Here is a 72,089-nt window from a genome sequence, read left to right as displayed (position 1 = left end):
CTCCCTCCCTAAGAAAGTCCATTTCAGATGCTGCCTACAAATAAGGTAAAAAGGCAGAGACGTTAACTACACGTTGACTAATAGACAAAATTAAGGGGCAAGCAGAGACATTGAGCAAAGAGGCATTTGTCCGGGAGGTGTTCCCCGTTACAGGCAAATGCTAAACGACCGCCCTTCCCATGGGGGCCGACGCCTTAGGTCTGCACCGCTGCCCCAGGACGTCGGGGCAGCCAGCTGAGAAGGCAGAGGTGAGAGTTCAAGGCTTGGTGACCCTCTGGCATTCCCTCAGGTCCTCCTGCTCTTTTGCCCAACAGGAAGTCAGGTTCATTTCGAGCTGTCCCTCTAAGCGTCGTTTATAAACAACCCGGCAGCAATGACATACTAGAAGCAGAATTTAAAGAATATAACCAAGCGATAAATAAAACAGAAAATTGGACGGTGCCTAGCGCTCGTGTATTTTCCATAAACCAGGAGGAGAATATATTTGAAATAAAAACAAAAGTTACGAGCACAATCATTTAGTCCTTTTTATCAGTCCCGCCAAGTAATTAGGAGTTTATGAATTTTTTATGGCACATAAGGGCTAGACTCCGAACAGCAGTAGAAATTGACCCTAACTATACGAATCGTGGAAGATACAGAGGTGGAAAACCGGCAGGAGGAAACCGGAGGAGAGGAAGAGACGAGGATTCGGGCAAACGGAGGGGAGACCTAGGACTGAGCCGTGGCCCTGGCAACCCTGCACGGGGACTCGAGAATAACTGGGGACGGACGTGAAGGGACAGCTCTGAGGCGAAATGGAGCGGAAAGCAAGACAATCCGTCGGGGCCAAGATGGGAAGTTCTGAAATGGAAAGGAAATAGACAGAAAAAGTAGCAGTTCCTCTTCCATTGCAACTCAAAACTGAGAATATATCTTACAAAACAGACATCACTGCCGCCCACGAGAAACTTTAAGAATAAACACGCAGGATCCGCACCAAGGCAGAGTTGCACGAAGGCCTGGCCCTGCACATTGGCTGACGCGGAGACGAGCAGCATTATGTCAGACAGCTCTGTGTTCTGTTTGGAACTCGTCGGAGGCGCAGTGTCAAGAGACGTTTCCCCCGTGTCTGAGAAATGTGAAAGTGGTGCTGCCAGTGGAAACCCAGCTCGTGTGGGTCTTACGAACTTGTGCATCATGTGAATGACTAGAGCGGCAGGTAAGGAGCATGTGGTTGCCTGCAGCTCCCGGGGAGTCACGGCAAGTACAGGGCTGCGATTGCTCATTTAATCACCCTTCGAATACCTTCACATGGCCAGCGAATAACAGCCCCTTTCGACAAAGCCTGGCTGCATCTTTGTAGACAAACAGGCTGCTAGAAGATTTCAGAGAGAATGACACGTGGGCTTCTTCAAGAGTCTTCTCGGTGACGAGAGGCGTGCACCGAGAAAGGCCGGGTGCAGCAGAGCGCGTCTGGGAGACAAAGAGAGCTGCAGGTCAGGGAGGGTGTGCGGACCAGGCGGAGGAATGCCGAGCTGCAGTGTGAGAGGACTCTACAGTGTACGCCATGTGTCCCTACCGCCACAGACCCCACGGACAGACTCAGTCAGAAAGTCGGTAGAGAGGGGCGCTCGCACACAACTCCACGTGTCGTTTCCACAAAAAGAAGAAGAAAGTCTGACTGCTGTGGACTGAAAGCTGATTAATATGCAGTCGACCAAGGCCAATCCTGAACATCTGCAGAGGCGCCTGCTAGACTTGCGGACAAATGTATCAAGCCCCTGTAGATAGAAGAAGCCGGTGTGGGCAGAAAAGACAAAGAGGCGATACATCTCTTATGTATACGCGCCAGTAGCTCAAAGTTACTAGTGAAAAACAAAACAAGATTAGTCAGAGGGAGACAAAGGGCAGAAAAAGAGAAGATATGAGAAAGATTGATAAAACAGTGAATGGCCAAGAGAAAGCCTGCTGGGGCCTCACATTTACCTTTTCCTTTATGCAAACATGAAATTTTATGTGTGGCTTTACGATAGTAGAGAGAAAAAAACATATTTAAAGCAAAAGGGAACCATTTTACACAGTATTTTATTAATTCATTGAGCATGCTTAAATCAAAAAACTTAGTATGACTCCCAAAGACGCCAAGGATATCAAAATATGACCCTGCAGTAAAATCACTTAGGGAAAAATAGTCAAATGAAGGTCGTACCTCATCTTTCAGGGTATTAAGCAGGCCTGGTCAGAAAGGAAGCACATTTCTTTTCTGATTCCTGTATTCAAAAGTATTCATGATTTCTGCATTATCATTCCCCTCTAGAGTCCACAGCTAGAGACAGAACATTCTAATAACAAATACACTGCTTTACACGCTTCTTCCCCATGGGGTTTTCTACAATAGACTCTTGATTCTTGGTCTGCTTCTTTGCCCAGCTTCAGATTATTGCCTAAAGAATTATTCTGAAGAACCACTAAACTCTATGTACGTCTATCTATGTGTGTATAGGTACACAGACATATTAGCTACACACAGAGACACACAGACACACACACGGCCCTCCTTATTCTCAGGTTCTGAATCTGAGCATGGGGATGGAAAGCATGGGGGTGGGGGTGCAATTAGGTGGTCAAACGACCCTTCAAAGGCTAAACATACCGCCATCAAGTCAGGCGGGACGCACAATGACCCTACATAAGATTTCTGACACTGTCAATCTTTACAGGAGCACATGGGCAGCCTCACCTTTCTCCAGCAGAGTAGCTGGGGGGTTTGAAGTGCACGCCTAACCTGGACCACCACCAGGACGGGACGAGAGCCAGAAGGAAGAGAGATGTGCAGTTTACATGGCATTGGTGTTGTATTATATTAATTACATGGGATGATGTGTGTGGACTAGAAGCAAATTCCTTGTCATTTCATAAGAGGGGGCTCTAAATATTTTTTGGAAAAATTCCATTTTTCTTTCAATTCAATTTTTCCACGAACTTGTAGAAGCCCCTGAGGGTTTGAGCATGCTTGGATTTTGATACAAAAATGGGATAACCTCATGTGCGTGTGTGTACGCAAAATCCACATCATGTTTGGAAAAGAGAGGTCACTGATGTTTCCTTCTCCCACTTCCTTTCCCTGGGTGGCGAGAAATCTTAACTCATACAGTACTTTGGCTCTCTTCAAATCACAAGATAAAAACCTGAATTTGGATGCTGAAGTAGATCATTGGTATGGACTGAATTATGCCCCCACCCCCACCCCCAAATCTGTGTTGTAAATCCTAACCTCTCTGCCGGTGGCTACAATCCCATTTGTTATGTTAATGAAGCACTATTAGGATAGGGTGTATCTTGAATTAATCTCTTTTGAGAGATAAAATGAAAGGTTAAATGGAAACTAGCAAGCAGAGATGGGGAAACAGATGTCAAGCCACGTGAAGATCGTTCAGGAGGAGAGCCCCAGGGAGACAAGAGCCAGCCTCCCCCTAGAGCTACGCCCTGAATCTGGATTGCTAGCTTCCGGAACTGTAAGAGAATTACATTTGTGAACACCCACTGGTGATGTGCCTGCTCTGCCAGCAGTAGATAACTAAGACCATCATATTTAACAATATTTTAACCCGGGTCCAGGAGCAACCTAAGTGTCCTTTGGTAGAATGAATTGTAGTCAATGGGCAAGGTAAGTTTTATGGAGTAAAGGCACTAGGACCACCACACATCTGTCCCATCACCCCACTGTGGCGGCCTGTACATCATGTCATGCCGGAAGGTAGGTCTCTGGTTTTCCAAATACCAGCCGGGTCACCCATGGGGAACAGGCTTCAGCAGAGCTTCCAGACTAAGACAGGCTGGGAAGAGGGACTTCGTGATCCACTTCTCAAAAATGTGGCCAGAAAAATGCCGTTTCACTCTCAGCAGGAGATTGCCTGTGGGCTGGAAGGTGGGCCCTTCGGGCTGGAGCCCACTCAGAACGCAGCTGGGGAGGAGCTACCTCCGGAGGGCAGCAGGGCAGCGTGGGCCTCGGCAATGGGGATGGAGCGAAGCTTCTCACCGAGGTGGCATCCGCTGACAACCAGAGCGTGGCTGCAACGCACGGACTGTGGATCGGTTCAGCAGCCCTGGCACGAGTGAGCGGAAATGAACTGGTGCTGCCAATTTTAATGGGGCAGTCATATGATCGATCATGCCGGGAGTGACAAAGAGGAATTAGATCGCCTGTATTACCAAAAAGGACATGCTCAGATATATTGGAATATAATGCTCTCCGTGATACGATAATATCCGCAAGTCTATAAGGAAGACCAGTTAATATGACTATTATTCAAATTTATGCACAAACCACTAATGCCAATAATGAAGAAATTAAAGATTTTTACAACTTCTGCGGTCTGAAATTGATGAAACACGCAATCAAGATGCCTGCATAATTACTGGTGCTTGGAATGCAAACGTCGGGAGCAAGAAGGATCAGTAGTTGAAAAATATGGTCTTAGTGAGACAACAGACATGGGGGATCCAATGATGGGATTTTCTAGGGCCAACAGCACATTCACTGCTAGTAGCTGCCCCACCCCCAGCGGCATCAACAGCGATTATGCGTGTGGACGCTGCCAGATGGAATGCACAGGAATCAAATTAACTAGACCTGTGGAGATCTGTGGGACGTTTCTTGATGCAGCTTGACACCATCAGTCCGAACACGGCCATGGGCCAACCTCAGAACAGACCGCCAATTGCTCATATGCAAGTCAAGTTGAAAGTGAAGAAATTTAAAACAAGTCCATGAAAACCAAAATACAATCTTGAGTACATTCCATCAGAATATAGACCCCTGACGACCAAAGCCAAGATGAGTTGTGAGGTGACACTGTGGAAATCGTACATACAGAAAGCAAAAGATCATGAAGGAGACACAAAGGGTGTTAGGAGGGACCTTGAAACTGGCTTCTGGCTCTATAGCAGCAAAAGTGAATGAGAAAATGATGAAGTAAAAGAGCTAAAGAGAAGATTTCCGGTGTCAGAAATCAAAACCAAAGAAAGAGGATCCATTGCATTGGGCAAATCTGCTACAAATGACCTCTTTAAAGGGTTAAACAGCAAAGACATCACTCTTAGACAAAGGTGTGTCTGAGCCAAATCATGGTATTTTCAGTGACCTTAGTTAGTTGCATTCAAGGTAATGAATCAGAAAGGCCAGAGAATCGATACTTCTGGATTATTGGGCTGGTGAAGGCTATCGAACAAACCATGACCTTCCAGAAGAACGACTAAGGCTGTCTTGGAAGAAGGACAGCCAGAAAGCTCCTTGGAAGCAAGAATGGTGAGACTGCGTCTCATGCGCTTTGAATTAGTTATCGGGACGGACCAATCCTGCAGCAGGCCAGGGTGCTTGGCAGAGAGGAGGTGAAAAGGGCCTCGGTGAGATGGACGGACCCCGTGACTGCAACAAGGAGCTGAGACACGGCAGGGGCTGTGAGGGTGTGTAGGACTGGCACCTGTTTCGTTCTGTGGCACAGAGTGTTGCTGTGAGTCGACATCAATTCAGTCTCCCTGACTCAGCTCTCTGGTCACCGTGGACTATAAGAAACTGGCCGAGGAGACCTTCCGGCACCAGTCAGTTCACAAAGCCCATGCAGGGCTTAGAACCAGTCTGAAATGGCTCCGTCGTGATGGATGAAGCCAAATTGGAACGGACCTGAATTTGTACCAGAATAATAATAATGGGGAAACTGAGGGGTCGAAGGCCTGGAGTGGAAAATGCGGAAGAGCTCATATGAGCTCTTTCAAGAGCCTGGTGTGGGCGATTAGATTATCATCCGAGCTGTGGAGAGTGACACACATTCAGAGCTACGAGGTTGGCGGCCATTTGTGAGCTGGGCACAACTGTTTCTGACCCTGCCAATCAAGAGATTGAGTTGCTATGCAACCCACAGGCTGTCCTTGTTTCCTAAGAGGAAAATTCCGTTTCTAGCAGGGCAATCACCCGTCATTTTTCCTGTTCCAGTTACCATCCTGCTATCCCTACAATTTTTTAAACCGGGTTAATTCCAGTTTTGCTTTCTGGCCAAGACTGAACTAGGAAGAACCATTTCAAAACTCGATTCAGCACAGAAATAGGCTATGAATGAGTTACAGGGAAACAAATTCTTAGCACGAAAGCCCCGGAAAAATGTCTGCAAAAAAGTTCGTGGGTCAGTAAAAAGGAGAGGCAAAATTGCGAAGTTTTCAAAATCGTAACATTGTGTGTGGACAAGGCCCCACATGAGCTGCAGGCTCATTTTACCACTTGTGCCCATTTTGTACCCCAGCCCTCTCCTTTGGGGCTGCTCCAGGGTGCTGCCCACGTGCAAGGCCGGCCGGAGCACGCACGCGTGACTGGACGTGGGGGGCGACAGAGTCACCACATCTGCTCCAAAGGCATTCCAGAATTTCAAGGTGCGACCGACCATTACCATCAGCGCCCCGCAGCACTCACTTCAGATTTGAACATGCTGCCCAGTGCCATCCCTGGTCAACAAAGCGCAAGCCTGAAGAGCTCACCAACCATTAACCGCTTGCAAAGACTCGTCTTAAAATGCATACCCCAAAAGGCCAGGTAATACCAGAGCTAGAAATACAGGCGATCTTCTACAACAGAGGATGCACGCTTCTCGCATAAGACTTGGCTTTCGAATGCCAAGAGGGAACTTGGCTTTTAGAAATGGGGCCCAGAGGTCCGGCAGCAGAAGCCCTGGCGCGAGTGGGATTTGGTTTGCAAGACAAAAGGAGGAACACACGCTTCGAGCAGATGGGAAGTAAAAAATAGGCACGTTATCCTTACCTGCATTAATTTTCCTTCTGCGGGGATGATTTCAGCCACACCAGCAAACACACCCTCCAAGGTGAGATTCGGTTTTCCCGTGGGGTCCATTTTCAGGGGGATCACTCTGATAATAGCTTTCTGCTCTGCTGATCTTTCAGACTCTACCGCGGCTGCTCCTACCAGTCCTGTGCGTCCAAAGCCTGCCTGGAGGGTGGCCATCAGCAGCCAGGGCCAGAGGGCAGCCAGCGGCAGCTGGTGGCCACCACTCATGCTGCCAGCCGCAGCAACGCACTCCGGCCAAACATATTGCTTCCGCGGCTAATACCAAACGCAGGCCCCAGATCCAGAGAAATGGAGGGAACAGGAACTTAGGCTTCCGTTTCAGAAAGCCAAGTCGTGGTCTGGGCTCTTTTCCTGAAGCATAGTCCCCCAAACAGGTGGCCTTCCTGATGAGGCAGAGCAGAGATGTTTTCAGCCTACCTCCGCTGCAGGCAGGTCCCTTTCTGCCATCTTCACCCTGCGAAGGAAAGAGCGCACGTCTCTCTGGAATCTCCAACTTTGCTGGAGGTTGACTGTCAGTCACATCGTGAATTTTGACGTCAGATCACTCGGGGTGGGTTTTCCATATGTATCAAGTCGCCGAGCCACCGGACCCGACGTTCATGAACAAAACAAGGCCAAGTCGGTGGCTAAGGCCATGCATCCAAGTAGCGCATGAAGAACCCCAGCTCCGGAAATGAAGAAGTGACCTCTTGCAAACCAAAAAATGTGCGAATGGTCAATGACCAGAAAGGTCAAGGTGATTTCTTCATTAAGCGGGAGAGGGAAGCAAACAGTGCTGTAAAATCTCAGCAACGATGCTACAGCAGGCATCGAAGAGTTTTCACATGAAGCTGTATGTCCCTACAGCCAAAGTCCTAGGCCCGCTGCACAGAAAGACTTTTCGTGAGCTTGGACATACTGTAATTTGGGGGGGTGGGGGGTTCTACCAAAATCTGCCTAGAAATTAAGTGACAAATGCCCATGTCGTCACATTTCACGCTAATCCAGAGAATCACCACTTTCCCCACTTTCTTTCCAGTCCAAAGTCACCTTTCTGCCTCCATGATCTTGATCTCTCAGGGTGTCCGGCCTTATTCTCCAGCCTGAGAATGCTGAGCACTCTCATTTCCCATGGAAATGACTTTACTACCCAGATCTCATAATCTGTAATTTTCTGGGTCCATGAGAAACACAAAGGACGATTCCGAACACGCTTTCAAATTCCTTGAGGGGGTAGGGGACAAAGTAAAGGGGGTCGAGGGAGGTGATCAGTCACCGGCTCTGTGCTGAAGCCCCTGAAAAAGGACAAATAAGCCCGAGTGTTGTACTTCTGGCTGCTCCTGGGCACGTGTGAGAAGCTGGGTCTTGGTACAAGTAGCGAGTCCGATTTTAAAAAATGCACCCCTAAGTAAATATCAACGGACTTCCCCCACAAAACCCGCTTGTTCAGGCAGAGGTCAAGCAAAAAAGAAAAAAAAACCAATCTTGTAAAGTCTCCAGACTACGTGCTGAAAAGCCAAGCAACTGACCATAAATCTGTTACAGAGATCCTTTTGTTTTATTGAAGCAGAAGGGAAATTTAAAATAAAGAAACATTTCCCCCAAGCAATCTGCAAACCTGTTGCGCTGCCGGGCCCACTGGAATCCACGGGGGATGAGTCAAAGTCAAGTATGCTTTCAGGGATCCTGCTCAGAAAAGGTTTCAACTGCTGCACCGAGCACAGCCCAGTCTTCCACCTTCTGACTCTGCCACCAAACCAACTGGCCCGCAGGGCAGGTGGCTGCCGAGGAGCTCCGCAGCCTGAAAAAGGAATCCGTGCAGGTCAAAGGCAGAAACTTGGTCCAGGGTGAGAGCTAGTGTCCCCAGGAACTCTGAAAATACTTAGAGGCTCCAAAATCATTGCTGAAGTCTCCTTGCTAACAAAAGGTCTTTCTCCCCGAACAGCATGTGAAATGGTCAAATCTTGAAAGAGATAAGATGAAGCAAAGTAGCCAGCACACCGGCAACAATTCCCTACCAGGAACACAGGAAGAAGAAAAAAATCCCAGGAGGAGAAGACTGTATCTCTGAATCATGGATGGACTTGCAAAGTTCCGAAGGATTTCCAGTGCTTCTCCCTAGAGGAGGAAGCCTGTGGTCTGTAATTGGTATTCCAGCTCTGACTCCCTCCCCTGGGACTGCAATCACACTCCCTACCTGCTGACACAAAGTGAGGGTGGAGCAGCTAGAGGCACCCACCCCCACCCCCACCCCCCCTCCTGGCTGGCCAGGGCAGAGGCTTGGGTGCGCGCACGCACACACTCGGCTGTTCTTTCGCTCTCTCCGCTCGCTCAGCTCCTCTACTCCCTCTATCGAGCCGAAGACAAACTGCATCCAGTTCAATCCGCAGCGTTTGAAGAAGCAAAGGACCCCTGTAAATTCGGGTCTCTCAAAGAGACATCCAAACAGATTCTACACCCAGCAGAGGCTAGATGCTGGTATTGGAACGAGGCACCCAGGAAACAATCGAACGGGACACAAGGCTTTATAAAGTGATCCTGCGCCGTAGCACTGACGGCTGCCGTGGGTCTGCTATGGGACAGGGCCCTGGCTTTATTGATTCTTCAACTCTGTAGGGAGCCTTCCCCGAGGTTGATGTCAGAGGCCTCCTTAGTGAAATGCTGCACTGGCCCAGGCCTCTGCCCTCCATCCAGGGGGGCCGGCCTGTACCTGGGAGCTGAGCGAAGACGGAAACCACACTTCATGAGAAGAGTGTAGGCAGAAAGGAGCCTCGCTGTTGGCAACTATGCGCATTCATGGGATCTCGTCGCTAGAAATAATGCAAAAGTTCTGTTTCCAACACTTCCCCAATAGTTGACATTTTGGTTAGACATTTTGTTTTCGAACTACTGCCAACAAGCTTTCAACATTACACCAGCTGATCTTCTGTAACATGTGGATATGGTAATTACTTTGTAGGTGCCTGTAAATATCCCACGGTACCTCTGAAAGCAAGAGGTATGAGCAAACCGTAAACATTACCCCCTACAGATCACTTAAGGGGGTAGTTGCAGATTTCTAAGCGCAAAAACTAATACAGCACAGGAAGATGTATTCTGAAGTACAATCTTAATTTAGCACTTTCCCTCTTGGTTGGACCGTAAGAACATAATGTAAGAAGTACAATGTTGTTTTGTGTGTGTGTGGGGGGGGGTGTGTGTTTTGTAGCCTCTTTCCTAATAATTAGAAATAACTCTAATTCCAGAAAGAGAATTTTAAAAATACCTATGGATTTTCATTTATATATAGCACATGAAATAGTGTAGCAGAACTAGTAAAAATATATCTACTTATAGCTACTATACAAAATTTTAGATACAAAGTAATCTATGCATAGGCTTTATCTATTCATGCTTGGAGCTTCCAAGGGAATGAAGAGATCAAACCCACAGTGGACACACGCACAGCTGAGCGGAGGGCAGACACTCTGAGATGTGCTGACCTATCTTTAGGAAACCCCCAAATCCGAGAAGATAGCAAGTATCATAAACCCGGGGAGCCTGAAAGAGTCGGGATCACCAAACAGCTCTCTGTAATTTAGTGTGCTGGCCTATTGTGTTCATCTGAGTCATCAGAAGTGACAAGCAAGAAAAAAACCATTCTCCAGCTTCGAAGTTTTGGAATGGTAGTTTGAGAAAACTTGGTTTGATGAAATGCAGAGCTACAGACAGCGGTCCCTGGGTTACTGACGGCCTAGGCAGGAGCCCTGGGGGGGGGGGCTGCGGTTACTCATGGGGCTGTGAGCCCATAGTCGGCAGTTCAAGCCCACCAGCAGCTCCTGGGGAGAGAGACTGGGCTTTCTACTCCCATCAACAGTTGGTCTCAGACACCCATGGGGTGGGGGTGGAGAGCGGTTATGCATCAGCACTGACTGGGGGGGGGGGCGGCAGTGAGTCTTGAGAGGGGGATGGCGAAGGAGGATGCGGGGGGGGGGGGGACGGGGAGCTAACAGTGAGCCCAAGAAGAGAATGGTCTGCGACTGATTGTGATCCCACAGCTCTTGTTAATGTGACTGGATGATTACGGTGTATGACATGTGAGGTGTATGCCAATAAAACTATTTTTTCATTGATAAGATGAAGCACAAGACTTCTCCAGAGATGCAGGAAGACATACTCACTACAGTAATGAAATACCTAACGTGATACATCAAAAAGATCACTCTTCAGGATCTATTGCCACATCTGAATTAAGGAGTTACTGAAGATCACCGATCCTTTCAAAAAAAAGACCTAGGTTTTTAAAAAACAGCCTGGCTTTGTTCTACCCTTAATGCCGCTTTAAAGATTCCGTCTTTGCTCAAATGCAAAAAAAAAAAAAAAGAGGCCAGGGTCCAGTTTTAAGAGTCACTTCTTTCAAAGACAGTCTACATCTTCTTTTGACCTTTACTATTCGGATTAATGGTGATTGTGTTTTCTATTCGTCCCCAATCAAACAGCAAAAACCAAGCAAGTCGAGTCTAGTGTGAACATGCACTTTATTGTTGACTGATTAAAATGCTGTCTGTGCTTAAGGTGCTGGAATACTGAGGTACTAGACAGGAACCTGGCTGGTATGTGTCGGGCCCTACTGGCAAATTCACGAGAAGATTTTATTTCATCTGTTGTCATTTGACCCAACTCGGTGATGACAGCTCTAGTTGACAGGTTCCGTGCATGTGGACTGGGAGATCCAGCTCCTTGGTCTGCTGTGTTCACGTGTAAACCAGTCTGGAAAGCTAATAAGGCATTTCATTAATTAAGCCTCAAAACCAATAGACCTATGCCAAAATTCCTGCTGGACACACGCTCCTCACACCAAACACAAGGCCAGGAGAGGCCATTTCAGGGAAGGAGCATCCGCTTTTAAACATGAGGGGGGAAAGACAAGCTCCTTCATTTGAAAAGCGGGCCTCTTGTGCACATACTCTGCCAAAAGCTATAGTCTGGCCAAAAGACGTAGTTGTCTTGATAATTGTTTTTTCATCTTGAAAACCTAGCTAACAAAGATGAATCAATGCCCACCACGCAGACATCAACTAATCTAATCAGATGGACCAAAGTCACTTTCAGAACCTATTTTCATACCCAAATCGAATCGCTGTAGACCAATACAGAGCTTACCCTTTAAAAGCAACACAGAACAAAAAAGATCTTCCTAACAGTCAGGGCGTGACGTCACTGGAAGGCACAATGCAACGTTAGGGCTCAATTAAACCACACCCACAGTGACGCGCATGGGCCGATGCCAGATCACTAAGTGCCTCTTTTACTTTCTAATTCGTTTTATACTACTAGGACATCCTTTGTTTCCGAAAACGTGTATTGGAAAAACTGAGACAAAACCCAATACAAATGCTCTAGTCGATTCAGAGGGCTCCTTGCCATCACGCGACGAGCAAGAGAGGCCTCAACTCTGGGACTGGCCGTCCAAGACCTCTCTTCGCCTGAGCGAGACTTCAGAACTCGTCCCCCAGGCCCCCGACGCCGAGTCAGACGCCTACAGCGACGATAAATAACACTCCTGGGCGTCCCACTAGCCAACACGGTCTCAGAAGCTTAAGCCAATCAAAAGTTGTCAGAGGAGTAGCTTTTGCTAAAAGTCCACTTTTCCCAACACTTGTACAAAAAACCTTACATGGGTGAGGCTTGATACCAATCATGTGCAAAATCTAAAATAAGAACTATTCTGTTAAATCCCTTAATGTTTTTGTTCATACATTGTACATTTTCCCGTCAAAACAAAGATATCAGGCATGCTTCCTGCAATATTAATAAAAATGTGAGCATTAAAACATTTCAATCTACCAGCATTTATTAATATAATTATATTAAACAAGTTAAAGATTTTTCTTTAGAAGACATTTCAGTAAACAATGTCTTAACAAACCCTTCTTACCATGTATGATTATATATTATTAAAACTAAGGAGAGAAATGACAACAGAAGAATGCTCCCACTAATAAAGACGGCTCGGGGTAGGTACATGTGATGAGTGGTCCAAGTCCGGATACCTTGCTCTTCAAACAGAATGCTGGATTGGAGAGCAAGAGCGGTTCTTGGTTACGCACTGAGAAAATCAGCCCCGTCACCCCTTGCCCCAGGGAGGCCTGCAGACGTGGTGGCCTCAGATGCCTCCGTCGCTCACACAGCTTTCTTCAAACGGATCCTACGTGACATGAGAGAGGGACGGCACTCCCCTGTGGCAGGCTGCCCCACCAGCACATACACACCGCGCCTCGTTCTCCAGGACCGCAGGCGCCGCCAGGAGCTTTTGTGTGAAAGAGAGCGGGGCAGCAGAAAACCACGGCCCGGAGACGTTTAGTAGTTTATCGAGGTAAATTATCTGAACTGAACAGTTCTAGAAAAGACCAAAGTCTCAATTAACAAAACGAAAAATACTTTTTTTTTCCTTAACACAACTGAAAAAGTCCCAACAGTGTGTCGTGTGCAAGGCTAGTCTGCCTCCAGCTCCAGCTTGCGCACAGTGTCACGTGTGTCACCCATTCCTCATTCTTTCAACTCTTCCTCCTTGGGAAAGTGCTCCTGCTTGCAGGCCACGTCCACCAGCAGATGCAGATCTAGAAAGAGAGGGGGATTGTTTACTCAGTCGGAGCCTCGCAGACAGTAGACTTCTGTAGCCGTCTGCAAACACAAAGCACTGCTGGCCTAGTTCTCACCTGTAGCATTGGCTCTAGGATAATAAGGTCCCAGCAGTCTCAACGTGGGGGCATTCTTGTAACTCTAGGGCCCATGGATACAGCCTAGTGTAAAAGGGACCTACAAAATTTAATGTTTCTCTTCTCTCATGGATGTGGCCAAGCCTCTTTTCAGTTGAGTTGCCTTTTATGACAAGGGAAGAAGAAAGAAGCGGTGTCCAAGGGATCAGGTAAAACATACCCCACACAAGTGAAAATTCATTTCCTCCTTGTTACGGACACAGGTGAGGTTCGTGGGCGGCACACATGGTGTGCGACTGACTACTAACCTAGTTTGGCAGTTTGAACCCGCCTCATGGCACCATGGAAGAAGGGCTTATGGTCTGCTCGTGTAGAGACTACAACCAATCCCCATGGGACAGTCCCACTCAGTAACAACAGGGTTGCCATGAGCTGGAGTCAGCTTGATGACAATGGGTTTGAGTTACTTGTTTTATTTTTTCTTAAATAAGAACAGGTGGATGGGTTGTAAAAATCTGAAAAAGAAACAGATCCAGGGGGGAAAATGTTATAATAAGTAATCACGCTCAAGAAAACAATTCGTCCACAGTACGAATGGACCATATGAACCACAGCCTGGTAGCTAGGGGAAAGAGCCACTTAAAACTAAACTATCTGGTTAATAAGTAAAGCCAGCGGTTTCCCGGTCTTGCTTCACAATGGAATCACCTGGGATCGTGAAAAACACCGCTAACTGGGGCTCTCGTTGCTACTCTAATTTAATTGGTGTGGAGTGCAGGAGCCCTGGTGGTGCTGTGACTTGGGCATTGGGCTGCTAGCTGCAAGGCTGGTGGTTCAAGCCCTCCAACCTCTCCCTTTGAGAATGATGAGGCTCTCTCGCCATCAAAACTCACAGTGGGAAAGCCAGTCTTGGGCTGCTCTGAGTGGGAATTGGCTGGACAGCAGTGCGTGGTGGCGGCATGCGGCCTGAGCTTCAGGAGTTTAAAAGCTGGGCAAAGAGCGTATGAGGCGTGATGCCTAATTATGACCATCCTCTAAACACTGCAGCTCCAAAACCAAACCAGAATGAAAGACCATCTAGCAACTAGGGTGGCCATTTGGAATATGAAAGGACTTATGAGTGACCCTACTTTGAAAGCAGTGGGAAAAAACATTAAAAAGCAAGCAAGCAAGCAGTGGAGGGTCGTACCTTAAGACACTCACAAAGCTCCTATAGATCTCCTTTGGGGTGGGGGGTGGGGGGACGCAAGCTGGGGAACAGCAGCAACAACTCTTATTCAAGCTCCATGTTTGGGTTCTAAACATAGCATTTACCAAGCACGACTAGTCATAACCATCGAAACATCGTAAGTTTGTTAAAATGTGTCTCCATAATGGAGCTGCCAATCAGAGGTTGGAGAGTACAGAGAACTAGAAACACACAGAAAACCACAGCTGAGTCTGGAGCCACACGGGGCGCCGCTGACTACGAGCCAAAGGGAAATCTGCATACTCATCCGAGAACATCCCTGTTTGGGAATCACGGCCACTGAGTCACTTGAGAGACGAAAGGCTTTGAGGGGAAAAGGCGTTACACCTAGTCGTCTGGAAAATGTCCATTCCGACCAAGAGCGCCTGTGAGGCGTGGGTGCCGTGATCTTAGTGAAATCTCAGCCCTAACCAATAGGGACGAGAGGGCCGTCCTTTAGGAATAAATCACATTTTGCTTTTAAACATTTAGTTTAAAATGCTTAGGCACTGAGCTGCTAACTGCAAGGTTGGTGGATCAACCACCAGAAGGTAGGGTGGTGAAGTCACCACAGCAAGGCTACTGCTGGGTGCACTGTGCTCGGGGTCCCATCTCTGCGGAAGTCGGAGGAGACTCACTGTGATCAAGGGCCCCGTGTGCCCACCCTCTGTGAGTGAGGAGCAGGTCAGTCATGGGGCAGGTGCACACTCGCCGGGGAACCACCAGTCAGTATTGCCAAGGGCGGCTCTTCGTTGCTGTGGAGTTGATTCTGACTGGTGGTTGCCACGTGGGCAATTCTATGCCTCCCATCTCAGGAGTTAGAACTTTACCACTTTGTTATTTTGACCCAGGAGATAGTTCCTTCAGTCAATGTGTGCTCAAAGACCCCCACATAGCACGCCCGAGGCGGTGGTCAACAGGCCCCTTCTCACAAAGTGCACATCATTCGGAATCTCTGCCATCTGGATACCCAATCACTTTGGAGCCTGTCATTAAAAAAAAAAGTTCAAAGGAAACTTGGAAGTGTGGGAAGATGCTCCTACTTAAACCGGTAAGAAAATACTCCGAAATACTGTCACTAGAGCAGGGCCCTACAAAGTCCTAGGACATGAAACGCCCCTGTCGAAGGGACACAGGCAGTGTACTGATACTCCAACAGCCTTCCCTACACAACTTGGAGATAAAGGAGGCTCTGGAGGTAATTTAATCAAAACCTCTTATTTTAGCTGTGAATAATATCTTCGAAAGCTGGGATCTTCATGGGTGGGAGCTATTTTTAATGGTAGTAACAGTTGAACATGAAAGTGATACTTTAGGAATTTCACATTCTATTGTTATCAGTAATACTTTAATATACATACCCAGATAAAAAACATCTCGGGTCATGTGTGAGAACAAACCTAAGATTAAATTTTGGGTTGAGTGAATACCACTGACTCTCTGCAGGGCGACGCAGGCCAGCAGTGATCAGAGACTCCCCACACCGGCTCTGCAAGCCTTTTCTTTAGGCGGCGGCTGTGTCGTCTCTATGGCAACTGCACAATGGTCTAGCCCAGTGGCTCTCAACCTGTGCGTCCTCGTGACCCCTTTGGAGGTCTAATGACCCTTTCATAGGGATCGCCCAGCTCATCGCAGTAGCAAAATTCCAGTGATGAAGTAGCAACGAAAATAATTTTATGGTTGGGGGGGGTCCCCACCACATGAGGGGCTGCATGAAAGGGCCGTGGCGTGAGGGAGGCTGAGAGCCACTGCTCTAGCCTGTCCATGAGGCCGTCACAGACAATATGGGTGTGGCTATAAATATCATTTATAGAGGGTGAATTTCACATAATTTCTACGTGTCATGAAATATTCTTCTTTTGATTTTCCCCACAACCAATTAAAAATGTAAAAGGCTTTCTTAGCTTACAAGCCATATAAAAGAGAGGCAGCAAGCCACCTTTGGTTCATGGGCAGTAATTTACATCCTGTTCTAATAACATACACTAGAGATACAATCAAGAAGCATTTAACCCAAACAGGAGAAGATACCAACTCGCATACTAATATTGTAGTTCTCAACAAAGTTATTTATCTTCTCCAAAAAGATACATCAGTGGCCGGAAGGACATGGAAATATGTTCAACATCCCCCGATAGGAGGGAAACGGCTATCAAAACCACAATAAGGTACCATTTCCCACCCACACAGTGGGCAATGTGCTGGGCTGCTCACTGCCCAGCTGCTGTCAGCAGGTTGAGACCACCAGCCACGCCGTGGGCTAAAGGGAAGTCTTTCTAGTCCTGCAAAGAGTGACAGGCTCAGAAACCCACAGGGGCAATTCCACCCTCTCTTAGAAGGTCACTGTGATGCAGAATCAACTTGGTGGCAGTGAGTTTTGGGTGCTGCTTAGGATGGCTCTGACTGGAACTAAGAGCGTGAGCAGCAAGTGGAACCATCATCACAGACTGCTGGTAGGGAAGTGAAAATGGCCTCGCTGTTGAGGAAAGCAGAGGGCAGGGTCTCCACAGTTCCAGCACAAGTGCACGGAGTGACCGTGAGTCTCAATGGCACCACAGCAACTAACGGTGTGCTGCCATGTGGACAGACCTTGAAAACATGCTACACGAAATCCGCCCAGGGGTAAGAGACAGATAGTGTCTTATTCCATCATAGAAAAGCTCTAGCCTGGGCAAACCTGTCGAGACAGAAGCAGACTTCAGATCGCCAGGGGACGAGAGGACAAGCGAGGGTGTGTGTTCAACGCACAGTTTCTATCTGGGGAGACGGGACAGTCTGCGACGAGGCCGTGGTCACCGTACAACACGGTGAATGCAAAGGATGGCACTGAGTTGTGTTCTTGAGATGGTGAGAATGGAAAATTGCTCCATAAATAGTTGGGGATTTTTTTCTTTTTAGAAATCATTTTACTGGGGCTCTTACATCTCTTATCACAACCCATGCACTCATCCACTGTCGAGCGCATTCGCACGTATGCTGCCACCATCATTCTCAAAGCAGGTGCTGTCTACTCGAGCCCTTGGTATCAGCTCCTCATTTTCCCCTTCCTCCCCGCCCCACCCCAAGAAACCTTGCTAATTTGTAAGTTATTTTTATTTTGTCATGTCTTAAACTGTCAGAGGAAAGTTAAGGAGTAGCTTGATTCCCTAAATGTTCAAGTTTTACTTTGGGGTGACGGGGTGACCGATGAAACATTTTTTCCTAAGGATTTTAAAAAATTGCATCAGTTAGATACAAGTATAGCTGAGGGAGGAGGGGGGGAAGCAGTTCACTCAAACATCCATCTAGTCAGTAAATCATTGAGAGCCAGAGGTACTAATACCAACCCCCCGCCACTGGATTGATTCTGACTCAAAGTGATTCTACATAGGTTTCCGAGACTGTAAATCTTGGTGGGGCATACAGCCTCTCTCTCTCCCACAGAAGTGCTGGTGGACTGGAACCAATGACCTTGTCACTAGCAGCTCAAGAGTGAACACAACAAAATCCTTCCAGAAAGAGAAAAAAAAATGAATAGAAAATGTCAAGTAGAGATAAGACCTACAGAAGAAACATTAAAAGGGATAAGAAATAGAGACGGACAGCACGGTCAGAAGGTTTCTAAATATGAGCTAGCCTTTGGGCAGAGAACGGAATGAAATAAAGGGGCAGGGTTTGCAAAAGCTGAATGAAGCGCACTTCCAGCAGAGAGAATAGAAAGTGGGAAGGCATGACTATGTTCAAAGAATAGCAATGCCTGGAATAGATGAAGGATCTTGTAGACCACAGATATTTTACAGATTTTCCTCTAGATGTGATGGGAAACCGTTGGAGAAATTCAAACAGTGAAAGTTTTATCCATGTAAGCTCAGACGACTGCTATGGAGTCGGTCCCGACTTACAGACCCCGTGGGACAGAGCAGCACTGCCTTCTGGGTCCCAAGGCCATTCCTCGATGGGACGAGACAGCTGCACATTGATCACTGAGGAGCTGGTGGGCTCCAAGTGCTGACCTTGAGGTTAGCACCCTGAACTGCCGTCCACTGCACCTCCCAGGCCCCTAGGGTTGGAGAAAGGGTCCCTCTAACTCGTGTGTGGAAAAGGACAGCTGTCGGGGCCAGAAGCAGACGGAGGACGAGGCTCGCGTATCCACCCAGGGAACGGTGACAGTGGCGTGAACTTCAACAAGAACAACTCTGGTCATTTACACTGACACAGAACTGATGGGATTTACTAAATGGACTGAGTGGGGTGATGGAGGGAGTCCAAGAAGACTCTAATAATGTTGGTGGACTGGATGTGACTAGAAACATTATTTCTTGAGATAACTAAAATGAGGAGAAGGGTGGAATACGTGAAGTTTGAGAAGCCTCTTAGGCCTCCGAGTAAAGGCGCAGCAGAAGCACGGGGCTATCCAAGCCTGCCGTTCATGACATTGCCCCTGGAGGTCTGACCTGATGAGCCACCACTATGCGCCACACCGATGGCCTTGCGTATTCACAGTATTACTAGGTTCAGTTTCCAGACGAGGAAACGGAGAATCGGTAAATGGCAGAATCCAGTTTTTGCTAATATTAAAAGGCTTATTCCTATCCACCGTGCTGTGCTGTCTGTCTCTGATCAGCAGCATGTAAAGCTTACACGCTCTCTAGCTCTCACTTCAGGCGTCTTTCTGCCACAGAACTTGACACACGGCCACGTTTTTACCACTCTTCTAGCAAGGAAGAACAGGGCAACTTCACGAGTTGTATTTTACTTACCCTCTTTAGTTATACAGCTTGCTTCTTTTAAGACAGATGTTCTAGCTTCATCAAGAGTCATTTGCCCCTGCCTCTAATGAAATGAAAATATGATACTATAGTATAAGAATGCCAAAATTTCATAACTCTTTGTGTTTCACACCAGGAAGTCAAGGTCAACTAAGGCCTACTTTATCAACACTACTGACCAAAGCATAGGCATTATTTAGGGAAAACAAAGATAATTAATGTGGAGAAAATTATTATTTTAGCAGCGAATACCAGATTTCTCAGGGAACTATCTTTGTCAGAGGATATACTTTGATATGGTGCCCTGGGTAGGGAAGACGTCTCGAGAACAGTAGGAAATAAACAAGGCATCTGACTCCGTCTGCCAAGCAAGGCGAAGGAGTCACAGCTTGGGGGAGAACAGATTCAAGAAAGAGCAGCGAAGAAAGGTATGATGCGAATACACGGGGAAATGGTAGCAAACACATGACACAAAGTCCAACAGACAAGTATAAGGCTCGATTTAAAATGATTTGCTAAGGGAGCTGATATCAAAGAGTTCAAGAAGAAAATGTTTTGAAAATGATGGTGACAGCAATTGTACAATTATGTTTGATCTAGTTGAATTGTGGATTGTTATAAGATTTGTAAAGGCGCCCAATAAAATTGTTTCAAATTTATTTGCTGTATAATTTTCAGGAACGTGTGCTATATACAAAATGCCCAGGGGACTGTTTCAGGGGAGGAAGAATTCAAGAAAGGGGACTAAGTTCTGCCCCGGGATGACGTCATGGGACAGGCAGAAGTGAGCCGTTCTGGGAAGTGCCCCTGGGGAAACGGAGAAGCCTCTGTGAGCTCCAGAAATCTTAAGAATCATTTCTGTGTGAGGTACAGTTAGCTTGAGTCCATCATACTTAAGCCCCCAAAGCCAGGCTAGCATCTGGGATATAACAAAGGCATGTAAAACAAATACACCCTGTAAGCTCTTGCTCCTATGAGTTTTTTCTAGTCATGCTATTTTTTTCAATTAAAAATATTTTATTCAAAAATATAGTGAAAATTGCCCTATGCCCCGTGTTACATATAAAGGCACAGATTAGGTTAAAAAAAATCCTCCATCCTTCCAATTCTTTGAAGATGTCGTTTTCCAGCTTTATCACATCATTGTAGTCTTTTAAATATAATTATATTGCATAGCCTTTTCTTCTTTCTAGAAAGGGGTTTGTGTTAGATATATTGTGCAATAATTTGTTTCATTCACTCAACATACTCTGAACACTTTCTATCTTTCCAGGTCAGAACTTATCAAGCTTATTTATTTTCTTAAATAATTACACAGTATTTCATTGCATCAATTTTTCATAATGTACCTACTTCCTTACGGTCGAGCACTGATGCTTTGTCTAGATTGTTGTTACGATCAACAGCACTCTAGTGAGCGGACTTCTCTGAAGCAAGTTGGGGAAGGTGCCTATTTCTGAAGGTGAGAGCCCACAGAGGGTGTGCTGTGAGGTGCCCTCGGCGGTGGTGTTTGAGCCACTGCTGCCGCTACTGTGTCGATGCGTTTCTTCAAGGGCCTTCCTCCTTTTCGCTGCCCCTCTACTTTACCAAGATGATGTCCTTCTCCAGAACTGGTCTCTCCTGACAACACGTCCGAGGTACAAGCGATGAAGTCTTGCCCTCCTCTCCTGTGAGACTGCACTTCTTCCAAGACAGATGTGTGTCTTCTTCTTGAGGTCCATGATACTGTCAGTCCTCGTCACAAGCCCACAACTCAAAGGCACCGGTTCTTCTTTGATCTTCCTGATTCACCGTCCAACCTTCACGTGCATCTGAGGTGACTGACAATGTCACGGCATGGGTCAGGTTCACCTTAGCTATCAAAGTGACATCCTTGCTCTTCAACACTTTAAAGAGATCTTGTGCTGCAGATTTGCCAAAGGCACTACGTCTAGTGTGTCTTTTGATTTCTCAACTGCTACGTCCATGAACATTGACGGTGGATCCAAGAAAGATCAAGCCCTTGATGACGTCAACCTTTTCTCTGTTTATCGTGTCACCTATTGGTCCAGTTGTGAGGGCTTTGCTTTGTTTATATTGAGTTGCAATTTATCCTGAAGGCTGAAATCTTGGATCTCCATCTCTAGGTGCTTCACGTCCTCTTGGCTTTCGGCAAGGTTGTGTCATCTGCCTTTCACAGGCTCCTAATGAGTCTTCTTTCGATCCTGACGTCTCACTCTTCTTCCACCAAGCAGCTTCTTGGATCTTGCTCAACAGACAGATCTTGAATAAAGAGTATGAGGAAAGGACACAATTCTCATGCACAGTTTTCCTGACTTTAAACCAGTGTCCCCTTCCTTTGCTTCAATGACTGCTTCTTGCTCTATGCACAGTTTCTGCATAAACACAACGAAATGTTCTGGAATTCCCATTCTTCACAATGTCGTCCATAATCTTTTAGGATACAACAATTTCAAGCCATAGTAGAGTCCATAAAACACGGGGAACATCTTTCTGGCATTCTCTGCTTTCAGCCAAGACCCACCTGACATCAGCATCGATTGCCCTTGTGCCACGTGCACTGCTGAATCTGGCTGGAATTTCTGGAAGCCCCCTATTGATGTGTTGCTGCAACTGTTTTTGAATTTTCGTCTACAAAAAATTTCTTTGCACGTAAGACCAATGGTATTGTTTCATCATTTCTGCCTTTGATGTTGGTACAAATAGGGATCTCTCCCAGCCTTTTGGCCAGGCAGCTGCCTTTCACATAGTCTGGCGTGCAACTGAAGAAGAGCTGCCTCCTCAAAGCAGAGCAGCTTTCGGGCGGGCCCTGTGCCTTGCTGGTGGGGCCCTAACTGCACGGGAAGCTAAAGGACCACATCTGTGGGGAGAGGCAACGGAGACGCTCGACATCAGCAGCTAAAACCAGGCCAGGGGCTGACTGAGGGACAGACCACGTTCAAGAAGATTAAAACACGGGCATGAGAGCCACCTTGAGCACATCCCACCTGAAATTCTAAAACATCTCAAAAAGAGCTGTGACTCACTGAGCACTAGTGACAGAAGGCCTGAGAGGCAGTGGGTTGACATCAAGCACAGAATACAGGAACGACAGCAAAAGGTCATTAAAAAGACTGGAAAGAAAGAAAAGATCAAAGTAGATGTCAGAAGAGACTCTAAACTTGCTCTTGATCATAGAGCTAATGCGAATGGAAAAACAAAGATGAAGGAAAAGAGCTGAACAGAAATTTCCAAAGGGCAACTCAAGAAGGCACAGTGCTACAAAGAATGTGCAGAGACCTGGAGCTAGTCAGAATCAAGGGGGTAAGCATTATGTACGGATACAGCGACATTACTTTCCCAAAGACAGTGCAAATTCATTTTTTTCAGTTATACTGCGTAGAAGGTTGGTTTTTCCCTGCATCTCTCTGTTGTTGTTGTTGTTATTGGGTAGGGTTTTATTGCTGTCACTTTGTTAAATGGGCTTTTCCCCCAACAGTTTTATGGGCATACAATTCACATTTCATGTAATTCAATAGTTCAATTACATCAGGTGGAAAAATCTGGTGGAGTCCAAGCTCTCCGGCTATTAGAGGAGTTGAAGATCTTTTTCATATGCTGCCGATCATCTGTATTACTTCTACTACTAAAGTTTATTCATAGAACCTTACTCATTTCAGAATGACTTGATCGCAGTGAGTTTAGGTTTTTGTCCTTTTTTATGGACCTGTAGGACTCTTTGTGTATTATCAACAGAACATTCCATTTTTACCTTGTAGATATGTTCTATTACTCTATGTATCAGAGACTTCGATTTGTCTTCTAGTGGATACTTCCTTTCTTTTCATCATAATGCTGCTGTAAATAGGCAAGCAGCCCTCAGCTCAAGCTTCTGTTTTCTAGCTTCCCGGTAGTCAGTTTGACCATGTGCCTAAATTTTGGTCACAGAGATGTGAGCCAAAAAAAAAAAGGTGAGCCTGCTGGCAGGGAGGGGTAGCTCTGGGAGCCTGTGGCCACCATGGGGGTGCTGTACCAAGCTGGACTTAACCATGAAGCCCAGAGCTCGCGGACAGGAGGGAAGCAGCCGTGGTAGCTCTTTGTTTTGCTACAGTCACATGTTACCATGAGGTAAAAGTAAACGTCTGTCTTGTGTCTTTTTCTTGCTACGGAAGCCTAACCTATATCCTGACTAATAGGGAGTTTGGATTCTAGATGCGCAGGGCAGGCTAGATTGCTGGTGACCTTTGTTACCTGTGTCAATCCCTTAGTCCAAGTGTGGCCCGTGAGACCCTGGAAGTCAGACTACAGGTCAAATAATCGAGGGATTATCGAGGAACAAGTTGACAAAAGTCACACTGGTTCTTGACACTCCTCAAAACCCTAAACGAGGAGATGAACTTGGGTTAGAGTAGTCAGTGTGTGAGCGGAGATGGAAGGGGATACAGCTCTGCTAAGAATTTTCTTCTTCTTTTTTAAAAACTTTTATTTAGTCCAGGTGGGAACGCGTTCCGGTAAGGAATACTCATGCTGCTCAAGCACATGGAACTGCCCAGCTGAATCCCCTTCCGGGGGAGACTTGTTATGATGGACTGCAGCCAATTCTCCCGATGGCCTGTGTTTTCAGAGCCACAGAGGTGATGGGGTGAAGACCTGGGAATTACATCAATGTATTAGAGCTGAAAACCCAAACCCACTGCTGAGGAGTTGATTTTAACTCAATGGGGCTTTGGCTGCTCCCTGCGGCTTCCCTCCCCTCTCCCCACCCAGCCAGGGCTGAGAGGACCCCACCAGTTCCTCTGTAGCAGGCAGTCTGCTAGTGCTCACAATGGAGTCAAGGACACCACCAGGTGGGTCTGAGTCTGGGGACCCCACACGGGGCTGGAACGGACCTGGTGGTTTCAGCTTTCTGCTGCGCTATAGTCTTCCTGGTGGCTTGGGCACTGGAAGTAGAAAGGATGGGGACAAGGGAGCCAAGGAGGATTGACGGTCGGTTGAGGGGGGACTGTACTGGAAGAGCAAACAGACATGAGATGTTGAGTAAACTGAGACACTCTCCAGCCTCCACATTTACAATGTAACAACGGTGTTTCAGGTGCCCTGTCCTTGTACACGGAAGGTCAGGCTCCAGGTGTACTAAGACTTTCCTCCGCCTTTTCTCTGTTCTGTGGCTGACAACCTCAACTGACTAAACCTGCGGCCACAGAGTCTGCTCTGACTCCCAGTGGCCCGATGTGGTTTGGGGAGACTTTATAAACTTTACAGGTGCAGGCAGTCTCTTTCCCCCGTGGAGCAGCTGGTGGGTTTGAACTGCCAACCTTGCAACAACGCACCACCACTAGGGTTCAGTAGTCTGGGGTGTGAATTGAACTGTTCTAACAATACAACTCCAAGGGTATATTCATAGTACATTCCCACAGACAACAGGACACCCCCTCACAGAAGGGAAGAGTCAACCAGGGCGCAGTACAGCACCAATGAGACACACAATATTCCTCTGGTTCTTTGAGGTTTCCTCACCGTCCTCTGTCATGACCGCAGTCCTGCCTTTCACTGAGGGCTAGAACGGAGCATGTCCAGTGGTATAGATAAAAGCTCACGACACACAGAATCCAGGTCTAACAAACCCCTCAGGAACAGAGTTGGGAGTATCAATACCAGGAGGAGGGGAGGAAGGGGAACCGATTGAAATGATCGAAACATAATCCCTCCTAGAGGGATGAACAACAGAAACGTGGGTGAAGGGAGACAGGGTCAGTGTACGATATGAAAACAATAATAATTGATAATTTCTCAAGGGGTCACGAGGGTGGAAGGTGGCTGGAGGGAGGGGGGAAAAAAGAGGAGCTGATACCAAGGACTCAAATAGAAATTAAATGTCTAGAAAATGTTGATGGCAACATATGTACAAATAGCTTGATACAATTGCTAGATGGAATGTTATTAAGAGCTGTAAGAGTCCCCAATAAAATGATTTAATAAAAAATAGCATATTTATATTCCATTTTATCACTAAACAGTGTCCTAGTGTATGGATTTACTGTCGTCTGTTTATCCATCCACCTGTTAACGGTTGTTTCCAAGGGGGGTTGTTCTGTTTTAGGGGGTATTACAAATAAATTGAACAAGTATTTCAGGTATTCCTGTGAACGCGTTTTTGCTTGTCTAGGGTAAGTACCTAAGAGTGGGAGGGCTGCGCTGCGTGGTGGGTGTGTTTAACAGTTTAAGAAACTGCCAGACTGTCCCCCAAAGCAGTAGTAGTCATCAAGTCCCAGCTGGCACTCCCAGTGACATTCAACTGGTAACCAAAACGCTGGCAGTTCCAACTCACCCAGCAACCGGCTCTGTGAAGATCACAGCCAAGAAGCCCGGTGGGGCAGCCGGACTCAGAGCCATGCGTGGGCACGAGCTCATTCATGCGTCCCAGCCGTGCCACATCATCAGCACTTACCCCGGCTGCTGCTGCTTCAGCTTCTAGTCCTTCTAACGGGTGAGGGTGGCACTTCCATCCCCATGACAGCCAACGCGGTAGCGAGTCCCACACCCTGAGGGAGGCGGGGCTATGGAAGCAGCAAGGGAAGCCTACCAGTACGATCAGGGATTAGATCACCTGCTGAGAATAGAAAAGGTGGGGCAGGACCATGGAAACAAGGCCAATAGAAGAAAGGGATCGGTCTCTCTTGCCTCCCTGCTAGGCTTAGAGCGACTAAGGGGCGAGCTGGAACGTGGAGCATGGAGGACAGCGGAGGCGGTGGCACAGCGGGAGAGAGCCATCATTGCACCCGACGCTGGAAACCAGGAGACCCGCCTGAGGGCGGTTGGGGGGGGCTTGAAGGTCCCTGGAGGGAAGAGCTGTCCCGCGCGCAAAGCAGAGGGTTCCCAGAGGGAGGGTTCACAGAAGGGGGAGGGGGCTGTGCTTCTCGAGACCTGTCTCCTGCACTGCTCCTCATCCTGAGCCATCCCAGAGTGCAAGCTGCACTTTGACACGTTGCTAATAAACCACCTCGCCCTAAGGACAAGGAGTATGTTCTGGGAAATGCTCACTGAATTACACAAACCAAGAGCAGAGGGGCCCACTGAGGAGGGGGAGGAGTTACTGTTGGAGACGAGAGAGTGGAAACGCTGGGCACTTCACGCATCTTTCAGCTCTGCTTGTGGAAACCAGTTTTGTGCTGGTTCTTCGTAAAAAAGATCCACCCTTCTGGTGTCAGAACGCTGGGTTCACTGCAATGGCCCAGACTCACTGGAATAGGTGGTTTAGGAATAAAAGGGAGAGTTCACAGTAGAATGAGGAACCTCTGGCTTCTAATGGGATAACCAAAGAAGGAAGGGAGTTAGGAAGTTAGGGAGGGAGGGAGGGAGCGAAGAAGGAAAGAATCCCACCATGGATTGAAGCAGCTGTCATGTTGCCATCAGCCACCCAAGGCTGCAGCTATGCACAGGAAGTAGGAGTGGTGGATCACCGGTTGGCTGCGTAAGGAGATGGAGTGATAAGGAAAGGGTGAGCCATTCCTCAGTAATAACTGCATGACAGGAGAAGAGAAGGCAGGGCTGGATTGTAGCACGGAGCCAAACCCAAATCTGGTCTGGTGGGAGCGACCACCACATGGAAACAACAGAAAGCACCCCTGTAACTCTGCTCGCCAAGAAGGGGGGAGGCGCAAAGCCAAGACGCCACTGACAGCAGAGACACGGTGAAGGAGCTGCTTCAATTTGCACATCGGTAGCACCACTTCTGGAGGAACTATTACTCAGATGCACTGTGGGAGCAACTACCTTAGGGGCTGAGGCTCTAGGTCTGGACACTACTGAATGGAAGCAAGGCCCACGGTTCACTGTGGAAGAGCCAGCACTGATGGCCCCGGCACCACAGGCTGACCTACAGAGGGCAGCCAGCAAGGTGGGCTGGACTCAGTCTGCTCCAAGATTCGGCTACTCTGAGCAGGGCGACTGCCCTTCTCCCTAAATGGCCAATGGAGAACTCCAAAGGACAGAGCGGCAGCGCTGAGGGCCGCTTCCACAAAGCACGTGGGGTTGGTTTTGTGGTTGTCAGGATGTTCATCCAATGATACGTCCCTTACACAGGTCATGGTAGATCTACTGAGCTGGCGATCCCCTTCTGCATGGGCACCCCATATAACTTCACTAGTGAGACAAAGCAACAAGTCTTCTCACATCCTTAATACAACTCCCCCTCTTGGGATACTGTAACTGCAGACAACAACGGCGATTCCCCACAGAATCTGAAGAGGCCATAAGTACTTATCCAGCCAGAGGCGTCTTTTAAAATGAGAAATGGGGTGAATGTGACAGACGTGGATGGAGTTAAGGCAAAGGCAGCGCCACAGGAGATTGGCTTGATTCAGGGAAACTCCTTCCCCTCCCCCCATGCCCCCCCCCCCCCCCCGAGTATCAAAGAAACCTAAAAAAGGCTTTTATCCATCACCCCCCTGGGGAAGGATTTCATGATGAGAAGTTCACAATTGGAAGCAGAGGTTCAGAGAGGTGATCAAGACTAGAGACAGTGATGAGGGGCCGAGGGGTCTTCTGGTTGAGCCCTCCGCAGGGAGGGGCTCAAGCCTATGAGCACACACGTGGGTAAAACGGCCACTGAGTGTGGAGAGAGCTCTTGGGGCTCCTGGAAACGGAGCCCAGCGTACTGTAACCTCAACGGCTGTCAGTTAATTCTGGGAGGGGCCTAACGTTAGACAGGGGACTACAAGGACGGGACTAAGGCGAACGTTTGGAGGAGAACTGGATATTTAAGCAAACCTCCTAGGAAGGAACTACCCCGTCTGGATGTATCATTCATTTAGATATCTCATATAGTTGGGGGACAGCCTTCTACCTGACGGTGTGGTGTACAGCTGTGGGTGTCTCAGGCCAATGATGATGAGAAGAGCGGCAAAAATCAGCATTGCTCAAACCCAAACCGTGGATGTGACACAGGACAGAGCACCTGGTGGACGAAAGGAGACTGCTGCCTGATTAGAGGCATGCTGGAGGCTGGAGTACTGCAGTGTTGGTGCTCACAGATTCCCTGCGTGGCAGCACCGAGGGAGGCCTCAATAAAGGAGTGGCCCCTGTAGGTTCAGCTGTGTCAGAGACTAATCAACAGTGTAGGAAATACAGCAAGCTAAAGGAGACTGGTAGTCAGTGTCTGGTCTTGCAAATACCTTTTTCTCTATTCCCATCTCAGCAAAGAGCCAGCTGCAGTTTGGTTTCCCGTGGAAAGAATTTCAACCAAGTTTCTTAAATTCACTTACTTACTGTCACAGTTTTGTTAGAAGAGACTCAGACTTGGTGTCAATATCAAGTTACAGTATGTTACTATCAAATACCACAAAACCAGGTGAGGGCTGATTTCAATACAGTCATGGCCCACATGGCCACCAGGGGCTGGTTAACAAATCCAGCACAAATCCAGGGGCCTGTTCTTATGCTCCATCCAGACATAAAGACGCTGGAGATGTGTGACACTCGTGCTTATGCAGACTGGCGCTTACGGCAAAGCACTGAGAAACACTGCCGCACGGTGTTTGCCTAAGATTCTGGACTAGAAAGTTTCCAAATGTTCACAGATGACAATACACGCCAGTTAAAACGGCGATTGCCCACGACTATTGGGTACTGCCTCAAGGATACAAAATCCTCATGAGATCTGAAATACCCAAACTGTCTTGGGAGATTTCAGAGAAACACTCTCATGAGGCACTGCCCCCAATAACTCCATAGTAAAACGGGAATGGTTCACACAACAAGCTCCTGGGGAAATGGAGGGGGCACCCATCTCATCCAGGAGCGAGTAACCTTTCCCTTAAGCCCTAACCTGGAACAACTTGAGATGCCAGAGGCCACCGCTACATGGGCAGGGTCCTGTGAACAACTTTTGGCTGACCAGCGTAAAGTTGCTTGGATCATGGATGACGGTTTCAGGATACACGGACAAGACTGGAAAGATGTTGCAACAAGACCAGCAGATGGAAAGATCTTGACTGAAGGTCAGAACAGATGAGATCAAGGGGCTGAACCTCATGCTGTCTGCCCAGCCAGGAGGGAAGACGGGGCAATGATGAGAGCCCTTATGTTTTGATTTTTATCGAATCTACTGATTCCTAGATAGTGGCCAATGATCCAGCTATATGGTCAGGCAAAGAGGCAATGGAAAATTGGACTACTAAGGGGCCACCCATGTATGACATGGATCTGTGGAACCAAACCCCCCCCCAAATAACAAACCATCCCCCACCAAAACAAAAAAGCTGTCATCGAACAGCTTCTGACTCATAGTGAACCTCTCAGGACAGGGTAGAACTGCCCCAGTGGGCTTCTGAAACTGCGCTTTCTTACAGGAGCAGAAAGCTTCATCATTCTCCTGGTGTGGAAAGCACTCTGAAATTCAGAGGGCACTTCAGAGCAGGCTGTGTGAATGCTCCACCTGAAGAACACCCTTCCAGGACTGGCAGGCGATCGAGTCCGCATGGGGGCCTGTCAGCATGGCCCACCTGAGGTGGCCATTTGGGTCCACGAAAGAGTGTACAATGGGGATGGTGCAGCAATGCATGATGGGTTGAATCCAGACACACCCACCTTGAACCCTCTGAGGCCACAAAGGCTAGCAACCGCTCTACCTGCCACCAAAAAAGACAGATGTTAGACGACTCTGGGGCAGATTCCGCAGGGGGAATCTCAAGGTCCTGTGCTGGAAAGTTGATCACACTGTACCAAGTCAGTGCAAATGGGTTCTCACATCATTTAGGGATTGGAACAAAAGACCAGGTACTGATTGGGGTCAATGAGCAATATTTCTTCAGACCAAATTACACACTTTGCAGCAACGGGTCAGGATCTAATAAATGGACCTGTGCGGCATACTGCCTTCGGAGGGAGTTATGGCAGAGAGAACAGAGCGCTGCCCAGCCCTGTGCTGTCTGCAGCCGCTGTGCTAGTACAGCTCATGGGGCGTCTCTTTTTCCCAGGCCTCTTCCTCACCAAGCATGCTCTCCTCTCCGGCGACTGGTCTCTCTTGGCAGCATGTCCTGATGGCACAATCTTGCCATCCTTGCTTGTAAGGGAGCTTTCCGAAGACTACACTTCGAGGATAGAATGGTTCGTTCTTCTGGCATTCCAAGACAAACTCCGTACTTTTACCAACACCGTGATTCCAGTCTATTGCTGCTTCTGCGGTCGTCACAGGAACCAGTGCTGAGCTCATCTTTGCTGAAGGAATGCAGTGAGCAACGCTCCATGTGCTTGCTGGAGAGCGGGATGCAACCACCTTCTTCTGAGACTTGACTGCTTTAGGTCTTTGGTCTATTTACAATTCTGTTCAACACTGGCACTATCACAAAGCTTCTCTTGTCTTTACCTTTTTTAACTGGAAGTTTTATTTAAGTCTGTGATCACCTTTTAATTAATTTATACGTATGGTGTGAGGTTGGGTGTCTGTTCTTTTTTTCACATGTAGATATTAAGTTGACTCTACATCATTTATTGAAAAGATTTTCCTTTCCTCACCAAGTTTGTTAGTGGTTGGCGCGCGTATGTGTGTGTGTGTGTGTGTGTGTGTGTGTGTAGGGATCTTTGATCAGGGTGATAGAAATATTAGGAATGAGTAGTGATGATTGAACAACGTGATGAATGTAACTAGTATCACAAACTACATGTAAAAGTTGTTGGCTTGGCAAATGCTTTGTTACATATAGATTTACTATAATAAAGCAAACAAAAAAACTAGTGTTTCAAGATTTGCACTCTGACTCGCAATGTAGTCGAGTTTTGGTTGTTCTGAGCGCTCATCAATATCTGTTATGATAAGTTTGTTCCACCTTAGTCCTGCGGGGAGATGTGGTGGCACCTGGTTGTAGTTTTGATGTGTTGTCTTGATGACTGTTGAAGTTCGACCCCTATGATATTCTTGAAGCCACGTGAATATTCTCTTTGGCTAATAGCCATTTAACCATTTTTTGATTAAGCTTTTCTTGCTAATTTGTGGGTATTCTTTCTTCCTTCTGGCACCAGTCTTTTGTTGGCAGTTGGTACAAATACCTTCTTCCTCTCTGTGCCTACATTATCATTCTCTTGTACACAGGTGTAAACAACTCTAGAAACTGATCAAAATGTTAAAAGCAATTTTATCTGGCTGAATTTCTCCCCTTCTTTTCAGTTCTCCACATTTCCAGTTCCTTCTTTAGCATGCAACAAGAAAAAAATTTAAATAATGGAAATGAGGTGTTTTCAGGAGGATGATTTCTATTTTATATTAGCCTAATATGATGATGGAGCTAAAGAGTAACCTGTTGTGAGAGGATAACCAAGACAAAAACTTAGTGACATTTGCCTTTCCTGTTACTTAAATATTTGAGCAAATCTGGGGGGGACACCTGGTGGAGAGTACTGATAAATGTATCAATGTGCTTGAGCTGCTCCAGCATAGTGGGCCAGTCTGTCTTTTAAATACACTCTGTTCCTTCATCATCATGTTTTCACTTAACAAGGACTTTCAGCGTCTAGTTGGGGCAAATGCAGCACTGAGCAGGGTTTTGGTTTGACTAGCTAATATGACATAAATTCAGATAAAGCAAGTGATACTGAAATTAGAAATGTAATTGATGCTGGGATAGCTACATAATTTATGGGAATCTGTGCCTACTCCCCCTTACGCCCCCCCAAAAAACCAAACTGATCAGGGCCCTTTATTCAAAAAGGGAAAAAATTCCATTAACAATGCTAAAGTTTCTACCCTTTCTTCAAAGGAAAAAAATGTTCTGGCTACTCTGTGTCCTTTGCATTTCTTTTTCAACTTTTTAAAGCTTCCACTAATTTTTTTTAAAGTCTCACAGAATTTGGGTTGGGATTATGTTAAATTTGTAGGTCAATCTGGAAAGAACTATTATTTGAACAATTTTTGTTCTTCTAGGCTAAGCATGCCTTTTCCCACTCACTCACCTCTTACTTTCTCACAGAAATACCTGGTAGTTTTCAGTGTAAACGTTGTGGACATCTTTTGGTTGGCTGACCCTAGGTATCTTATTATTTCGGGGTTATTGTGAGCTTTACATTTCTTTGCATTTTCCAATCGAGTGCTGCTCAGCTACAAGAGTAATGTTGATTTTTGTAATTTAGCCTTGCTAAAATCATTTATTAGTTTTAGAAGTTGTTTTATGAATCCCCTAGAATTTTATATCATCTGCAAATACAAAATTTTACTTCTAATATTTATCCCTTTGGGTTTTTTCTTCTCTTACTGCAATGAAGTAAGTTAATGTCAAACACAAGCAGTGAAAGTGGACATCCTTGTCTTGTTCTTGATCTTTGGGGGCGAAAGGTGAGTCTTTTCACCATTCTTATCTCAGATATAGGAGGGGGTACCAAAAACATTGGAATTACGCTGGGCGGAGGGAAGCTTTCCTAGTATGCATTTTTTGGAATAGGCGAGCATGGAGCAACTTGCTCTGAGTCGGTGCATCCAGGGACTTGGCTTGGGAAGGTTCTCTCTGGTCCCAGTGAATGTTTTCGTCAAAGCAGTTTCGCTCAAACTTAGTTTTTTGTGATGGCTGATTTAAGAGAACAGGTGCAGCTGTAAAACTCCATTTCCTGCTGGGGAAAAATGCCACAGCAACTGTTGCGATGTTGAACACAGCTCACAGGAACAGCGCTATGGGGGAAGCTCCAGTGGATGAGGGGTTTTCTCATTCAAAAAAGGGTAAATGTCGACTGATGACAAGCCTCGCTCTGGATGTCAACTTCCCAAACCGTCGACTCATAGGGCATCTGGAGTTTGTTCCATTAGGCCAGTCTGCTTATCAAGCTTTCTATTTAGAAGTTCTGAGAGTATAGCGTAACAGTATGCGACAAACAAGGCCTGATTTGTGGCTGGTTCTGCCACCACCACAATGCACCAGCTCATACAGCCATCTCCGCGCACCAGGTGTTGACAAAAACAGCACGGCTCTCTTGCCCGCACGCACCTAACTTACCTGACGTCCCTCCATGTGACTTCTTTTTGTTTCCACGAATGAAGAGGGACATGAAAGGGCGGCAATTTGATGGCATAGAAGAGGTGAAGAAAAAATGAGCCAGCCGTCTGCTTGCCAAACAGATTTGTTTGAAAACTGTTTCCAAGAATTGAATAGATTCGACAAATGTAGTGAACTACTGACCGTTTGGATCGAAGCTCAACTCCTAACCACTATGCCAGCAGGGCTCCATGATCTGATACGGATCAATTCAAAAGAGCAGAGTACTTCCTGCGGACAGTCTCAGAGTTAAACTAAACTTTGACTGTTTGATTTTAAGATTCCAGGGGATATTTCTTGTTTGAGATTTAACGATTACCGTAGGGCGATCGTGTCAGGGGTTCCTCCATCCTCTGTGGGCTTAGAAGTACGGATCAAATAAGAATTTCACATCTGTTCGGCATTTTTCCACTCGTGATCGGGAGTCTTCTAGACTGTTTGATAACGAGACATCACCCGGTTTTTCTGGTCTCTCTGCAAAGGAGGCGATCAGACACACATTGCATTTCTTTCTCATATTCCTAACGCGCCTCCTTCCTCTGTTGTCCCAGGGGTTGCTCCTTAGAAGACCACTTGAAAGCTTTTCAGACCGCAGGCCCTGCTCACTGAATTAGGAGGTAAACAAGCAGGGCACATAGCGCCAGCTCAATTAACTGCGATGCCCCGTGAAAACATGATCCTAAGTCTTCAAACCAAGGAGCCAAATCCCATGAGGTGTTTGATTGCAAAAAAAGCAGACACAGCAGGCAACCTTTTTGTAAATCATTGTTTTAATTGTAACACACAATTTAGGACAATTGAATTTTTACTTACTGACAATTACAAGAAACATCTGTGTGGTCTCCCCAGTACTATACAAACCAGAACTCAGTACGGTAGAACCTCGGTCTTCGACTCCATCAGGACTTGACATGAGTGGATTTCGAGGCGAAATGTCAAGAAAATTTTGAATCGGAGTTCGAACAAAACATTGGAATCTGACCAGTCACACGTGATTTTTGTAAACAAAAGCAGTTCGTGTTTCAGTCACTAGGCGTTAGTTGGTGTTGTTAGGACGCATTGTTTAAGCCTTTTGTGGTTGTGTTCCAAGTGTTTTGCTATAAATTTTTTAGCTTTGTGGCTTTTTCTATTGTTTTTAGATAAAAAACATGGATCCTAAGAAAGTTCTTTGAAAGTAATCATCATAAGGAACTGGTTAACTGTTACGGATATTGTCGATAATTGAGTAAACCCTTTAGAAAGCAGTTAAGGATAAGCCAACAGCAGACCACACTAGACAGATTTTTGTTTTTTAAACAAAGTCAGCCAGGTCCTAGTAAAAAAAAAGGCAAAGGGAAAACTCCTGAAAAAGCAGCTACCAGTTGGCTTTTATGGAAGGGGATTCCCCTTCCAAAGAATGGCTCTCTCCCCATGCCTCCTCTCCACATCCGCGCCCACAGATCCAGATCCTCCTCAAGGTCTGGGCCATACTGTAGTTGTTAGAAACTTGTTTAATGTGTTTATGTAAGTTATATTATTTAACTCTGAACTTTGAAATTTCTGTGTAATGTTTTGTATCAAAAGGCAAGGTCAGGGTAAAAACTTAGTGGCCGAGAACAGATTAATCTGTTTTCCGTTATTTCTTACGGGAAAAACTGATTTGGAACTCGACTGCTTCGCCTCTTGAGACGCTCCTTCTAGGATGGACTAGCATCGAGGTCTGGATGCTACTGTACCCCATGACCAGGCCCGCGTTCCCTCCCTCCTCCCCCCTGGTAACCACTAGTAAACTGCTCTCCACCATGCTCCTGCTCATGCCTTTCATGTAAGCGAAGTCACGCAACAGCTGTCCTCGCGATCAGCGTATTCCACTCACCGGGTCTTCAAGCTCCATCCACAGGTGACATGTATCAAAGCTTTACTTTGCTCACCGGCTGCGCAGCACTCCACTGTACCTGTGTTTTGCATCCTGTTTATCCGTTCGTCCACAGATGGGCATTTGAGTCGTTCCCATCTTGTTTCATTTTTCTGCTTGTGGAAATCAAACCTTCCCAGATTCATGTATCAGAGAGGCCTTTTATGTCCCATCAAATGGATTTAGCACCCTTGTCAAAAATCAGTTGCCCCATGATGTGTGGGTTTATTTCTGTACACTCAGTTGTAGTCCGCCGGTCTGTTTCCATCGCTGTACCAGTACCAGGCTGCTTGGATTACTGCAGGTGTGTAATCTGTTTCAAGACCAGGACGTTGGAGAGCCCCTTCGTTGTTGCACTGGTTGTCAGTGGTGGTGTCTCCCCTGTGTAACTGGCTAGTTTGACGATGTGCTAGCCCTGGTACTTGCTAAGTTACTTGTAATAATAATTTTAGGCTTAGCATGTTATTATACTCCTCAAGGAATTGTGTTTATCTAGTACCTGGGGCTACTAAAAATTAGGGATCACTTTAATCCTGTTCCAGGCCTGGGGCAATTCTGGCCGCAGTCTGTACAAAGGCTGCTTTTCCCCCAGTTGATGCTAACTCCTGGGCTGCAGCCTTTCAGCTCCCAGACAGAAAACTCTGTGCTGCCGAGTTCACCGTGACTCGCAGTGATGCTGTAGGCGAGAGTAGAAATGTCCGTGTATAGCTTCATTCTTCCTGGTACTCGGCCTCCTAATTCTTCACTCGGATTAGCTTTTGAAGACCATCATTTTTATCGTTTCTCCTTTTTTGCTGTTATTTTCAGTGGGACAATTGGTTTCAAGCATCAAGCCTTCCAGGATAAGAGATGCAAGCTTCCTTCTCATTATAAACAAGTCTGACTTCCCTTTTCATTTTCCCTGTTTTATCTTCAGCCAGGTACTGGGTGTGCTGGGCTAAACTCCCCATCATTTTCCTTTCCTATTTTTTTATTTTGCTGTCTTTTTCTGTATTTTTGAGATGTTACTTAACTTTACCTTCACACCATTTTCTTTTTTATCAAAGGGGTGTAAGTCTATAACTGTTGCTTTTTAAAACTTCTTGTTCCTTTATATGGATACAGTGTCTTCCCATAGCTGAGCATACTCAATGGAAGAGTTGATTTTGAAGTTATTTCCTTTCTCACAGTAAGTCTCTGCTCTTCTGGGTCCCTCCTCCTGTTGGTCCCTCAGCGATAGTTCTCAATGTAAGGACGGAACTTTCCAAAACTGCTGGACACTGTAACATACACAAGATTTGTCAGCTGTTGGGTTTAGCATTATGCTGGTCAAATGTTTGTGCACCACCAATTTTCTCTGAACAAGTCCCAAAGATGACATGTGAACATCTTCTCTGAGGCCACCTCCCCATTTCCCCAAGAAAAGTCCTTGCTCCTCTGCGGCCCCCTGGCAGCCAGCGCTCTGCACAGCAGAGGGAGAAAGGGGCTGGCTTGGAGTGCCTGGTCTCGCCTGGCTCACTGCAGAGTCAGGTGTTTGCCAGTCTTAACTGTTATCGTTTAATTCCAAATTCTTATTCTGGGAATGTGTTGTTATTGAAGGTTCCTTAAGATAAATTGATGAGACTTTATATCTTAGATCAGTTGAACAGATACCATTATAAATTTGTGGAAAAATTTAAAAGTTATTCATGTATTATTTTGATCTATTTCTCTGTAGCATTTGATGCAATAAATCTTTTGAATTTATCTTGAAGAGGGAAAAGAAAAAGAAATTCCAAATTCTCCCTTCCAGCATTCTTAGCGGCATGTTAACTCCACTGCCTATGTCTTTTCCAAACCCTGCCAAACAAGAGCTTGAGTCCCAGCATGCTTTCCCTTTGCAGACACTCAAGAAATAACTTTGTCTGTCTCTGTATCCTTGATGTCGTACAGCTGAATGTACTTAGAAAGGACAGCTAGAATGTTCCATAGAAGCAAGGATGGTAAGACATCACCTCATATACTGTGGGCATGTTACCAGGAAGACCAGTCCCTGGCAAAGGGCATCATGCTTGGTAAAGCAGAAGGTCAGCCAGAAACAAGAAGACAGTGAAGGAGACCGATTGACACGGTGGTTGCAACAATGGGCTTCAACACAGGATCGTGTACAAATGATGGTAGAGGATCAGGCAGTGTTTCATTCTGTTGCCCCAGGGCAGTTAGGCATCTACAAGCAGCTGATGCCGTTGGATGTACTTTACGTAGGCCATAATCAGAGGCCCGTCTCCTGCAGAATTCTCCATAGCTTCTCTTGTTGGATTGGTTCCTTCTTCTAGCACGTCCAGATTAAATCACAAACTCGCGTAACAATATTGGCAAACATATATAGCACAGACGGGGCCTCCAGAGGAGTTCCCTTGAAAAGCTGTATATGTATTCCAAATACTTGCCAAGGCCAAAAGCACGATGCAGAGAGAGCAGGGGGCCATCTTTAGGGAGGAGGTAAGGAAAGCTGTACAGAGAGGTAGTGGCCGCGGGAAATCCTGGCCTAACTAATTGTTATTACAAGGAGAATATTTATCTACTTGTGAAATGAAACATTAAAAGAAAACGAGGTGCTCAGGCAACACAGAGTAGATTATTAGCTACATCCATGTGTGATCATGAATTTATTAGGTATCTTTTCCAAGCTCATTTCCTGATCTTAAAACGATCATATTATTACTTTAAACAAAAGCTTGTTGTGTGGCATAAAAATGGATACACAGTTCCTACTATGTCTCATCTGAGACTGTCTTCATACTATGCTATTGCTTTCTTTACACATCAACCGTGTGAGAAATCTTCATCTTTGATTATTGACTTAGATAATATACAATCAGCAGAAAGACACGGTAAAGGCCTAGTGAATAAGATTAGTATCAAGATAGTTTTTAGCCTAAAAAGTATTTGGCAGACAGAATCCCAGAAGCCCAAAGCAGCATTCTGATCTTATCACAATGAGTTTACCTTTGGGGGGGAAATAACCCCAGACAGTCTGAAGAGCTTTCAGGTTTTATAGGCTACAATGGTTACATGTGGGGTCACAATAGATGATCCATGTATAATGGGAGAAAAAGAACCAAAAATCAAATGCTTAACAAGACGACAGGAAACCAAAAGGGACAAACACAGGCAGAAATCAAATGTACATGTCAATACCCCCCTCCTCCCCATCAGTCTGAAGGATGACCACAGATGCCCTGGATAGAGCGGGGAAAATATGCACCCAAATTTAAAATAATGCAAGCGAGCAGTACTTACCCGGGGGAGGCTGCTGAAGGCGGGAGGGGTAAAGAGGGAGGGTGACTGGAAATGGTAACCACAGGGAAGAAACGCCAGGAGCGCTGCCAGATGGTGGGGCTGCAATCAGCCGCGAAACAAAGTGTGTACAAACCGTGGAATGGAAAACCAATTTGTTCAGTAAACTCCCCTCTTAATCACACTGAAAAAGGAAATCCCTGAGACTATCAGCCCAAGAGGCTCTAAACCTTGACCCCGATCTGTGCGTTCTTCTTTTACTGAAACAACAGTGGCATACACAGTAAAGGATACTGCCCGTGAGAGACATGCTGTACTTGAGGAAGACCGTTTGTATGAGACCAGACGGTCAGCCTTTATTCGAAAGCAAAGACAAGACAGCAAAGGGGCAGGGAAAGCAGAGTACTGAAGATGGAACAACCAACTAGAGAGAATGGGGACCCTGTGAAAAATGGAACGTCTCCAGTGGGAAACCAATGGGCTATGTACACTTTCACCAAAAACACAACGCAATTTTACTACAAAAAATGGTTGGCCTGAGTAATTCTGCCTGCCTTGTATCTATCCGATACATGCATGCAGCTTGAGGACATTAATGTTGTCCACTGAAGATTTTGTTGATTTGGATCATTTCAAAAAAAGCTTTCTTTTATTGTACTATTTTCTTTAAAGCACAAAACAAAAGCAAACAACACAATTTTGTCCAATTTCCAGAGAGTGGAACCACATCAGTATGTGCCTAAAAGAAGCACCTTTTTCCATGCCACTGGCTCCCACAAACCACAAGAAAACAACTCCACTGATAGAGTCAGACTTTACAACATCTTCATAATGTATTCAGGATAATGTCCTTAATGTCTTTCCAATTTTCCCTTGCCAGAACTTAAGCTCACCCCCTCTCGTCCTGAGGTACGTTGGTAAAAGAACAAGGATATCTATAATTACAACGTCTTTGGCATCTGAAGACAGTTATTAAATCGCCCTTCATTGTTCCCTCTCCAACGCACTCACTGCCACCCAGTCCACAGGGCAGAGCTGCCCCTATAGGTTCTGAGACGGGAACTCTTTGTGGGAGTACAAAGCCTGGTCTTTCTGCCTTGGAGTGGCTGGTGGTTTTGAACTGCCAACCTTGCATAGTAATCCAATGTGTAACCACTATGCCACTAGGACTCCCTTCTCCAACTTAAAATAACCCCAATTCCTTTGCCTTTTCTTAGTCTGAACTACCTTTCTAAGGTTCAAATTCTCATATATGCAACCACAGCCCACTGTAAAAGGATGAGGGAGAAAAACAGTTGAAAGTATAGTTGAGTAAGCAGCCATGAGACAGGTGTCAGCCAGCTGGGAATGATGAACGAAGGCACAGATAAGCTCTCGTTGCGACATCACATCTCCGCCTGGGTTCCAGGCAGCAGTCTACAGCACAACAATCCTTACCAGGGGACTTTCCTTGCTGCGAGTGGCTTCGTCGCTCTCTGTATCTGGCAGGAGTGGATAAACTTGCGTCTTTACTAGGCTTGCTAGCAGACCCCATATCTGATATAAGGAATCCCATCTGTTCTGAAGGCAAGACATTTTCTGAGGGGCTGGTCTGGCATTTTATACTGGCATCCACCTAAAACATTAAACCATTCATTATTCTCAGACTTTGCCAAAATCACCTTCCAAAAGATACCTCACCAGAGAGTTTCTACACAGACGCTCAGCACACGTGCTTGTATGGCTTGCCACCCTTAGGAAGGATACTACCTTTGATTCTATTGCGTTACCTGCGTATTTGATTGTAGATGTACATTTCCCTGTACACGAACCATGGAAACGTAGATGGGTCTCAAACATTTTCTTATCAGCAGAGATTTTCCATGAAGCTAGGGAGGTGTTCTTTTCATTGCTCATTTTTCTGGTCAAGTTCACCAGTGTTTTGCTTATAACTAGTTATCACTCTCCACCCTGCCGTCCTTTCCTTCACTCTCCCTCTTGTCAGTGAGAATGAAGAGCTAGACAAAAGACCCTTTGGTCAGTGTCAATGGGGGAGAGGCACTTTGTTCTCCTAATTTCATACTCTGGGTCTTAAAGAGGGCCTCCAAATTATAAATTTTTTGGCCCTTTTAAACTGGATCTACTCTTCTTGGGATACATGAGTTTCTTTCTTGAAGTTTTCAGGTTAGTTTTCTTTGAAATGACAAATCCCTAGTCAGTGGTCAAGGTGACAAACCTTTATTATAGGATATTGTGTATTTAAGAATGTAATTGCAAAAATAAAACCCTATATAATGAAATGAACCTAAAAACAGCTTTCAAGAATTGTAGCATCAAAAATATAAATTTATTAAAAGAAATAAAAACATGTAGAAGTAGTGTACTTTTAAAGCATGAAATCTAATCCTTGGGCAGAACTGTAAATGAGTAGACAAATCAGGGGTTCTTTCCACAGCATATCTTCAAGGTAATGAGCTTATCTTTGGTCTACTGACTGTCATTGCACCATATCTTAACACATCATATACTGGGTCTTAATGCTAGACCTCAAAAAACAGTGGGAAACCTTGAAACATTTTAATCTAAAATTAGACCGAAAAATGCCTGCCAAAACCTACATTGGAAATCTCAAAGGTGGAATAAATTTTCAGTCCTGTTAGCAAAAAAAAAAACACCCCAAAAAACCCCAATCCAAATTGAACAAGAGGGCAGGAGGAGCCTAAAAGCAAGAAAAAAAGGTAGGGGAAAAAATCACTTAGTAGCCGAATTCACAAAAAAATTTGTTTTTAATTTGGATGTACTTTCTGATGAATCGCTTTTACTAAATGTTTTTAATAAAAATGGATTCATTTTCTGGTCAGAGTGCAGCAGTAATGAAGGAATTCGCTTCTACTTTCTCCTCAAACTACAGTCAGAGCTCTGTTTCAGGGATTTGCTATTGGTAAGAAAATTCCACAGCATGCTCACAAATTATATTAGAGCGCATTGATACGTTAAAAAAGATACGAAAAGCCTTCTCCTTGCTTTCAGGTCACAGATGGTACCTCTCCCCGCTTCTGGAGAGTAGACCATCAGTCAGGCTTACTTAAACCCACCCACACTTAGAGACCTAACCCAGAGAGCGGATGCCTGGGGACTAAGGGAACAGTCTTTCTCTGTCTTTTGTGCATCACCACTAAGATATGATTCTTCTGGAAAGCACAGTGAGCTGGTATGAAACACCGACAAAATCTAGATGAGCTGGTTGCTCAAAGTCTTTAGCAAGAAGGATGAACGACTTTCAGCCTCATTAAAATTGTTTCTTTGCCCCCTTACCTGGTGTGTGCTGAATGGCAGACCTTCTTGCACAAATACTACTGAAGACGGAGAGGGGCTATGACTGAGTTGATCTTTCAGTTTGACATGGGCCTGCTGGATGGTTGCGGGCTCCTGCACTGTGGCGTTTTCGACAGGCTGCGCTGTGTGGATGGTATAGATATACTCAGGCGGCTGTGGCAGAGAGCAGGTGATGGCTTGTTCTGTTCCTACCACAAAAGACGTAATATCTGAGCCTACGGGAGTAAGTGGCTCGAGCTGGCTCGCCTGACTTGCAGAAGACGGATTACTGCTGTTTGAATTAGCCAGCACGTGCTGGCCTCTGTTAGACTGCGATGTTGGACACTGGCTCTCCACAGGCTCCACCTTCACCATCTCCAGCTTAGGGGAGGAGTGCAACTCATCTACTATCTGAAAGACAGCCTCTAGGTTCACTTCTGTCTTTTTATTTTCCTCGGTAGCACTGCAAGACCAGTTAGAAGGCAGAAATTCAACTGGATAGGAGGATTGCATTGGAGGATTCTGGGAAAAGAGAAAATAGGACTGTTTGGATAGAAAATCAAATATGAGATTAAAGCAGAAAGGAACAACATTTAGGTTGAAGAATTCTAAACTTAAGTAGATTAAACTTAAAGCCCACTTAAAAAACAACCACCTGAGTGCCAATCTATTTTTTTATTAACATCTACTTAGCATCTATGACATGCCAACCACTATGCTAAGTTTAATACTGGAATGGACCAATAATTCTTGGAATTAAAGTACACAAAACCACAAAGCTGTGGTACTCAAATATCTATTTGCTGATAAGAACGTTTATATGCCAGTAGCAAGAAGATGAAAACACTCAAAATGCCCACCAGTGAAAAAAGGATAAATAAACATTAATACATCTGCACCATGGAACACTATGCACCACTAAAGAATAGTGATGAAATTGTGAGACACCTCACGATACGGATGGATTTGGAGGTCATTGTATTGAGTGAAGTTTGTCAATCACAAAAGGACAAATATTATATGAGACCCCTGCTATATTTTAAAAATCAAGTTAAAGGTTATCATACCAGAAGAAAGACTTACATGGTTGCCAGGGATGGGAGGGAAAAGGAGAGGATGTGAAGTCACAGGGCAGAGGGTAGACAGGTTAGACAGCACCCGACAAAAGGGGGAGGGAGAAAAAAGCAGGTGCAGGGCAAGCTAATGGGAGCATTGATAAATCAATAAAGTTGTAGAATCCAAAAATGATGACCTGATATATAAACTCTCACCAAAATCACATTAAAACCTTTTTAAAAATAATAAAGGTTAATAGATAAAAACCATGACTTGTAGATGTCATATATTGTTTTGGGTATGTAAGCATTAGTCAGAAAATTTCAAATACAGGATGCTCACAAGTCTGCCAATGCTTCCACAGATTCAGGGGGAGGCTTTGATCTTGAGTTCCAAATGATCTGGAAAAAATGGATGGACTATCGAAATGTCCCGTGTTTCCTGCAATTGAGTATTTTTAATAATAAGAGGATAGATTAAAAACGGCCTTCATTTGTAGATTTATACCCACGTGAGTTATAGTCTCTATGCATAATGTTTTGCACAGTGGGCATTCAATAAATGTTTATTGATGAGTGATCTGTGAACATATGACACAGAGGAATCATGATGAAATAAAACATGTAATTAGTTTTGGGTGCCAAATGCAGAGCTTTGCACAGAATAGGCCACTCAATAGGTTTTTATCATCCCAGGTTACACACAGACAAGCACAGAAAAGTTATGATGGAAGAAAAACCTCTCGGGGTTGCCAAATGGACTGCAAAGATGTGCCGAAGACATCCAGAGGCGGGACAAGGCAGCCTCAACTGGTGCCGGCACCGAGGAACCCAGCCTTGACACTTCACTGAGCTTTCATTTCAGTGGGTGTCAAGTCAAGGACCTGTGGAATGCGATGACTGAACTCTCAATAGAGCCCAGTGGGATGCGATGCTCTCCATTTCCACATCATGAAACTGACTTTCAGAGACGCTTTTCAAGTTACCCACAGTGACACGAAGCAACCGGCAGAGTCAGGTTTCAAATCTAAGTTGCCAGACGGCTCTTTGCCGTCACACTAGCCTAGCCATTCACCTATTCACTCACAGTCCAACCACGCTCACTGCACTGATTTCCAGAATGGCACCTCAAGTATCCGTCACCCATCTTAGTACTTTACAATGAGGTACCAAAAAAAACAAAACAAACCAGGTCTGGGAGGCTGGCCCCAGCACCATAAATTAAGTGAATTCCTGCCCCTCCCCCGAAAAGAATTTGTTCCAAAGGACGACATTGACTCTGCAGCTCCGGGAGATGGACATATTTGATCAGAGCACACGGGAGCAGATGAAGGGGCAGGAGGAGAGAGTGGAGCACAGCCTGGCCCACCAGGCCGTGATGATGATGTTCCTGAGTAGAGCAGCCAGTCCACAGAGAGAACAACATGGCTGGACCTACTATGAGACATGATGCCCCTCAGTGACTAAGGGCGATACAGGGGACAGCACCGGAGACACAGTGTGGGAATTGCACCTGACCTGATCCCACCACACCGAGGCAAATCACTGGGGGAGTGCAGCGGAACAGCAAGGGAATGGAGTGGCAAGGTCCCCAGGGAATGCTGAAAGTGGACTTTGGGGCCAGGGCGTGGTGCCCCAACAGACTGGACTGGAAAACGCTCCTAAGGGCCAGCAGACGATCCCTGAACTAACTACAAGCTTTTCTCTTGTGAACTGTTTTGTTCTGTTCTTTGTCAGTGGTTTGTTTTTGTTGTTTTGTTGTCTGGTTGTATACTGTTGCTTTGTTTTCCTCTGTCTTGTTTTCGTGCATGTTAGTGTCTCCACAGGTCTGTCTGAATAGGACAGGCTGGATGAACTATCTGGAGGAAAAACAACGGGACCGACAGTTCCGGGGGGACTTGGGGTGGGGGGGTAGGGGGGGGTAAGGAAGTGGTGTTAACAAACCCAGGGACAAGGGAAAAACATGGGACCCCAAATGGTAGAGAAGGGGGAGTGGCAGGCCTGGTGGGAAATGATCAAGGGTAAGGTTGCTTAGAGAAGAGGTATACTCTAGCCCAGGTGGCGATGAAGCATGGTAGTAGGGCAGGAGGAAGGTCAAGGGAGATGGAGGAAAGAGCTAGGAGTCAAAGGGCATTCATGGAGGTCTAGACAAAGACATGTGCAAGCAAATATATATAGGAGGATGGGGAAATACATCTATGTGTCTATATTTATAGGTCAAGTATTAAGGTGGCGGAAGGACCTTGGGCCTCTACTCAAACACTCCCTCAATGCATGAATACCTTTTTTTATTAAATTGGAACTCTATGATGCTCACTCTCCCGACACAACGGCTGGAGCCAAAGTGGGTGAACAAGTAAATGTGGTGAAGAAAGCTGATGGTGCCCGGCTATCAAAAGAGATAGTGACTGGGGTCTTAAAGGCTTGAAGATAAACAAGCGGCCATCTAGCTCAGAAGCAACAAAGTCCACATGGAAGAACACACCAGCCTGTGTGATCGAGTGGTCCCAAAGGGATCAGTTACCAGGCTTCAAAGAACAAAAAATCATATCATTGACTGCACACCTCCATGATAGGATCGCTGAAGACAAATGGGTGCATAAGCAAATGTGGTGAAGAAAGCTGATGGTGCCCGGCTATCAAAAGAGATAGTGTCTGGGGTCTTAAAGGCTTGAGGGTGAACAGCGGCCATCTAGCTCAGAAGCAAATAAGCCCACATGGAAGAAGCACACCGGCCAGTGCGATCACGAGGTGCCAAGGGACCAGGTATAAGGCATCATGCAAAAAAAACAACAACGATATAAGTGTGTGTATGTATGTGTATATATGTGTGTATGTATATATATATATATATATCATATTAAATGAAGGGGGAAGTGCAGAGTGGAGACCCAAGGCCCAAGTGTCGGCCAATGGAGATCCCCTCATAGAGGCGTTTAGGAGAGGAGATGGGTTAATTAGGGTGCGAGGTAGTACCGATGAAGAACACAGCTTTCCCCCAGATCCTGGATGCTTCCTCCCCCCAACTACCATGATCCGAATTCTACCTTGCAGGGCTGGATAGGACAGAGGCTGTACACTGGTACATATGAGGGCTGGAAGTACAGGGAATCCAGGGTGGATGATACCTTCAGGACCAAGGGTGTGAGGGACGATGCTGGGAGAGTGGAGGGTGAGTGGGTTGGAAAGGGGGAACTGATTACAAGGATCCACATGTGACCTCTTCCCTGGGAGAGGGACAGCAGAGAAGGGCGGAAGGGAGACTCCGGATAGGGCAAGATATGACAAAATAACGATGTATAAATTACCAAGGGCACATGAGGGAGGGGGGAAAGGGGAGGGAGGGGGGAAAAAAAAGAGGACCTGATGCAAGGGGCTTAAGTGGAGAGCAAATGCCTTGAGAATGATTGGGGCAGGGAATGTATGGATGTGCTTTATACAATTGATGTATGTATATGTATGGATGGTGATAAGAGTTGTATGAGTCCCTAATAAAATGTAAAAGAAGAAAAGAGAAAAAAATGATTAGGGCAAAGACTGTACAGATGTGCTTTATACAATTGATGTATGTATATGTATGAACTGTGAAAAGAATTGTATCAGCCCCAATAAATTGTTAAAATAAATAAATAAATTAATTAAAAAAAAAAAAAACACCAACCCCAAATTGTGCTTAGGAGGGCAGACATTTCATAGTGTGCATTTTCCCTGCTAAGCAAGCATCCAGCAACTCCTGAGTTAGTGCACCCCTCGTGGTGCGCTTTTGTGAATCGGGTGACACTCACAAAGCAGATCTTGGGTTCCGCATTCAGAGCCCTGGGGGCACAGTGGACTACAGGTTGGGACGCTAACTGTGAGGTCAGTCCTTTGAGCCCACCAGACAGACACTCCATGGGAGAAAGAATACTCACAGCCTTCACAACCTGTCCTGCAAGCTCACTGTGAGTTGAAATGGACTCAGTGGAAGAGTTTGAGTCACTCTGCTTCAGGATAACCTGATGTTAAAAATGTCTGAGCCTGCGCGCGTCTCTTCTCTGGGTGGTTAATGTGCCCGCTTGGCCATAAGGACTTTCCATTGTGACCTGATGTGCACAAACAATCAAGTAACATGGAAGTTTCCTCCCTGGGGGTTGTGGCCTGTCTCCGTCACAACCACGGTCGGCTCTGATGTACGTCAGAAAGCTCATTTGCCCCGTATTGTAGTAGCCTTTTGTTATCAGTATCTTTGCAGTGAATGGTCCAACACTTAACCCACAGTCCCAACAGTTCATCCCAACTGCAACATGTCCTAAGTCAGGGATCACTTATACACTTTCATCAATTCTTCATCGGTTTTGCTCCGTTAGAAACCCAAAATGAAAACAACTTCCAATATAGATTTTCTCCCAACAAAGGAATATTCTTTTGAGAACTCTAAGGTCACAAATAAATAATTCCCTTAAGAACTGAAGCTATCCCAGCTAGATGATATACAAAAAGGGTAATTTTAATCTCCAAGGAATTATAACATGAAAAATAGCATGGAATTTAACCTTATCCTAGAAATAGCAGTATAAAATTTTTAAATCAAAGCATTTACTAATAAATAATAACAGGGGATTTTAAGACTAATGTTTATAACGTGAGGATTAAGGTTGATGGGGACCACTATTCAATTTCACAATTCTGGGTCTCGGGGAGGAGGCGAACCAGTCAGGGTGCGATAAAGCAACAATTAAAAATACAATTCTCCTCTAGTTCCTAAATGCTCCCCCCGCCCCCGCCCCACTATCATGATCCCAATTCTACCTTGCAAGTCTGGCTAGACCAGAGGATGTACACTGGTGCAGATAGGAACCGGAAATGCAGGGAATCCAGAGTGGATGATCCCTTCAGGACCAGTGGTATGAGTGGCGATACTGGGAGGGTAGAGGGAGTGTGGGTTGGAAAGAGGGAACCGATTACAAGGATCTACATGTGACCTCCTCCCTGGGGGATGGACAACAGAAAAGTGGGTGAAGGGAGACGTCGGACAGTGTAAGATATCACAAAATAATAATTTATAAACTACCAAGGGTTCAGGAGGGAGGGGGGAGCAGCGAGGGAAGGGAAAAAGTGAGGACCTGATACCAGGGGCTTAGTTGGAGAGCAAATGTTTTGAGGATGATGAGAGCAATGAATGTACAAATGGGGTTTACACAATTGATGTATGTGTGGATTATGATAAAAGTTGTATGAGCCCCTAATAAAATGATTAAAAAATTTAATGTCTTATTATTCAATCTCCTTTCAGATCCATTCTATATTTGTCCTAGTTTTTAATGTTTTCTGCTTTATTTCCTATTGAGATTTTTATCTGTTTTACTGCTTATTGTTATTAGTTTTCATAAATGGTTTTCTGTATATGAACTCCAAGGTAAGTAAATTTACATAGACACTCACTGAATTGGCCTGTCCGTGGGGTAATAGGCAAAGGAGTTTGGGGGAAATGGAGAGCTAATAACGATGAGTATAATAATTAAGAAAATGTTCTAAAACTGTGGTGATAATTGTACAAATCTCCTTGATGTGACTGGGCTATGGAATTGTATGATATGTGAATTATATTCCAGTAAAACTGTTAAAAATAAAAAATAAATTTTTCACATACTTTTTTTCTTCTCTTATGTCTTCATCCTATATGCAGGGGCACTGAGAGTCAGAATGGGCTTAACGACACGCTACCAAATTGGCAGACTCGCTCACTTGGCGACTCTCTCGTGGTGACGCGCATACTTTTCAGTTTACTCAGCATTCCTTTTGCCATGGAAGAGCCTACAACAGCACTGCTCAGAAATGACACCGGTGCGGTACGATTTGGTAGTCATGGCGACTCTTGAAAAGTAGCTAGTATGACTGAGGAACTGGTTTTGAGTTTTATTTAATTTGGACAAATTTAACTTTAGATAACCATGCAGTTAATAGCTACTGCACTGGCCAGTTCAGGCCTGGACACACCTTTAGGGACTTCTATCAGCTCCTTTTTCAGATACGAGAAAACCGAGCCCATGATCTATAACTTACTTCTAAGTCATTAGCATAAACTTTCCACTTCGAGATTCCAGAAGGTTGGTTGGTAGCAGTGGCCGTGAATCCCAGACTGCGCCACCGTCCCAGGACTCACCTGGAAGTAGTTGCAGTGGGCGTAGGAAGAGGCAGTGGGCGTGACACAGCTGCTGAGAGCATCCATGTGGGTGGAAGGGGAACAGCACTGGAGCACAGCTGGAACAAACCAAACACAGACGCGTCACCAACCCTCCTCCGCAACCTGGGCGAGCGAGGCCACAAGCTTGGCTTCCTGAGTCCCATCAAAGCGTGATCACTGTAGTGCATTCTTTTTAAAATTTGAAAACATAATAATAAAACCATTTTTAAAGGGTCAGATCTACTTTTATCATTTCTTTAGCAGCTAAAAACATTGATTCACACTGAAACTATTGACTGTCAAAAACTAAAATGATTCTTTCAATCATGTTAACAACAGCATCCATTTGGAGGGGGATGCATTTTTTTTTCTTTTTTTACATTTATTAGGGATTCATACAACTCTTACCACAATCCATACGTATACATACATCAATTGTATAAAGCATATCCATACATTCCCTGCCCCAATCATTCTCAAGGCATTTGCTCTCCACTTAAGCCCCTTGCATCAGGTCCTCTTTTTTTTTTCCTCCCTCCCCTTTCCCCCCTTCCTCATGTGCCCTTGGTAATTTATACATCGTTATTTTGTCATATCTTGCCCTATCCGGGGTCTCCCTTCCCCCCTTCTCTGCTGTCCCTCTCCCAGGGAAGAGGTCACATGTGGATCCTTGTAATTAGTTCCCCCTTTCCAACCCACTCACCCTCCACTCTCCCAGCATCGTCCCTCACACCCTTGGTCCTGAAGGTATCATCCACCCTGGATTCCCTGTACCTCCAGCCCTCATATGTACCAGTGTACAGCCTCTGTCCTATCCAGCCCTGCAAGGTAGAATTCGGATCATGGTAGTTGGGGGGAGGAAGCATCCAGGATCTGGGGGAAAGCTGTGTTCTTCATCGGTACTAACTCGCACCCTAATTAACCCATCTCCTCTCCTAAACGCCTCTATGAGGGGATCTCCATTGGCCGACACTTGGGCCTTCACTCTGCACTTCCCCCTTCATTTAATATGGTATATATATGTATATATATATATACATACACACATATATACACATACATACACACACTTATATCGTTGTTTGTTTTTTTTTTTGCATGATGCCTTATACCTGGTCCCTTGGGCACCTCGTGATCGCACTGGCCGGTGTGCTTCTTCCATGTGGGCTTATTTGCTTCTGAGCTAGATGGCCGCTTGTTCACCTTCAAGCCTTTAAGACCCCAGACACTATCTCTTTTGATAGCCGGGCACCATCAGCTTTCTTCACATTTGCTTATGCACCCATTTGTCTTCAGCGATCCTATCATGGAGGTGTGCAGTCAATGATATGATTTTTTGTTCTTTGAAGCCTGGTAACTGATCCCTTTGGGACCACTCGATCACACAGGCTGGTGTGTTCTTCCATGTGGACTTTGTTGCTTCTGAGCTAAATGGCCGCTTGTTTATCTTCAAGCCTTTAAGACCCCAGTCACTATCTCTTTTGATAGCCGGGCACCATCAGCTTTCTTCACCACATTTACTTGTTCACCCACTTTGGCTCCAGCAGTTGTGTCGGGAGAGTGAGCATCATAGAGTTCCAATTTAATAAAAGAAGGTATTCATGCATTGAGGGAGTGTTTGAGTAGAGGCCCAAGGTCCTTCCGCCACCTTAATACTTGACCTATAAATATAGACACATAGATCTATTTCCCCATCCTCCTATATATATTTGCTTGCACATGTCTTTGTCTAGACCTCCATGAATGCCCTTTGACTCCTAGCTCTTTCCTCCATCTCCCTTGACCTTCCTCCTGCCCTACTACCATGCTTCATCGCCACCTGGGCTAGAGTATACCTCTTCTCTAAGCAACCTTACCCTTGATCATTTCCCACCAGGCCTGCCACTCCCTTCTCTACCATTTGGGGTCCCATGTTTTTCCCTTGTCCCTGGGTTTGTTAATACCACTTCCTTACCCCCCTTACCCCCCCACCCCAAGTCGCCCCGGAACTGTCGGTCCCGTTGTTTTTCCTCCAGATAGTTCATCCAGCCTGTCCTATTCAGACAGAACTGTGGAGACACTAACATGCACGAAAACAAGACAGAGGAAAACAAAGCAACAGTATGCAACCAGACAACAAAACAACAAAAACAAACCACTGACAAAGAACAGAGCAAAACAGTTCACAAGAGAAAAGCTTGTAGTTAGTTCAGGGATCGTCTGCTGGCCCTTAGGAGCGTTTTCCAGTCCAGTCTGTTGGGGCACCACGCCCTGGCCCCAAAGTCCACTTTCAGCATTCCCTGGGGACCTTGCCACTCCATTCCCTTGCTGTTCCGCTGCACTCCCCCAGTGATTTGCCTTGGTGTGGTGGGATCAGGTCAGGTGCAATTCCCACACTGTGTCTCCGGTGCTGTCCCCTGTATCGCCCTTAGTCAGTGAGGGGCATCATTTCTCATAGTGGGGCCAGCCATGTTGTTCTCTCTGTGGACTGGCTGCTCTACTCAGGAACATCATCATCACGGCCTGGTGGGCCAGGCTGTGCTCCACTCTCTCCTCCTGCCCCTTCATCTGCTCCCGTGTGCTCTGATCAGATATGTCCATCTCCCGGAGCTGCAGAGTCAATGTCGTCCTTTGGAACAAATTCTTTTCAGGGGAGGGGCAGGAATCCACTTAATTTATGGTGCTGGGGCCAGCCTCCCAGACCTCTCCACTGGTTCCCTCCTCCACGCCGGGAGGGGGATGCATTTTTAAGGATAAAGTAAAATACTCTCCAACTGTTCCTATGTAGTAATTTTAGCAAACAATGCATTCGTGGAAATACATCCAAAATGATTTAATCATTTAGGTCAGTGGTTAAAAATTGGATTCTATCACTTCTCACCCTTTTTCCTAAGATCAAGTGTGAAAATTGGATTTCAGAGCCAACCTGTCTGCTTTGGGGGACCAGCTCCACCAGGTATTATCTATGTAAACTTAATTATTTGCCACTTGATTTTTATATCCCGCTAACATTGCAGTAGTAATGGCATTACCTGATATATAACGGTTGCGAGGAGTAAGTGATTTCGTACGCCAAAGCACTTAGACTGGTACTGGCATAAAGAAAGCAATCATAAATGCTGGCTACTTTTATTATAGCTAAAGAAATGCTTTTGTTTTTCCAATATTCTGTTTGTAGTTAGGGCGCGACGGCAGCACTGACCTCGTAGAGTAGTTCTACTTACAGACGGTTTCTTCTTTTCAGAAAAAGCCTCTCCAAAACGCATAAGGACCAATTATAACATCATATCTTTACGTTAAGAGGAGCCCTGGCGGTGTAGTGGTTACATGGTCGGCTGCGATCCTCAAGGTCGGCAGTTCGAAACCACCAGCCACTCTGCGGGACAAAGACTGGGCTTCCTACTCCCAGTTACAGTGTCAGCAGTTCTACCCTGCCCTCTGGGGACACGATGAGTTGGCAGCGAGTCTGTCTGCATTCAACAGAGGCTTACTCTTCGGGAGCACCCACGACATTCCAGACTTCATCAGGAGTGCTTTGCATCGATCGCCTCGTGTAATCACGAGGGTTTAAACATTGTCTTACAAAACCTCAGAAATGTTAAGTAACCGGCCAAAGGTGACCAGGATGGTAGCTACAGTCAGTGCTCTACCTCAGTGGTCCATCGCTTTTCACCCAGAATTTCCTTAAGCTTTTCATTCGTCGCCAATTGTAACATTTTTGGGGAAAATTTTGTGAACTGGGTTAAGGCTTACAAAGCGGATCATGCAATCTGCATTCAGTAATTCGTACACATTTTGTTTCATCTCCTTCACGAAATCCCTTCAATGTATGTCTTATCTCGCTTCCTCCTGTGCTTCCTGTTTGTCCCGTCCTGTCCTCCTTCCTGGACCCTTCAGAACTCTGTCCTTGGTGCAACGCTGCCCGAGTCAGCGCTAGCTAATGGTGACCATCTACGGGGTGTGCGCCTCGCTGTGGGATGCTATTTTAAGTTTGCTCAATTAATGTTGATTAGACGACAACTGACCCTTGTTATGGGATTTTTAAAACACTGAGAGCACTAATAAAACAAATCACATCATGCATGCCTTCACCTCTGAAGGTAAACATTCCTGGACGTGCGTCCCTATTTCTGCATCATCCACTCGTGGCTTTTTCAGATGTCGAGGCTCAAAGATACATGGTTGTTTCTGTGTTAGGTGTCATCGAATTGGCTGCAACAGACAGCAACCAGACACGACCAGCCTACGCCACGCTCACGATGGCTATGTGTGAGCCCTCTGCTGCATGGGGTCACCCTATCAATCCACCTCGTTGAGCTTCCTCCTCTTCTGAGCTTGTCTTCTACCTCTTCCGGAGCCAGTCTCTCCCGGAAACTTGTCCAATGTAGAAGAGAGAAAGGCTCACCATCCTTGCTCCTAAGACGCATTCTGGCCTTGAGATTTGTGTGTTCTTGTGGCAGTCTGGTATTCTCAATAGACTTTGCCAACACCATAATGCATCAATTTCTCTGTAATATTTATACTCTTACACACATATATGACAAATAAGCATTTTCGCATATCACATGCCATTTACAGCACTACATTTTGTACATAAAAAAACCCTTGAAATAATGGGCAGAATTGTAGTCATATAAAAACATATAGGTTGATGCTTTCCGAATGGCAATTTTCAAAGATTCTAATAATTAAAAAAGCTAACTATCGTTTCCACTCTAGGTTAGGCAAACAGGCCTTTATACATTAGTCTTTGAAGGCAATTCACATAGAAAATTAAACTATTCTGGGTTTGAATTTGATTTCTTAGGATATTTGAAAGGAGAAGTATCCTGGGAAGTAAGCTGAATCCAAAGAGCCCCACCCTGAGGTCTGCTGGCGTTTCTCTAACAACGCTGGGGGAAGCCCTGTGGGGATGCTCTTACTCACAGGGGGTCCACACGCATCCCCGGCACCTGGCTTTTCTATTGACAGCGAAGCTGAAACCACAGATGGCCTTTGGTCCGGCCTGCCCTCTGGTGGCTGAAAAAGACCCGTGGTTTCCATCTATCCTACCAAAATCCACTGCCATCGAGCCCAATTTCACTCAGCCTTTCCCAGACTGTCCAGCCTCACTTGAGCATAGGAGCAGGTGGGCTTGACCTGGCGGCCTTGCAGGTAGCAAACGCCCAATGCACAGCACGGCCAGGGCTCCTTTCATGCCGTCAGCAGCCTCTCGTTACAAATAAATCAACAAAAGGGGTTAGCTTCTTGTTACTGCTAGATTCTCATGTCACTGGTTGCATATTTTGAATAGTTTTTAAATGTACTTTAAAATGAAATTCCTGAGAAATCATAAAACCAGTATATATATAGTATGGGATGCATTAATACATAGTTAATATCTGACTTGTAACTAAGGAAATGCAAAGAATACAAGGATGGAATCCAAAGGGATAAAATTGACTGTATTTGTGGCAAAAGAAAAGGAGTAAGTTCAATATCATCAGTCAGAACAAAGCCAGGGGCCAACTTGGGAAGCGACCATCAATTGCACATGCCCAAGTTCAAGTTGAAGACAATTGAAACAAGTCCACAAAAGCAAAAACATGACTTTGAGTAGTTTCCACCTGAACTTAGGTTAGATACTACCTTGAGAACAGATCTGACACATTGAACACTAATGACAGATCAGATGTGAGTTATGGAATGACATCAAGGATATCATCCGTGAAAGTAATAATTTATAGTTTATCAGCCAGGCCACAGACAGGACCACAGGGCCGGCCCCACTATGAGACATGATGCCCCTCACTGGCCCATGACCCTGCAGGGGACAGCACCGGAGACACAGTGTGGGAATTGTGCCCGATCTGTTCCCGCCACACTGAGACAAAACACCAAGGGGGTGCAACACAACAGCAAGGGAACAGAGTGGCGAGGTCCCCAGGGAATGCTGAAGGTGGACTTTGGGGCCAAGGTGTGGTGCCCCGACAGACTGGACTGGACAACACTCCTAAAGGAGAACAAACAATCCTTGAACTGACAGCTCTTCTTTCTTGTTGTGTTTTGTTTTGTTGTCATTGGTTTGTTGTTTTATTTTGTTGCTTGGTTTTGCTCTGTCTTGTTTTTGTGCATGTTATTATCTCCGCAGGTCTGTCTAAATAAGACAGGCTGGATGAACAATCTGAAGGAGAAAACAATGGGACCGACAGTTCCGGGAGGACATGGAAGAGGGGGAGGTGGGGGGAAGGTAGTGGTGTTAACAAACCCAGGGACAAGGGACCAACAAGTGATCCAAATCGGTGGTGAGGAGGGTATGGGAGGCCTGGGAGGACGTGATCAAGGGTAACGTAACCAAGAGGAACTACTGGAACCCAAATGAAGACTGAGCATGATGTTGGGACATGCGGAAAGTCAAAGGAATAGAGGAAAGAACTAGGAGGCAAAGGGCATTTATAGAGGGCTAAATACAGGCATGTGCAAATGTTAATATATTTATATATGAGGATGGGAAAATAGATCTATGTGCATATGTGTACAGGTTTAGTATTAAGGTAGCAGAAGGACATTGGGCCTCCACTCAAGTACTCCCTCAATGCAAGAATACTTTGTTCTATTAAACTGGCATTCCATGATGCTCACCTGCCTGACACGATTGCTGAAGACAAAGTAGGTGAATAAGCAAATGTGGTGAAGAAAGCTGATGGTGCCCGACTGTCAAAAGATATAACATCTGGGGTCTTAAAGGCTGGAAGATAAACAAACAGCCATCTAGCTCAGAAGCAACAAAGCCCACATGGAAGAAGCACAGCATCCTGTGCGATCAGAGGGTGTTGACGAGATCAGGTATCAGGCATCAAAGAACAAAAAATCGTATCATTGTAAATGAGGGGTGTGTGTGTGGAGTAGAGACCCAAAGCCCATTTGTAGGCCACTGGACATCCCCTTACAAAAGGGTCTAAGGGAGGAGGTGAGCCAGTCAGGGTGCAATGTGGTAACGATGAAAAACACAACTTTCCTTTAGTTCCTAAATGCTTCTTTCCCCCCACCACCCCTATCATGACCCGAATTCTACCTTGCAAGTCTGGCTAGACCAGAGGATGCACACTGGTACAGATAGGAACTGGAAACACAGGGAATACAGGGCGGATGACCCCTTCAGGACCAGTGGTGTGAGTGGCCATACTGGTAGAGTAGAGGGGGGTGGATTGGAAAGGAGGAAACGATTACAAGGATCTACATGTGACCTCCTCCATGGGGGATGGACAACAGAAACGTGGGTGAAGGGAGACGTGGGACAGGGCAAGATATGACAAAAATTAATTGATAAATTATCAAGGGTTCATGAGGGAGGGGGGGAGCAGGGAGAGAGGGGATAAAATGAGGAGCTGATGCCAGGGGCTTAGGTAGAGAGCAAATGTTTTGAGAATGATGAGGTCAATGAGTGTACAAATGTGCTTCACACAATTGACGTATGTATGGATTGTGGTAAGAGTTGTATGAGCTCCTAATGAAATGATATAAAGATATTTATAATTTATCAAGGGGTCATGAGGGTGGGAGGGAGGGGAATACAGAGGAATTGATACCAAGGACTCAAGTAGAAAGAAAATGCTTTGAAAATAATAATGGCAACAAGTGTAAAAATGTGCTTGACACATGGATGTAAGTATGGATTGTGATAGGTGTATGAGCCCCCAGTAAATTATTTACATATTAAAAAAGGATGTAATGAGCAACTATAATCCAATAAAATTGAAAATGAAAAGAAAAATATAAACACAAGAAAAAAAAATAAAAATGATTATCAGAAGAGACTCTGACAGTTGCTCGTGCACACGCATAGCTGAAGTGAAAGGCAGAAATGATGGAAAAGCTGAACAAAGGGCAACCTGAGAACACACATCTCATAATGAAACGTGCAAAGACCTGGATTTGGAAAAACAAAAGGAAATAACACTCTTGGCTTAAAAGAAACGAGGGGGTGGGGGGGATCAAGATCTGAGTAGCTACACTGAAGGATCCTACGGGCAAAACGCTCGGCGGCACAGAAAATATCAAAAGAAGATTGAGAACACTAAGTCGCCATACTAAAATACCTGGTCGACAGTCAACCATTTCTGCAGGTGGCACATGATTACAAACTAACGGTGTTACTGGAAGAAGTCTAAGCCACCCGGAAGGTACTGTAGGAAAACAAGGCTCCAGGAATTGATGGAATATCAATTAATATATTTTAAGAAACGGATGCAATGTTGGAGCAATGCTGGAAGTGATTATTTATGTATACCAAGAATTTGGAAACGGCTCCCTAGCCAACCAACTTAGAGAGATTTATATTTGTGCACATTCCCAAAGAAAGGTAATCCAACAGAATGCAGGCATTACTGAACAATATTAACATCACACATAAATAAAATTTTGCTGACGATCATTCAAAATGGTTGCAGCAGTCCATCTAGAGGGAACTGCCTGAGAGAGATCTGCAAGAAATTCAAGCCAGACGCAGAAGACGACACAGAATAAGGGGTATCATTGCTGATATCAGACAGATCTTGTCTGAAAGCAAAGACTACCAGAACAATGTTTTTATCTGTGCTTTATTGACTACGCAAAGGCCTTCAACCTTTAGGTCATAATAAATTATGTGTAAGACACTGTGGAGAATGGGAGCTCCAGAACGCTTCATTCAGCTCCTGTAGAACCTGTCCATAGACAGAGCAGGAGACAGTCGTGGGAGCAGAACCGAGGGAGACTGCTTGGTTTGAAGCCAGGAAAGGCGTGCCTCAGTCGCAGTCTCTCCATCCTTATTCAGCCCGGCTGCCGCGCGACTCGCCCAAGAAGGTGGTCTGTGGAAGAGCAATGAGGCTGCGGCACTGGAGGGCTAACCATCTGTGATGTGCAGATGGCACCACCGGGCTTGCTGGAAGCCAAAAGGACTTGAAGCATCTATTGATGAAGCTCAAAGACGACAGACTTCAGAATGGATTATGCCTCAATATAAAGTAAACGAAAGTCTTTACAGTGGAACCAATAAGCAGCATCACGGTCAAGAAAATACTGACATTTGTTGAAGATTTTTTTTTTTAACTTGGATCTTCAATCACCTACCATGGAAGCAGCAGTCAGAAATTCAACAACACATTGCACTAGGGAAACCTGCCGCCAGAGACCTCTGTGAAGTACTGAGAAGCAACCCAAGTTCAAGTGCAAAATAGTCCACTCGCACTGAAGGTTAGGCAAATAGGTTCAGGTACTTTCCTGTGGGGTTAAGAAGAATGTTTGATATGGATCCATTCCAGAATAATGTGGTAGCAGCCATAACAAAATGCTCAGTAATGTCAAAAGGCTCCAGAAGAGAAACAATAACTGTCTTTAAGCAAAGTTACCACAGCATCTCCTCATTACGATGAGGCAACTGTAACTGCACGGCGGCTGACTCTTCTGACAGGTTAAGAGCACTTCGCCGTGTGCTTCTTTCCAAGCCTACAGCTGGGGCTCCAGATAAAACCCGTCATTTAAATGCACTTTAAAACGACAAGAAGGAAGTCAAAATTTTTTGCTCAATGAAAATGCGCGTCTATGGCGGGGATGAATATCTTCCAGTAAACTCACAGCCAACACAATTCAGGCTCATCTGAAAAACAGCTTTTAAGAGATTTCATTCTTTACATGTAAACAAGTGTTTTAAATTTCATCAAGACTGCTGACACACATTGACTTATCTAAATAGCTCTGACTGCACTATCAACCTCACTTTAAGGAAAAGGAAACTGAGGCTCAGTTATGTGCAATAACCCACCGTGAAGTTGGGACTAGAATTAGCTGACCGCAGGCAACAAATCCCTTAGGAAGGGCTTCTTGCAGCCACGTACTGTGCTGGGTGTGAGGGGTGATAGGAATTACAAGCAGCCCTGCTCCTCAGAGTTCCCACACGGAGCCCCAGTCTGGCAGCAGGGACTTGTTTCCTGTGCTTGGGCAGGGTGAGTCACAGACCGGGGCGACCCCAGTCCCACCACGTGCGTCATCACTCGGTGGACACCCCCACCAATCTGCTGACTGCACTGTCTGCAGTCACCACCTTCAAGAGCTACTCTGGATACAAGGAAGACAACACAAGTACACTCCGAGAGACCCGTAGGCCACCTTCAGGGCCAAAGAGTGACTCCGGAGTTCCTTTCCCAGGTGTGCCTCTTACGAATTGGGCTGTGGTTTCCTCGGCTGTAAAATGAAGAGAGTTACTTACGCTACCTGCCGTGTGAGGATTACATGAACTAATATTTGGGCAATATTCAGAACAAGGTCAGGACATACTTCCACACTATACAACTGTTAAATTCAATCAGCTATGAGATGAAAAGACAGCAAACCACAAACCAAACCCACTGGCACTCCGTTTGATTTCCACAGGACTGCTCCACGGGGCTTCCGAGGCTGTCAATCTTCTAGCAAAGCACACTCAGGCCTTTTTCCCCCACAGAGCATCGGGGCACGACACTTAAGCCACCATGGCACGAGGCTCCTTGAGGCAACAACAAACAGCTAATCCCTATTTTGAGCTAAAAACTGAACTTGGTGAGGGGCGGTGCACGTGGATAATGTTTCTGGTAAATTCACATTAAAACATTAGCTGAAGGAAAAGAAATCCTCCATCCAGTAAGTCCTCGCTTTCTTTAAATACAAATGTTCACACATATCCCAGAAAATGGGGGGGGGGCAAGAATTTACGAAAAGAGAAACTGAAACAATGGCGGCAAACTGACCGTCTGGCTCGGGCGGAATGGGAAGTGGGCTGGGAGGGGCGCGGGCTTGGCTGAGGAGGGCGAGGGAGCGAGGAGGCCTCGCCCAGGGCAGGGCGAGAACAAGGGTTGCCTCGAGGGAGGAACAGAGAACTGATCCCCGTGACTCACTGCATGAGTCAGCCTGATGACATCCTTTTTTTAAGTCAATGTTTGGAGTTACTAGAAAAGACAGTAATTCGTGAAATAATCACAAAGTTTAAAATCCGCTGGTTAAACTCTCTGGAGACCAGCTCCAAGTTTATTTTTAACACAAGGAAAGCGTTCATCAAGTTAGCTGTTGCTTTTGGTTAAAATCGGATCCAAACTTCTAGTCACAGCATTCTTTCTGACGGGTCCCTTGCCTCTGAAAACGCTGCTCTCCTTAATTTGGGGAGAGTCATTTGTAAGGTCTCCGGCGGGCCCTGACAGAGCAGGCCTGCCCAGTGGGTTCGTTCACACGGATGTCAATCACACCTGGCGCAGGTCTCCTCCCCATTCTCCTGCCTGGGAGGCCCTGCAGGCTCCCAACAGCTGCCCGCGAGGGTCTTAACCCAAGACACCAAATACAGGTTCAGTGGCTACTTTTGTGTCCTGTAGTTTGGAGGAATTGCGTCCTCCCTCCACACCTGGAAGGCACTTCCTTTCCCAATGCAGACTGGGTTACATTTAAACGCTGCGTTTACTTTACCTGCTTCTTTAGTGTGTTCACAGCACAATCTGTAATAGAACCGCCCCAGGTAGGTCGCCCTGAGGTTTCTCAAGCTCACAATCTCAGTCACGTGACTCCTAAGAAAGCAGACAAGTCCAATCAGGCAACACCTGATCAGATGACCCGGAAGCTCTGGGGTCCCAGTGGCTGAGCACCTGATGTGCAGGCTTGCTTCCACGCAGACCGAGTCTTGGAAACCCTTGGGGGAGGTGTACTCAGTTCTCCAGGGTCACTCGGAGTCAGGATCAAGTCCGTGGCGGTGGGCTGGGGCTGTGGAGAGCACGGTGCAGGACCCACCAGTGCTTTGCTCTGCTGCACAGGGGTGGCGATGAGCCAGACCGAGGAGCCGGCCCCTGACACCTCCACCATCGAATCAAGCAGCAGCCAGCCCATGGTTGGTTTGTTGATGCCTCCTGCTGAGCCCTAACCTTGCACACTTGGGAACAATTTTCAGTTTATAAATTTTACACCCAAACTAACAAAATATTCTAAAAGAACATGTCCTAAATTGTAATGATAATTAACATTTTCATCATGAATAGTAATACTTGTAGTGGTTTGGGGTGAATAATATATCTATGAGGGGGCTTCTCCACAATTGTCCAATTCAATTTCTCCAAAAACTTCCTAGATGTGTTTCTCATAAAATTAACAGCTAGACATTTCTAAGAGGATTGTTTGGAATTTAGAATATATTTCCCCAGAAATACATCACACTGTTTTTCTGTTTCTTTTTGGCCTCTGATCATCCAGCAGTGCTTCCCGGGAGCTGCCAGATGGAACAGGGCAAAAAGATGTCACACGGACCTTGGCTCAAAACATAGACAACACCAGAAAGCTGTTTGCTCGTGTTCCATTGACAAAGCAAAGGCACTCAACGGCGTGGCCATCCTCAAGGGTGGGCAGATACTCTGGAGGAAAACAGGGATCCCCGAGCCCTTCCTTGTGCTCTTGGCTCTGCTTCCCGTACACGGGTCAAGAGGCAGCTGCGCAGCAGAGTGAGGGAGGAGGGTTTAAAAGCAGGAAAGGCTCTCACCACACTTGTTCATTCTGTGTGCTGAGCACTTCATCAGAGAAGCTGGATTATATGAGGAAGAATGTGGCATCAGGATAGGAGGGAGGCTTATTAGTAACCTGCAATATGTAGATGACACAACCTGGCTTGCTGAAATTGAGGAGGACTTGAAGCACCTGCTGATGAAAAAGGATTGCGCCCTTCAGTGTGGATTACAACTCCAGGTGAGGAAGACCACAATCCTCACCACTGGACCAATAGGTCACGTCATGATAAATGGAGTTATCGGGGATTTTGTCTTGCCTGGATCCACAATCAATGTTTATGGAAGCAGCACTCCAGAGATCAAATGACACGATATAGTGGGCAAATCTGCTGCACAAGACCTCTTTAGAGTATTGACCAGCAATGATGTTACTTTGAGGACTCAACGTGTGCCTGACCCAAGACAAGGTATGCTCCGTTACATCACATGCAGGTGAAAAGTTGGAGAACAAGTAAGGAAGATCGTGGAAGAACCAATGCATTTGAATCGTGGTGCTGGAGAAGACACACTGCGAAAAGCACAACCCAATCTGTCTTGGAAGAAGCGTGGCCAGAGTGCTCCTTAGAGGCAAGGACGGTGAGACTTCATCTCCCATATTTTAGACACATTGTCAGGAGAGACCAGCCCCTGGAGAAGGGCATCGTGGAGGGGCAGTGTAAGAGAGGAAGGCCCTCAAGGAGAGGGACGGACACCGTGGCTGCATCAGGGGCTCAGGCACAGGAATGGTTGTGAGGATGGCGCAGGGCCGGGCAGCCAGCGTTTAGTTCTGTCGTGCACGGACGGGGTCACTATGGGTCAGAGCCAACTTCATGGCCGGAACAACAGTGCGAGGAGGGGATTTGAACAGAGGCAGCAAAGGAAAGAGAAATCTCTATTGGCCAGAGGGGTGGAATTATCCAGTTGTAAATCAAGTGTAAGAAAGGCAGATTCTCTATGTATCTTAAGCATATATAAAATGTAGCCAAAATGATGTAGCTGAAAACATAATTTAGATAGAGCAATGTCCGATTTGCTTGTTCAGATTTGTATTAAAACTCCCCAGTAATAAAAACCCAATGTTGTTAGACATAAGGTATATATATGAAATTATTCATTTTCCATTTCTAGAGACAGAAACATATCTTTATTCTTTAAGGTGACAACAAACTTCATTACTGAGATCCTGAAATGTCCTTGTGAGGAGTCTTACCTATAAACCAATCCCAGTGCGCCAAGGGGAGAGTATAGCAAGGTTCCAGAGTACAACAGCTGAGAAATACTACATCTGAAAAAAAGATGAGGCCTCAACTTTCTACATAAGTGAAAAACAATCTTTTTTAATTTTTATAATAACCAAAATGGTAAAAATGCTACATTATTTTTATTCCACATAATTTCCTCCCTCTTTATTGTCTCAGCTTTATTCACCCAAAGAGTAGCAAGTCTAAAAACCTCAATGTAGGGGCTGGCCCCAATCCCAACTATGTGGACCCCACTCCCACCCCAGAAGAGTGCACCCCAGAGGACAGCTACAGCTCAGGGAGAGGGGCGCATCCAACAGAGCACACAGGGCAAACGACAGGGAAGGACAGTGAGTGGAACACATCCTGGCCCACCAAGCCCTGGGGATGGTATTCCTGCTGAGAGCAGACAATGCAGAGAGGACCATAGGGCCGGCCCCACCACGAGACACAGGGGACAACACTGGAGACACAGTGTGGGAAATGTGCCCGGTCTGACCCCACCACATTGGGGAGAAACACTAAGGGCGTGCAATCAGAGCAGCAGGGGGAGCAAAGCAATGAAATCCCCAAAGGATACCAAAAAATAGACTTTGGTGACAGAGAGTGGCACCCCATCAGACTGGACTAGAAAACACTCCTAAGGTCAAAAAACAGACCCGGAACTATTTATAGGCTTTTCCTTTTTTGTCATTGGCTTTCTTTTTTTGTCTTCCTTTGTTGTTTTGTTTGGCTTTGCCGTGTTTTTGCACTTATTATTGTCTCTGCATGTCTATCCAGATAAGACAGGCGTGAGCAACAATTCAGTAGAGAAAAGAATGGGACCAACGGTTCCGGGGAACATGGGAGAGGGGGAGGTAGGAGAAAGGAAAGGGGTGTCAACCAACCCAGGGACTAGGGAACAACAAGTGAACTAAAATGGATAGAGAGAAGGGCATAGGATGTCTAGTGGGGCTTAATCAAGGGCAATGTAACCACGAGGAATTACTGAAACCCAAATGAAGGCTGAGCGTGATAGTGAGACAAGAGGAAAGTAAAAGGAAATAGAGGAAAGAGCTGGGAGGCAAATGGGCATTTAGAGAGGTCTATTTAGAGGCATGTGCACATGTAAATATATTTATATATTACGATAGATCTATGTACTTATAGACGGACATTGGGTCTCAACTCAAGTAATCCCTCAACACAAGAACACTTTGTTCTAACAACCAGGCATTCTTTGATGCTCACCTTCCCTCCACGATCACTGAAAACAAAATGGGTGCATAAGAAAATGTGGTGAAGAAAGCTGATGGTGTCCGGCTATCAAAAGGTATAGTGTCTGGGGTCTTAAAGGCTTGAAGACAAACAAGCAGTCACCCAGCTGAGAAGCAACAAAGCCCACATGGAGGAAGCACACCAGCCTGTGTGATCACGACGTGTCGATGGGATCAGGTGTCAGGCATCAAAGACCCAGAACAAAAAATCATACTAATGTGAACTGAGGAGGGCGGATGCGTAGATTGGAAACCCAAAGCCCATCTGTAGACACTGGACATCCCCTTACAGAAGGGTCACAAGGGAGAGATGAGTCAGTCAGGGTGCAGTGTAGCACCGATGAAACATACAACTTTCCTCTGGTTCTTTAACGCACCCCCCCCTTCCCCCTACTATCATAACCTCAATTCTACCTTACAAATCTGACTAGACCAGAACAGGTACATTGCTACAGATAAGAGCCAGCAACACAGGGAATCCAGGACAGATAAACCCCTCAGGACCAATCACGAGAGTCGACAACAGCAGGGTAAGGGGAAGGTGGGGGAATAAAAGGGGAATCAATCACAAGGATCGATATATAACTCCCAGAGGGAGGAACAACATAAAAGTGGGTGAAGGGAGACAGTGGACCATGTAAGACAGGAAAATAATTTATAATTTATCAAAGGTTCATGAGGGAGGGAGATGGGTTGGGAAAGGAAGGGAAAATGAGCTGATTATCAAGGACTCAAGTAGAAAGAATATGTTTTGAGAATGATGATGGCAACCTATGGACAAATGTGCTCGACACAATGGATGGATGTATGGACTGTGATAAGAGCTGTTCGAGCCCCCAATAAAATGACTTAATAAAAATGTAGTTTATACCCTGGTTTTATTATTTTAAGTTCATTAAATCTAAACATTTTAGAAAAATAAAGCAGTCTCTTTTTTTGGTTCTATCTAGGTAGAACACAATGATCCGGCAGAGGACACAGCTGACGTGGCAGCTGGAAAATACTGAGTTCAATGACAGATATCACCGTCACCATATTTACAACTTGTAAAAGACAACCGATTATTTCGTGTTCATATCTAATTGTATTCCTTTCATTTGAGTTAGCTGTTAGTTTAGTCTTGGACAAAATGCTCCAGAAAAAAACTCTGGAGCTTGCTTCCAGGTCTACACATATATTTCAGATAACCAGTACTCCTAGATTCTTAATTCACAGGGCAAAGGAATACCCCCTTTTATCCTCTCTCTAGTCAGCCTGTGATAAAAAGACCCTACAAGGATTTCTATTAGCCCATTTCATCACCCGGTGTAAAATAGATTACACAATGGCACACACACCATTGTGGTGTTTCCGTAAAATAGAAAACACATTTGAATGCATATCACTATGTTGCCAAAAGTTACCACCCAAAAAAGGGCACCTCCCGCCCACCTCCCTCAAGAAGCTGGACAGAGGCGAGTTAGCAGGAGTCCCAGGCAATAAGTAGCCTGGGATCTACCACTACCCCCTCAATCTCCTTGGTTGACCTTCAGTCCAGTGCCTCCGCTGAGGTTAATACTGCAGGGACTCCAATCAGCCCCCACCACCACATCTTACTGAAGAACACACGTCAGCACGGAGAGCTGCAGCGGGTAGGTTTTTAGTACGCTTCACTACTGAGATACTAAAATGATTTCATCTACTGCACTGACAGCAGAGGACAGCAAAGACCCGTGTGCTACATCTTAGTTTCTCTCCTAGGACACATTTCCAGACATTAAGCGTCACTAAATACGTACACCTTAATGCGTCAACAGAAGTGTGAATCTGTCCGCTCACAAGGAAATCTATGAATGCACGACATTGTGGGGTGCGTGTGCCCACGCAGGGAGAACGGTGGTCTAAGTGTGGGAAGCGCTGGATTGGAGCCAGGGGGCTAGCAATCGGAGCCCAGCAGCCGCTCCTCAGGAGAACGATGGGGCTCCCCGCTCCCCTTAGGATTTACACTCTTGGAAGTCCACGGCATCAGTTCCAGGTTGCTGAGTCAGAACTGACTCTGGCTGTGAATTTGGTTTGGGTTCATATCCCTTCTATTTGTGTTTAAGCATGCAGATTAAAATGCATCTAAGTTACAAATATACGTAAAGGAAAGTAACTTACTCTAAGCCACCTAACGTGGCAGTCTCATACCTGTTGGATAGTAGGCTTGGGAGTACTGCGCTGAGGGTGTGTAGTCGCTGTATTTCTGGGAGGAGCTGACCATTGTTTGAGGACCTTGCTGAACATGGACCGATGTGGCGCTGGGCTGCAGCGTATAGGTAACCTCAGTTGGAAATCTCTGCAGTACAGGAAACGGAACTCCTTTATCTGAAAAAGTGGGAGACGTCTCCACTTGTCCTGGGTGCATTCCAAGGGAGTTCTGCCATGTTCTCGGAGGTATCGGGGTCCGATCTACACCTTTCAGAGGGAAAGTACTGTGGTTGTGGGATGAAGTTGATACGTAGGAGTAAGGAGACAAACTATCTCGCCGGAATGACCGGTGGAATTGTCCTACTGCCACTGGGCCTGCATGAAAGACGAAGAGAGCGGTTACTGGTTTACATTAGACTTCCGGCAGAGTACACTGAGGGTCAGGCAACGAACAACCTCTTCATGTAGCACAGTAAGTTGAGTCGGCAGCCATTTTTAATACAACACAAGTTTGGTTTTAGTAAAATAACTTGTAATCTCCAGAGTGAGATTACCTTTACTGGCAAAATAATGAAATAACCTTTCTTTTATTTTCCATATACCTGCCAAGAGACAAACTGGTCAAATTCTAACATCTAGTTTTAAATCAAATATTCAATGTTAACAAGAATTTAATCGATAGCTAGATGGTTAAGCCATCTTACCTTTACCTCAACTGACTGAAAGGGCTGTAGGCACATAGTGGGTGGCATGTCGGGCTGCTAACTGCCAGGTGAGCGGGTTGAAACCACCAGCCACTCCACGGGAGCATGAGGAGGCTTCCTCCTCCCATACAGTGAGTCTTGGACACCCATGGGGCAGTCTCTCTATGTTGGAGAGGGTCCCCAGGAGCCAAACCAACAGTCTGAACCCACCATGGCAGGGGATGTGGCAACTTGCATCCGTAAAGATGTACAGCCTAGGAAACCCGGTGAGGCAGTGACTCTGTCCTACATGGTCACTCAGAATAAGAAGAGACTTGAGAGCTGTGGGTTTGAAGTTTAAGGTATCTCAGAAGTTTTAGAAGCTCCATTCAATCTTCTCAAACTATTCAGAAATCTCAATAGTCGATTTCTTAATAGTTTGAAAGACTGAATGAAAATAAACTCTGGACCATATACATATGAGTGGATCAAATGAGAATCACAATATAAACCACCAATAAATTTATATTCTTTGCTTTCTTTCACAAAAAAAAATACAATGGTTTCTAACAAAAAGCCAGACTTGAAAACTTTGACTTGGTTTACTACTTCTTTATTCCTTAAATTAATCAGTCACTTTGCAAGGTGCCCCCCCCACTCCCGCCCCCTTGGAGGCACTGTAGTTAGGGTCCCTCCCAGCTATGGTGGCTCTCAAGCACTGCTTTGCTTTGCATTAAATACCCACAGACTCAGGCCCAGAGGTTGATGTTTGCTTTCGCTTATCTAGCAAGGTTGTTCCTTGTGCTCAGGTGCCATCTAGTCAGTTCTGACTGATAGTCACCCCGTGTCCAACAGAACAGAACAAAGCCAAACACTGCCCAGTCCTGCAAGGTGGGAAGGAGTAAAACGTGAAGATGGAGGAAAGAGACAAAGGAAATAGAGCAACCTGAACTTATTTTATAGGCGCTGATGTTTACGTAAATATAAACAAAGGTAGCCTAATTTATTCCTAGGGAGAGGTTTATATTTTCAATTAAGTTCCTTTTAGCTTCTTTTTCTAGGCTAAAATGGAGGGGGGGGGGAACCAATCTATCTCTACTACTTAAGCATTAAAGAGCATGTTATGGGATATCAAATCGAAAGATTGCATTTAAATACTTACCTACTTCTCTAAACATTTAGATTGTAAACCCCTTCAACATAGTTCACATCTCTCATTCTATCTCTATTATGTCTAATTTCCTTTAGAGAATAAAGGACTAATGCCAAAAAGTAAACACAACTCATACATCTACTATACAACACAAACTCCAGAGCCCTAGAAATCAAGAAGTTTAAGATCTAAGGGAGGTGGGGGGAGGGTGTGGACCTAGTTCAAAAGATGCTATGATGATATACCTCATAAACCTACTCCTCTCCTCTCTGGTGGGGACAGAGCATGATCGTGGGACAGGAGGAACGTCAAGGGAAATAGAGGAAAGAGCTGGGAGGCAAAGGGCATTTATAGAGGTCTAGATAAAGACATGTACATATGCAAATATATTTATATATGAGGATGGGGAAATAGATCTATGTGCATATATTTATAGATTTAGTATTAAGGTAGCAGATGGACATTGGGCCTCCACTCAAGTACTCCCTCAATGCAAGAATACTTACTTCCATTAAATTGGCATTCTATGATGCTCACCTTCCTGACACAACCGCTGAAGACAAATGGGTGAACATGCAAATGTGGTGAAGAAAGCTGATGGTGCCCAGCTATCAAAAGATATAGCATCTGGGGTCTTAAAGGTTTGATGGTAAACAAGCAGCCATCTAGAAGCAACAAAGCCCACATGGAAGAAGCACACCAGCCTGTGCGATCACCAGGTGTCGAAGGGATCAGGTATAAGGCATCAAAGAACAAAAAATCTTACCAGAGTGAATGGGGGAGGGGGAGTACGGAGTGGAGACCCAAAGCCCATTTGTCGGCCACTGGAGATCCCCTTGCAGAGGGGTCTTGGGGAGGAGACAAGCAATCCCATATATACACACACTTTGAACTCAGAACTGAAGTTATCATTAAGTCTTTGATTCAAGAGATAGCAAAACTTTTTGCTCCACTTGACACGTGCTTCTGCATGGCCAGAGCAACTACCGTCTCCTTGCAAGTCCACACACTAAAACTGCATAGCACCAACAGTGCAATAGATAACAAATCCTTTTGGATTCTCTAGGGATTTAGTTGCTGGTTGATGAATTTTCACACTGTCAATAACTTAAGGAGCTAATTAAAGAATTCTCTACCCTGATTTCTCAAATTCTAGGTTTTAGCTTTCAAATACAATATAAATTCTGCCTCTGTCACGGCATCAAGCCGCGTGATGGTCAATTATCTACATTAGCTCAGATGCTGTTAGTATAACAGAAGGACCTTCTGTTTCAAATACTCCTTTTAAATGTCCAACCTTATTCTTTTGCTAAGAGCTACCCCATGGGATTCTTTTGTGACCACCTTTATGGTACATGTGGCAAAGTGTGAATCTAGCACGCTGGAAAGGCAAAATGGGTTTCTGATCTTAGTGATTCTGTTCCTTCTACTAAGTGAGTGTGAGCTAATCAACTCCTCGGGAAGCAATTCTGAAAATGGGCCTCTTCAGAGCTCGGACCACCGAAGGTAGATTATCTACTGCTCATACTAGTTACTTGGTGTAGGGGCGTTTTAACAAATATTATACAATAATTTGCCAGTAAGAACGAAATCACAAAAGTGGGAAAACACGATGCGATCCTGTTACGTACATATCTTATCAAGCGTATTACTTGGAAGGCTGGCAGGACGGTTGGCTCTGGATCTAAGAGAATTAAGGTCTCAAACAGAGATTCTATTGTAAAAGAGAGAAAATGTAGTCAAACACAAACTGCAGTAGAACACAGAAAATAAAGTTGAGACTCGGAAAGAACATTGCCATCAAGCTTATTACCAGGCAAGATTTGGGTAGAAAAAAACTGAAGAAAACCTAGAAGAACCAAGGCCTTAGAACATGGAATGAGAGCAAAACAACATGTTGTGTCGATAGTCTTGAACTTACAGCAGAATTACATTCCACCTGAGGCAGTACTACAATTCTCTAGAGAACCCTGTTTGTTGCGCACTCTGTACCTTCAGCACATGCCGGTAGGCAGCGCAGTACAGAACAGAAGGCTGCAAATTAGTCATCTAGATACATGTGAAGTGACACTACCCATGAGCAAACAGAAACTGCATGTTTTGCAGCAAATCTGTAATTTTCAAAATGTTGACCAACTGAGCTATACATGCAGAAAACCAGCTCCTCGGTAGCCCCTTTATTCCTTCCATTAAACGTCTGTGGAATATAACTGGGTTTATGATCGAGGGGGGGAGTGAGCGCGGGTGGGTTTTAGAGTTTGCATGTCTGTGCTTGTGTTGTTTCATGGGTTAACCCACTTTTCCGCATGGCAGCCGCCAACACCTTCTCGTCTTTTCTCCTTACGCCCAGCAGATACATGACTGGGGGTTTGGGGGGGGCGTGGGGGGTGGAATCCACATCAGATTCTGCCAAATGGATGCCGTACACCGTCTGCGTTGCTTCTCCATTTGATTCCCGACCAGAGTCAGTACCTGTGGCCCCTAAGTGGCTTCCTATTCCTTTAGAACTCCTTTAGAACATTCTTATGCCACTGCTGTTTCCCTGACCTGCTACTAGAACTCTAACCTAGCGGCTTCATCTTCTAAACTCCAGCCATTCAGGCTCACCCCTTATCTTCTAAATTCCAAATAAAGTGCTGTCTCAGGGAGAACCGGGGGCCCTAGCTCAAGTGAACACGGGGCTACTTTTATTTGCGAACTTCAGATGAGTCACCAATAACCCGTGTTTTGTCGAGTTAAGGCCCCGCTAACATGCCACCAGGGTTCCCAGTGACTCCCGGGCGCAGTGCGGGGAGCGCGGAACCCAGGCGGGCAAAAGAACCCCTAGGCGGAAGGCTGTCTGTCGGGCAGACCGACACGGTCGGTCTGTCTGTCTGTCGGGCAGACCTCTTATTCAGCAGCAGTGGAAAGCCACCAGACGGGCGGGCGGGAGCTTTCTGAAGTCCGTCTGAGGCGCGAAGGCGCTGGTCTGCCTGTCTGACGGGCGCGCAGGTGCGGGCGTCGCGGGCCCTCAGGGGAAGGTCAGGAGCGGGGCGGGGCCCGCGGCGCCCGGCGCCCGTCAGTCCGTCGGTCGGTCGGTCGGGGACTCACCGTGGGGCTCGGGCCGGGGCCCCGCGGCGGGCGGCGGCGGCGGCGGCGGCGGCGGGGGCGGCGGCGGCTCGGGGTGCGGCAGCGGGGAGGCGGCGGCCGAGGCGGAGGCGGAGGCGGAGGCGGAGGTGATGAGCAGCCGCTGGAAGCGGTTGGGCGGGCGGCAGGGCACCTCGAGGCCGGCCGCCAGCTTGGCCTTGTTGGCGCTGGTGAGGCGCTTGAGGTGCACGAGCAGCTGCGGCTGGTCGCGGCGGAAGTGCGGGCTGTGGAAGTGGTGCAGCGGCCCGTCGCCCGCCGGCCCGCCGCCCCCCGCGCCCGGCGCCGCGCCCCCCGCGCCGGGCCCGCCCAGCACCACCTTGCGGAAGCCGTACAGGTTGAGCTGGCGGATGAAGCTGGTGAAGTTGGTGGTCTTGAAGAGCTCGGGCTCGGCGGCCCCCGCGGCCGCCCCCGGCGCGGGCGGGCTGAGCAGCTCGGCCTCGAAGAGCGGCTGGTCGATGAGCAGGCCCTCGCCGCGGCCGTCCCAGCGGATGGAGCGGTAGCGCGGGCTGTTCACCAGCCGCCACAGCTTGGCCGGGAAGTTGTTGGGGTTGATGGGGGTGGACAGCAGCGCCTCCTCCATGGCCGCCCGCCCCGTTCTCCACCCCTGCCCCCTCCGCCTGCCCGCTGCGCACCGCACCGCACCGGGACCGTTGGCGGCCGAGGCGGCCGCGCGGCCAATGGGGCCTCGAGGACCCGCGCGCGGCGCGGCCCGGCCCCCTCCCCCCAGGCCTGAGGGCCGGGGCCTGAGGGCCGGGGGCCGCGGGGGGGGGGGGCGTCCAGGGGGCCGCGGGCCACCGGGCCTGGAAAGTTCCGCCCTGCGGAGGGCG

The 72,089-nt window shown here is 46.2% G+C and overlaps 2 protein-coding genes across 2 annotated transcripts in view; both read right to left on the bottom strand.

Annotated features, from left to right (window-relative positions):
• RNF43 (ring finger protein 43) overlaps positions 1-9,024 on the bottom strand; it is a 64,899-nt gene extending 55,875 nt beyond the window's left edge. Inside the window, exon 1 of the mRNA XM_075561539.1 lies at positions 6,791-9,024. Coding sequence (XP_075417654.1) covers positions 6,791-7,042 — 252 coding nt within the window. The 5' untranslated portion in view covers positions 7,043-9,024. The remainder of the gene's footprint in view (positions 1-6,790) is intronic.
• A 3,295-nt stretch (positions 9,025-12,319) lies between these two features.
• HSF5 (heat shock transcription factor 5) lies at positions 12,320-71,842 on the bottom strand. The gene is made up of 6 exons (XM_075559280.1): positions 71,227-71,842; positions 66,301-66,675; positions 49,126-49,223; positions 41,929-42,450; positions 40,072-40,249; positions 12,320-13,413 (listed from the first exon to the last, which is right to left on the bottom strand). Exons 1-6 carry the CDS (start codon positions 71,840-71,842, stop codon positions 13,343-13,345), a joined length of 1,860 nt encoding a protein of 619 aa, XP_075415395.1. The 3' UTR covers positions 12,320-13,342.
• Between the last annotated feature and the right edge of the window lie 247 nt (positions 71,843-72,089).

The sequence above is a fragment of the Tenrec ecaudatus genome, chromosome 10, assembly GCF_050624435.1.
Source record: "Tenrec ecaudatus isolate mTenEca1 chromosome 10, mTenEca1.hap1, whole genome shotgun sequence".
In the NCBI taxonomy this organism is placed as follows: Eukaryota; Metazoa; Chordata; class Mammalia; order Afrosoricida; family Tenrecidae; genus Tenrec; species Tenrec ecaudatus.
The sequence above is the reverse complement of the archived record's forward strand: the minus strand, read 5'-3'. Positions and strand labels throughout refer to the sequence as shown.

What these genes read in the sequence shown, in the direction of transcription:
- HSF5 (XM_075559280.1), bottom strand. Translation starts at nt 71,842, where the DNA reads ATGGAGGAGGCGCTGCTGTCCACCCCCATCAACCCCAACAACTTCCCG. An exon ending in GCCCCGGCCCGAGCCCCACG is followed by an intron (nt 66,676 to 71,226) that starts GTGAGTCCCCGA and finishes TCTTTCATGCAG; the next exon opens with GCCCAGTGGCAGTAGGACAA. An exon ending in GCAGCAAGGAAAGTCCCCTG is followed by an intron (nt 13,414 to 40,071) that starts GTAAGGATTGTT and finishes CTCTCTTTCTAG; the next exon opens with ATCTGCATCTGCTGGTGGAC.